The sequence below is a fragment of the Macaca nemestrina genome, chromosome X (genome assembly GCF_043159975.1).
Source record: "Macaca nemestrina isolate mMacNem1 chromosome X, mMacNem.hap1, whole genome shotgun sequence".
NCBI lineage: Eukaryota > Metazoa > Chordata > Mammalia > Primates > Cercopithecidae > Macaca > Macaca nemestrina.
Genome location: NC_092145.1, coordinates 119,511,015 through 119,583,103, shown reverse-complemented (window position 1 = coordinate 119,583,103; position 72,089 = coordinate 119,511,015). Strand labels below are relative to the sequence as shown.

At 43.4% G+C, this 72,089-nt stretch overlaps 1 long non-coding RNA gene across 1 annotated transcript; it reads right to left on the bottom strand.

Moving 5' to 3' along the window:
- Window positions 1-17,478: 17,478 nt before the first annotated feature.
- On the bottom strand, window positions 17,479-59,149 carry LOC105500027 (uncharacterized). The gene is made up of 3 exons (XR_011618366.1): window positions 58,767-59,149; window positions 41,342-41,404; window positions 17,479-17,506 (listed from the first exon to the last, which is right to left on the bottom strand). It is a non-coding gene; the product is annotated as an uncharacterized lncRNA (long non-coding RNA).
- Between the last annotated feature and the right edge of the window lie 12,940 nt (window positions 59,150-72,089).

Below are 72,089 nucleotides of genomic sequence, written 5' to 3'. Positions count from 1 at the left end.
TCTGGGAGACACTGCCTGACATGTTTCAGATCCTTCTGGCTGTACTTGATCTCTTCCTTTCTGTTTGAGATCTTCCTGAGTGAGACCCTTCTGGTCTCACTTGTTTTATTCCTTCCTTACATGGTTGAGAAAGTTCTTTACTTGCTGAAGTCTTTTCCTGATTATAGGAGACACTCCCTGCCCAGTTGAGATGCTTCCTGAAATGTAAATGTCTCTTCCTGATTATGTGAAACCCTTCCTGACTTGTTTAGACCTTGACTAACATGTTGAGATCCTTTCTGGTGTATTTTGGACCTTTCCTGATTGTTTGAGACCCTGCCTAACTTGCTTGGGACGCTTTCTGACTTGTTTGAGATCTTTACTCAAATGGTTAAAACACTTCCTAATTTAAGACGTTTCTGGATGGGCCCAGTGTCTCACACCTGTAATCCCAGAACTTTGGGAGGCTAAGGCAGAATGATGCTTGAGGCCAGGAGTTTGAGACCAGCCTGGGCAGCAAAGCGAGACTCTGTCTCTACAAAAACGTTAAAAAATAAAGAACCAAATGGACATGGTGGTGTGCTCCTGTGGTCCCAGCTACTCAGGAGTCTGAGGTGGGAGGATCGCTTGAGCCCAGTAGGTCAAGGCTTCAGTGAGCCATGATGGTGCCACTGTACTCCACCTGGATGACAGAGTGAGACCCTGTCTCAAAAAAAAAAAAAAATTCCTGGTGTGTTAAATTCTCTTCCTGATTATTTGAGACTCTCTGACTTATCTGAGACCCTTCCCGACTATTTGAGACTCTTCCTGATGACTTGAGCCCCTTCCTATTATGTTCTATGTCCTTCCTCACTGGTTCGAGACTCATTCTTACTCGCTTAAGACCCTTTCTGAAATGTTTGAGACCCATCCTGACCTGGTAAAAGTCTTCCTCATAATGTTTAGACCCTTCCTGGCTTGTTTGCTAGATGCTTTTCCTAATAGATTTTTTAAAATTTTACTTTAAGTTCTGGGATACATGTGCAGGACGTGCAGGTTTGTTACGTAGGTAAACGTGTGCGATGGTGGTTTGCTGATCCTATCAACCCATCACCTAGGTATTAAGCCCAGCATGCATTAGATATTTATCCTGATGCTCTCCCTCCCCCTGCCCAACCCCTCCGACAGGCCCCAGTGTGTGTTGCTTCCTCTCTGCGTCCATGTGTTCTCATTGTTCAGCTCCCACTTATAAGTGAGAACACGCAGTGTTTGGTTTTCTGTTCCTGTGTTAGTTTGCTGAGGATAATGGCTTCCAGCTCCATCCATGTCCCTGTAAAGGACATGATCTCATTCCTTTTTATGGCTGCATAGTATTCCATGGTATATATGTGCCACATTTTCTTTATCCAGTCTATCATTGATACTTGAGACTCTTCTGGACAGACATGAGATGCTTTCTGATGTATTTGAAACCCACCTTAATACATACGAGACTTTTCCTGATGACTTTGAGGCCATTCCTGTCATGTTGGAGGCCTTTTCTGACTTGTTTTATACTCTTTATGGCATGTTTGAGATACCTGACGTATGTGAGGTTTTTCAGGGTGTACTTAAGACACTTTCCCTTTCTTTCGGACCTTTCCTGACGTGTTTGCAAAACATCCCAATTTGTTAGAGATACTTACTGATCTGTTTCAAAAGTTTCTCAACTTTGAGACTCTTTTTCTGTTTGAAATCATTCCTGGTGAATCTGAGACCCTGCCTAATCTGTTTGACACTCTTCCTGATGCGTATGAAAACATTTTTTACTTGCCTCATTTTTCTTGACTCTTCCTAACATATTTGAGATGCTTGCTGACCTGTTTGAGACACTTCCTGACCTATTTGGGACCATTCCTGATTATTCAAGACTCCCTACAAATCTTGAGACACCTCCTGACATGTATATGATAGTTTCTGGCTTGTTTCAGAACCTTCCAGACATGTTTGAGACCCTTCCCAAAAAGGTCCCTTTTGGGACCCTTTTTTTTTAAGACAGGATCTGGCTTTGTCACCCAGGCTGGAGTGCAGCCTAAGCCTCCCAAGTAGCTGGGACTACAGATGCGCGCCACCACACCTGGCTAACTTTTGTATTTTCAGTAGAGACGGGGTTTCACCATGTTGGCCAGGCTGGTCTTGAACTCCTGACCTCAAGTGATACTCCCGCCTCCGCCTCCCAAAGTGCTGGGATTACAGGTGTGAGCCACCACACCTAGCCTGGGACCCTTTTTTGAAGAGTCTCTATCTTAGTACAGATTCTCCCTGTCTGTGTAAGACCCTTTCAAAAATCATTAAAACGTTTCCTTACAACTTTGTGACCCTTACTTACGTATTTGAATCTCTTACTGTCTGCTTAAGACCTTGACTGACATGTTTGAGACCCTTCTTGTCTGAGTCCCTTCCTGATGTATCTAAAACTCTTCCTGATGACTTTAAGACACTTCCCTAACATGTTTGTGACCTTCTATAACTTGCTCGAGCTGTTTCCTGATACTTAAGACCCTTCATAATTTTTTGAGCTCTTTCAGACTATTTGGGGGGCCCTTTGTGACATATTTGAGACCTTTCTTATCTTGCTTGAGACCTTTTCTGGTTATTCAAGGTTGTTTCTTTCTGTTTGAGACCCTTATGTATTCGATACCCTTCTTGAGTTGTTTGAGATCCTTCCAGAAGTATTTGAGATTGTTATTGACTTGTTTAAAGCTCTCCCTGACTTGTCTGAGACTCTTCCTGATGTATTTGAGACCCTTTCTGGCTTGCTTGAAAACTTTGTCAAGGTGTTCAAGACTTTTCCTTACTATTTGAGAGTTTTCCCTGTCTGACTGAGACCCTTTTGGACATGTTTGAGATCCTTCCTTCTTTTTTGACGCCTTCTGACTTCTCCATTCTCACATATTTTTTTTTTTTTTTAAATTCTTTTTTTTGAGACGGAGTCTCACTCTGTCACCCAGGCTGGAGTGCAGTGGCCGGATCTCAGCTCACTGCAAGCTCCGCCTCCCAGGTTCACGCCATTCTCCTGCCTTAGCCTCCCAAGTAGCTGGGACTACAGATGCCCGCCACCTCGCCCGGCTAGTTTTTTGTATTTTTTAGTAGAGACGGGGTTTCACCGTATTAGCCAGGATGGTCTCGATCTCCTGACCTCGTGATCCGCCCGTCTCGGCCTCCCAAAGTGCTGGGATTACAGGCTTGAGCCACCGCGCCCGGCATTCTCACATATTTTTTTATTCCTCCTGTCATATGTGAGTCTCTTCCTGACCTATTTGAGACTCTTACTAACAAATTTCAGACCTTCCCTGGCCTCTTTGAGACTTGTCCTTAAGTATTTAGTTAACTTTTTCTGACATCTTCGAGACCCTTCCTGTCTTTTTGGAGATTTGCTTTTGATTTGTTTCTGAGTGCTGAATCAGTACCTGGTGTAATCTTAGGAGGAAGCAAAAAGACCATTAGCCTCAAACTGGAAAGGATCTTTCTTCAAGTATCTAATCAAAACATATATATGACCATGTATCGAGAAAAATCAGGCTGGGCATGGTGGCGAATGCCTGTAGTCTTAGCCACTTGCAAGGCCGAGGCAGGAGAATCGCTTGAACCCCGGAGGCAGAGGTTGCAGTGAGCCGAGATGGCGCCACTGCACTCTAGCCTGGGTGACAAGAGCGAGACTCTGTCTAAAGAAATAAAAAAGAAAGAAAAGAAAAATCCATCAGTGCTTTCCTTTCATCCAATCCTCAATTTAAAATGAAGAGTTGAGACTTTTCTTGGATATTGGACATTTCCTGATCTTTTTTCTTCTTTTTTTGAGACAGAGTCTTGCTCTGTCACCTAAGCTAGAGTGCAGTGGTGATCACAGCTCACTATAGCCTGGACCTCCTGGGCTTCGAGCTCAAGCAATCCTCTCACCTCAGCCTCCTGAGTAGCTGGGACTACAGACATGCTCCACCACTTCCGGCTAATTTTTTAATTTTTTGTAGAGACCTGGGTCTTCCTATGTTGCCCAGGCTGGTCTCAACTCCTGGGCTCAAGTGATCCTCCAGGCTCGGCCTCCCAAAGTGCTGGGATTACAAGCATGAGCCACTGCACCAGGCCTTTCTCAGTTATTTTATTTTATTTTATTTTTTTGACGGAGTTTCACCTCTGTTGCCCAGGTTGGAGTGCAATGGCACAATCTCAGCTCACTGCAACCTCCGCCTCCCGGGTCCAGGTGATTCTCCTGCCTCAGTCTCCTGAGTAGCTGGGATTACAGGCGCTCACCACCATGCCTGGCTAGCTTTTTGTATTTTTGGTAGAGACGGGGTTTCACCATGTTGGCCAGGCTGGTCTTGAACTTCTGACCTCAGGTGATCCACCCGCCTCCACCTCCCAAAGTGCTGGGATTACAGGTGTAAACCACTGCACCAGGCCTTTCCTAGTCTTTTGATCAAAATTATCTCCAATTCTGCCTAAGTGTCTGTGTTTTTCGTTAGAACATAGTTTTGGCTGTTGTCTCTGAGAACCAAAATAACAATGTCTTAGGAGAAAGAAAGCAGAACATTTCTCCCTCTGGGCATAGGTAGTCCAGAGCTGCTCTTTCAGCACTATGGTGGTTCCTGGGCTCCTCCTGTGTTATGAAATTGCCATCCCTGAGTGAAGCTTTGTCCACATGGTCCTAGATGGCTCATTACCACATCCCTCTTCCAATCAGCAAGAAGGGCAAAGAGGAAGCGGATAGCAAGCTCTGCTCCTTTAGGGACATGATCCATAAGTTGCATACATAAGTTCTGCTCACATATAGTTGGCCAGAATGTAGTCACATGACCACACCTAGCTGTGAGGGAGATTGGGTAATGTAGTCTCTATTCTGGGAAGCCATTTTGCCTTCTTAAATTCAGGGTTTCTATTGCTACCAAAAAATGAACACAAAGGATTTAGGGGAACAATTAGCAATCTATCCACAATCTCCCATTTTGAAACTTAGAAGTTTTCGATTTGGCCAAGAAAAAAAAAATTGCCTCCTCCGGCAGGAGAAAAAAAAAGGAACTTCCCCCCTTTTCTCTTCCTTAACTTGGTAGCTCCCACAGAGGAATGGTTTTTAATGCTAAGCAATGAAAGCAAACGGGAAAAAAGGCTGCTGGAATTTGGAGTATTTCTTTGTAATCAAGAATGCCTTGAGCTATCAGGCTAGGACCTAAAGACCAACCTGAATTTTGTAATTGAGCGTCTGTGTCTGCAGCAAAAGCACAGAACATTTTTAGATGCAGATAGTATCAGATCACCCTCTGGACTATAAATAATTTATACATTTCAGATACCTGGGAATCACATAGGCCAGGAACAAATAAGGTACTAAATCTCAGTGAGAAAAAATATCTGCAAACATTGTATCTGTGAATCCAATTTAAAGTATAATGACGGTTTGGAGAATTGAATAAAAATACAGGAAAGATTTCTATTGCTTACGTAAAATTGAATTTGCATTATTTTTTATTTTAAAAAATATACAAAGGAAAGGCTGAACAAATTAAGCTTAATTCTCCACAATCCAGTCATGGGGTGGGTGGGTTGGGGGCAACTAGAATTGAATTCCATATCCAATTCCCTGTCTTTGGGTTCTAGAGGTAAGACTCTTATCAGATCCGGACCAAATAGTGACTTTGCACATTGGGCCCCAAGTTTGTAAAATATGATCACTCTTTTGACTATTTTGAGAGAATTTGCTGAGGCATCTGATTGAGTACACTTGAAGTATGACAAAACATGGAAGAAAGAGAGTCTGGGGGCTGATTCTGGTTGGCAGTGGGAGGATGAAACAGAACACTGGGCTGCCCCAAATCCGATGGATGGGGCACGGACAGGGGCCAGGGTTGAGTTGGGCATTGCCAGAAAGTCACAACAGATGTTCTTTCAGAGTGGAGCCAGGAGCCTGAAACCTACAAATGAACTCGGTTAGGAGCTGGCAAGATAACATGCCCACTGACCTTCACCAAGGCCTTGTTGGTGGCCTTGGTCAGCCTTTACAGGCCCAGCCATCCACCTGCCAACCTCTCTCTGGACAGTGCCTTAAAGGCCGCACAGAGGAAGTTTCAGCATTGTACTCTCTGGAATGGAGTCTAGTGAGGTGGTTGGGCATGTTTCTGTGTTTCTGAGAAATGGGTGATCACGTGAGGTCCCTCTGAATTGGAATATGTGTGAACACAAATAAGCGTCTTTAATCACTTAGAAATTTTTATTTTATATTTATTCAAAGAGTTCTTTTAGATTTATCTAGACATTTGTTTTTCTCATATGTCACTTTTGGATATACCTTAAAAAAGAAAATTTAAATTGGTTAAAATATTCCTAAAACTTCTTTACATTCAGAACCTGGCTTTTCTGAATCAACTTTTAAAAATTGAGATACAACGTGTGTGTGTGTGTGTGTGTGTAATTTTTTTTTTTTTTTTTTTTTTTGAGACAGGGTCTCACTCTGTCACTCAGTCTGCAGTGCAGTGATGCAATCATGGCTTACTGCAGCCTCGACCTCCTGGGCTCAAACCATCCTCCCACCTCAGCCAACCAAGCAGCTGGGACTATAGGCGTGAGCCACCACACTCAGCTAATTTTTAAAATTTTTTGTAGAGACCAGGTTTCACTATGTTGACAAGGCTGGTCTCAAACTCCCGGACTCAAGCGATCTGGCTGTCTCAGTCTCCCAAAGTGCTGGCATTACAGGCATGATCCATTACGCCTGGCCTGTATATATTAAAGTATGTAAAGTACACTAGTCATAAATGTTTTTATATATATACACACACACACACACATATATATACATACACACACATATATTCTGGTAACCACCATCCAAAGGATGTAGAGCAATTGGGACTTTCATACACCATTGGTGGGAGTGAAAATTCATACCATCACTTTGAAAAACAGCTTTATGCCCAGGCACGGTGGCTCACACCCGTAATCCCAGCACTTTGGGAGGCCGAGGCGGGTAGATTGCCTGAGGTCAGGAGTTCGAGACCAGCCTGACCAACAGAGAAACCCCATCTCTACTAAAAATACAAAATAAGTCAGGCATGGTGGCACATGCCTGTAATCACAGCTACTCAGGAGGCTGAGGCAGGAGAATCACTTGAACCTGGGATGCGGAGGTTGTGGTGAGCCGAAATCGCACCATTGCACTCCAGCCTGGGCAACAAAAGTGAAACTCCATCTCAAAAATAAATAAATAAATAAATAAATAAAAGAAAAACCGTTTTACAATATCTACTAAAGTTAAGCATTTGCTTACTTTATGATCTAGTGGTCCTCCTGAGTATATACTCAAGAGAAATGAGTGCATATGTCCACCAAAATGCATGTATAAGAATATCTAGGGCTGGATGTGGTGGCTCATGCCTATAATCCCAGCACTTTGGGAGGCTGAGACAGGTGGATCACTTGAGGCCAGGAGTTCAAGACCAGCCTGGCCAACATGGTGAAGCCCTGTCTTTACGAAAAAAAAAAAAATTATCTGGGCATGGGGTGCACACCTGTAGTCCCAGCTACTCAGGAGGCTGAGGCAGAAGAATTGCTTGAACCCAGGAGACGAATGTTACAGTGAGCTGAGATCACGTCACTGTGCCCCAACCTGGGCAACAGAGCGAGACTCCATGTCAATAATAATAATAATAATATGAGGTATTATATTACTTAGATTATAGGTGAAGTGCTAGAGTAGTCCAGAGATCAGGGAAGACATCCTGGAGAAGATCATTCCTTCATTCATTCATGTTGTAGCATTTATCAGTACTTCATTCCTAGTTATAGCAAACTAATATCCATTGCGTGGCTAGACAGCATTTTGTTTATCCATTCATCTGTGGACGGATATTTGGGTTATTTCCATCTTTTGGCTATTATGAATAATGCTGCCATGAACATCTGCCTACAAGTCTTTGTGTGGACATATGCTTTGGCCTCTCTTAAGTAGATACCTAGGAGTAGAATTTCTGGGTCATACAGTAAATTTATGTTTAACTTTTCAAGAAACTGCCAGACTATTTTCCAAATTCATTATACCATTTTATCATACCACCCAGCAACACATGACGCTTTCTGTTTCTCCACATTTATACCAGCATTTGTTACCGTCTGTCTTTTTTGATTCTAGCCATCATAATGAACACGAACATGAAGTATCTTATTGTGGTTTTGATTTGCATTTGCCTAATGACGATGATGTTAAACATCTTTTTTTTTTTGAAATGGAGTTTTGCTCTTGTTGCCCAGGCTGGAGTACAATGGTGCAATCTTGGCTCGATGCAACCTCCGTCTCCTGGGTTCAAGCGATTCTCCTGCCTCAGCCACCTGAGTAGCTGGGATTACAGGTGTGTGCCACCACGCCTGGCTAATTTTTGTATTTTTAGTAGAGATGGGGTTTCACCATCTTGGCCAGGCTGGTCTCGAACTCCTGACCTCAGGTGATCTGCCCGCCTCCGCCTCCCAAAGTGCTGGGATTACAGGCATGAGCCACCGTGCCCGGCTGATGTTAAACATCTTTTCATGTGCATTAGCCGTTTGTATGTTCTCTTTGGTGAAATGTCTATTCAAATATTTTGCTCATTTTTAATTGACTTGTTTGTATTTTTAATATTGAGTTATAAAAGTTATTTATTTCAGATCGAAATGTAATATAAATCTATGCAAACTTTCTGGAGTACAATGTGACTTCAAATGTTTCAAATGCCCTAGAATTGTGTAATTGTGTGTGTGTGTGTGTGTGTCCCTTTAGGTAAGGCACTGTGATGCACTACCCAAATTCCCCTTCAGTGAAGGACTTCTTGCCCAACTCCAAGAGTGCGGTCAGCAGACAGCCCTCAGCTGTCATCCCCTCCAGGTCTGCCTCAGCTGCAGAGGGCAGCCCACGCCCACTGACTGATCAATGCAAGGGTATAAAGGTCTGGACATTTCCACTCAGCCCTGGACATCTCTGAAAGGCTGTTCTAACCCCAGAGTTCCCTGTAGGGTCAGCTGAGTCTGTCAGGCCTGCATCAAAGCTTGGCTTCTCTCTCTACCCAATTCTGCTTCATCCTCCTACCTTCCACAGGTGTTGATCCCAAGAGCACTTCTTAGTGAACATCCTGCCCACTAAACTCCATTGCAGAGTCAGTTTCCTGAAGAACCCCACCTACAACAAGCAGCTTCATCTTAACTCCCCCAAAAGTATCAAATTCTAAGAAATTCTTTGTAATTCTAATGGCACACACACACACACACACACACACACACACACACACACCCATCTCTTGTTGATTGGCCCAGAAGTGAGCACGTGACCCAAGATGAACCAAACAAAGCTTTTCCCTGGGGGTGTTGAACTTGGGAATCAGAGAGACTAAGTCACTGTACCTGCCCGGTGCGAAGCTGGAAAACAAGAGGGTAGAGAGGAATAACAGTATATTGCTCACTCCCAGCACAGCTCCAAGGGACCCTAGAACTATGATCATTCCTTGCCCAACCCCTGAGAATGTGGCCCTTGGAAGGTTTTTTATGTTAATGATTGATGATTTTGTTGTGTACACATGGTGCAATGGACCATGCTGTACCAGCTTGTCAGGACTGGTTTGCACAAACATCAAGATTGATGATTGCACCCGAAAGGAACCAACTGTCCAGCCGAGCTACACAAGGAGATGAAGGGAGCAGAAATGTCCCCCTCCTGGGCTATGTGGCCAAAGAGGCAGCCAGCATGCTTACCTCTCTGAAGCGTGCATTCTACCATCAGGAAACCCATCCATTTGTCTTCCCCACATTGCATAGTGAATCCAGCGAGTCTCCTGCAGTCCTTTGATCTTAGAAAGCCAGACCAGAAAATAACAAGCAGCAACCTGGGGACAGTAAAATCTCTGCCTTGGCAATAGCCTTTCCTCCTAGAGCTGATCTACTACAACTGCTCAGAACACATGCGAATGCTACAGAATCATCCCGGTGACATATGTCTGTATTAGTCACAGGTGAATTTTGAGCCTAGGACCTCTTTAAACTTTGCAGTTACTTAAAGTGTACTAAAGCAAGGCTAGTGTATGTTAATGCCAGACTGAACTAAATATTCGGAAGGCAATGGTTTCCAAAAGCAGATAGACATTCTTCAAAGTGAAGGCTTAGAGGAAATGATGTTCGTGAAAAAGGGACAGGCATTAAACCAGTGCCCAGAAAACAGCTCCATTCAATGAGCTTCTTACCACCATTAAAGTGGAAGTGTGACCTGCTCACTCTTTGTAATTTAGAGAACAAATGAATCAAAAAGTAAAATCCAAGGCTGGGCGAGGTGGCTCACGCCTGTAATCCCAGCACTCTGGGAGGCCGAGGAGGTCAAATCACTTGAGCTCAGGAGTCTGAGACCAACCTAACCAACATGGAGAAACCCCATCTCTACAAACAATACAAAAATTAGCCAGGTGCCCTGGTGTGCACCTGTAGTCCCAGCTATTCAGGAGACTGAGGCAGGAGAATCTCTTGTGCCCAGGAGGCAGAGGCTGCAGTGAGCCGAGATATCACCACTGCATTGCAGCCTGTGTGACACAGTCAGACTCTGTCTCAATAAATAAATAAATAAATAAATAAATAAATAATCAGGCCAGGCGCGGTGGCTCATACCTGCAATCCCAGCACTTTGGGAGGCTGAGGCAGGAGGATTGCTCAGGAGTTTGAGACCAGCCTGGCCAACATGGTGAAACACTATCTCGACTAAAAATACAAAAACTAGCCATGTGTGGTGGCACATGCCTGTAATCCTAGCTACTCGGGAGGCTGAGGCAGGAGAATCACTTGAACCCAGGAGGCGGAGGTTACAGTGAGCTGGGATTGCACCACTGCGCTCCAGCCCAGGTGACAGAGTAAGACTCTGTCTCAAAATAAATAAATAATAAATTACCAATCCTGTGGTATTCTGTTCTAGCAACACAAAGTAAAGATAGCTCCCCTCTGCAGGTCACTGTGATATATCTTCTGGGATTTAAGAACTTTCATTTTTAAGACCTGGCTTTCTGAAAATGTTTTATAGGCAGCAAGGCACCAAATCCTCTCAGAGAAGCCAAATCACTGAGTAAGGAAAGTGATGAATAGCACTTCTCTGTATTGTCAGAAATCAGTGATTGGGGGATTACAGGCTTCTAAGTGGTTAGTTCTCTAGGAGGTATCTTTCAACTTATGTGTGGCTCTGGTAAAGAATTGTTAGGAAGACAAAGAAATAGAAATTATTGATATTGATTTCATCAAACATTATCAGAGTAGGAAGAAAATTAAACTTGACCTTCACCTCATACCATACACAAAAAATATTTCAGGGTAAAATATCAGAACTTTATCAGAAATATAAATACTGGACAGTTGAAGGGGTAGGTATACTTTGAACCCCCAAGCAAAGATGGTTAATCTTCTAAATACTTAAAGGCTTTTCTTATCAGGCAGGTCGTTTGACCTCTTAAGTGGATTCAAAGACTCAGAAGGCTATGTTATCCTAAAATTCCAGCGTAATTAAGCTACGTGCTTACATAAAAATGACTTTATCTTCAAAAAGTTTCCCTAGGCTGGGCATGACGGCTCACGCCTGTAATCCCAGCACTGTGGGAGGCTGGGACAGAGGATTGCTTGAGTCCAGGAGTTCGAGATCAGCCTGGGCAATATAGTGAGACCTCATCTCTACAAAAATTTTTTTCTAAAAAATTAGCCAGGTATAGTGGCACATGCCTGTAGTCCCACCTACTTGGGAGGCTGAGGAAGGAGGATCACTTGAGCCCGGGGAAGTTGAGGCTGCAGTGAGCTGTGATCGCCCCACTGAACTCCAACCTGGGCGACAAATTGAGACTGTGTCTCAAGAAGAAGAAAAAAAATGTTTTCCTAATAAAACATATAAATGAGAAGAAGTGAAATCCAAGTCATACATCAGTGAATTATTTAAACATTTATTGCTTTCCCTAATCATAAAAGTAATAAATATTTACTGTAAAAAAAAAAAATAGAAACTAGAGAAGGTATAAGGGAGAAAAAAAATTAAAGTTACCCATAATCTCACCACTCAGGGACTACTATTTCAAATGTATGGGTTAATATGTTTTAATTCTCTTTCTGTGGACACCTAGATGTGCACATAGTACCTCTATGAAACTGGGATCCCAGTATTTGCACTGTTTCAAAACCTGCTTCTCTCATTCAACAGAATATGTGCCCTTGTCATCATTTCTTTTTTTTTTTTTTTTTTTTTTTTGAGACAGTTTCGCTCTTGTTGCCCAGGCTGGAGTGCAATGGCGCGATCTCAGCTCACTGCAACCTCCGCCTCCTGGGTTCAAGCAGTTCTCCTGCCTCAGCCTCCTGAGTAGCTAAGATTACAGGCACGCACCACCACGCCCATCTAATTTTGCATTTTTAGTAGAGACGGGATTTCTCCATGTTGGTCAGGCTGGTCTCGAACTCCCAACCTCAGGTGATCCGCCCGCCTTGGCATCCCAAAGTGCTGGGATTACAGGCGTGAGCCACCGCGCCCGGCCTCCTTGTCATCATTTCTTTTTTTTTTTTTTTTTTTTTTTTTTTTTTTTTTTTTTTTGAGACGGAGTCTCGCTTTGTCGCCCAGGCTGGAGTGCAGTGGCCGGATCTCAGCTCACTGCAAGCTCCGCCTCCCGGGTTCACGCCATTCTCCTGCCTCAGCCTCCGGAGTAGCTGGGACTACAGGCGCCCGCCACCTCGCCCGGCTAGTTTTTTGTATTTTTAGTAGAGACGGGGTTTCACCATATTAGCCAGGATGGTCTCGATCTCCTGACCTCGTGATCCGCCCGTCTCGGCCTCCCAAAGTGCTGGGATTACAGGCTTGAGCCACCGCACCCGGCCCTTGTCATCATTTCTAAGGGCTGCATGAAAAAGAGGCATCACAACCTACTTTATCACTCTCCCATTGCCAGACATCCAAGCAGCCTCCCAATATTTGTTAATGTAAACAAACAAAAAACTGCAAGGCCAGGTGCTCACCTGAGCCCAGGAGGTCAAGGCTGCAGTGAACTGAGATCGCTCCACCGCACAACTGTGTCCCAAAAAATAATAATAATGTTGCTGGCTGGGTGTGGTGGCTCACACCTGTAATCCCAGCACTTTGGGAGGCTGAGACAGGAGGATCCCTAGAGCTCAGGAGTTCAAGACCAGCCTGACCAACATGGTGAAACCCCGTCTCTACTAAAAATACAAAAGTTACAAGGGCATGGTGGCACGTGCCTGTAGCCCCAGCAACTCGGGAGGCTGAAACGGGAGAATCACTCGAACCTGGGAGGCAGAGGTTGCAGTGAGCCAAGATTGCCCCACTGCCCTCAAGCCTGAGTGACACAGTGAAAGCCTGTCTCCAAAAAAAAAAAAAAAAAAAAAAAAAAATGCTGCTAAGAGCATGTCTGCACATACATCCTTGCGCACTTTTCCATTTATTTTTGTTACCCAGGTAACTCCAGGTTTTCCAGCCTGCACAATTTACCTTTTTCTTTAATATCTAAATAAAATGCTGGAGACTCATCCCTTCCAACAAAGGGAAGTTCAGCACTTCCCCCAAAGTCTTCAAGAGGTCTCTGCAGGGTTCTGTTTCTCTCAACGCTTCTCACTGTTTTCCTGTTTATCCCCGCAAGCATTTCATCCTCGTGGGCAGCTGTCCCCTTTCAACATGACTTTGCCTTTCTTCCTTCACGTGTCCAAAGTGCCACTAATGCATGGCAGCCACGTGTAGCTTTCACTGAGCTTCGGGGGAAATGAAAGACAATCATCATACAGGGCAGGAAGTCATCAAATTCACACCAGATATTACTGTTCCTAGAAAGTTGCTGGCCATTCTCCACCACCTGGGGACTTCTCACGGATGGCATTCCTTTGTGGATCCTGCCATGCTCCTGGGGCCTTCTGCCTTCTGCTTTCTTTACTGACCCCCTGAGCTTTTTATATCTTCTCTCCTTTCTGTGTACCTAAACTCTTTTTTTTTTTTTTTTTTTTTTTTTTTCTTTTTTGAGACAGAATCTCACTCCATCTCCCAGTCTGGAGTACAGTGGCTCAATCATAGCTCACTAGAGCCTCAAACTCCTGGGCTCAGGTGATCCTCCCACCTTAGCCTTCTTGGTAGCTGGGACTACAGGCATGCATGACCATGCCTGGCTAATTAAAAAAATAAAAAAATTTGGCCAGCGCAGTGGCTCCCGCCTGTAATCCCAGCACTTTGGGAGGCCGAGGCGGGCGGATCACCAGGTCAGGAGATCCAGGCTAACACAGGGAAACCCCGTCTCCACTAAAAATACAAAAAAGTAGCCAGGCGTGGTGGCAGATGCCTGTAGTCCCAGCTACTCGGGAGGCTGAGGCAGGAGAATGGCATGAACCTGGGAGAAAAAAAAAAATATTAAAAATAAGGGTTTCCCTACATTGCCCAGGCTGGTCTCAAACTCCTGGTCTCAAACAATCCTCCTGCCTCAGCCTCCCAATGTGCTGGGGTTACAGACGTAAGCCACCACGCCCAGCCTTTGTACCTAAACTCTTTATCTCCTCACTCAAGCAGCCCTGAAAATTCCAAACGCCTCCTGCTTATTTTTATTTTTTATATTTTATTTTTATTGAGACAGAGTCTCGTTCTGTCACCTAGGCTGGAGTGCAGCGGCACGATCTTGGCTCACTGCAACCTCCGCCTCCCCAGGTTCAGACGATTCTCCTGCCCCAGCCTCCCAAGTAGCTGGGATTACAGACACGCTCCACCTTGCCTAGTTAATTTTTGTGTTGTTTGTAGAGACGGGGTTTTGCCATGTTGGCCAGGCTGGTCTCGAACTCCTGACCTCAGGTGATCCATCTGCCTCAGCCTCCAAAGTGCTGGGATTACAGGCATAAGCCACTGCGCCCAGTCCCTCCTGCTTATTATTTAATCCCTCCCACATCCCAGGCAGCAGCTTCCTCCTTAAAACATCTTCATTTAGCTTCGAGAATGCTACATTCTCCTGGTTTTCTTCCTCACTCACTGGCTCATTCTCTTCATCCTGACCTCTCAGCGTCAGGGTGTCCCAGGACGCAGACCTTAGACCTCTTCTCTATTATTGCTCACTCCTGCATGAGCTCACCCAGTCTAACGGCTTTAAATACCCTCTATATGCTAATGAGTCTCAAATTTGTATTTTCTGTCCTGACCTCCAGACTCACGTGTCCAATTGCTCCACTAAAAATACAGAAGTATTGGATAGAACCTAAATAACCTGATTTAGATAGTTATTCTGTATCTCATTCTTTTTCTTTTCTTTTTTTTTTTTTTTTTTTTTGAGACAGGGTCTCACTCTGTTGCCCAGGCTGGAGTGTAGTGGCACACTCTGGGCTCACTGCAACCTCCGCCTCCACCTCCCGGGCTCAAGCGATGCTCCTGCCTCAGGTTCCCGAGTAGCTAGGATGCCCACCATGCCCAGCTAATCTTTTTGTATTTTTAGTAGAGATGGGGTTTCACCATGTTGCCCAGGCTGTATCTCATTCTCTTTTTTTTTTTTTTTTTTTTTTGAGACGGAGTCTGTCTCCGTCTGCCCAGGCTGGAGTGCAGTGGCCAGATCTCAGCTCACTGCAAGCTCCGCTTCACGGGTTTACGCCATTCTCCTGCCTCAGCCTCCCGAGTAGCTGGGACTGTAGGCGCCCGCCACCTCGCCCAGCTAGTTTTTTGTATTTTTTTAGTAGAGACGGGTTTCACTGTGTTAGCCAGGATAGTCTCGATCTCCTGACCTCGTGATCCGCCTGTCTCGGCCTCCCAAAGTGCTGGGATTACAGGCTTGAGCCACCGCACCCGGCCCTGTATCTCATTCTCAATCTGACCGTAACTAAATTCTGCATTATTCCCAAACCTGCTCCTGCCTAGCATCCCCCTTCTTAGTAAACAGCGGCTCCATTCTTCCACTTGTTCAGGCCAAAAACCTTGAAGTCATCCTTGACTCTCATCTTTCTATTACAATTCACATTGAACCTGGTAGCAAATCCCTTCAGCTTTGCTCTTATAGTGTATATTGCCTCTGACCACTTCTCACCATCTCCACTGCTGCTCTGCCCTGGTCCAGCCTCCTGACAGCCTCCTGGATGGACCACTTGCAACAGATCTTAATTGGTCTCTCTGTGTCCACTCTTGCCCAGCTGTAATTTACTCCTCATGGATAGTCTTTCAATATTTAAGCCAGCAAAGGTCATGCTCCACTTCAAAACTTTCCAATGGTTTCCCATCTGACTTGACCCAAATCGAAAGCCAATGTGGTCTGTCCCCTGGCTCTCTCTCCAACCTCAGCTGCTATTACCCTCCCTGCTTGCTCACCATGCTCCAGCCACATTGGTCTCCCTGCTGTTCCCTGAATAAAGAAGTTCATTCTTAGGAGGCTGAGGCGAGAGGATCGCTTGAGCCCAGGAGTTAGACGTTACAGTGAGCTATGATCACGCCACTGTATTCCAGGCTGGACAATAGGGTGAGATCTTGTCTAAGAAACGAAGTTCATAAACTTCCTTCTCATCTTCGGCCTGTGCATTACTTTCCCCCCTCCTGAAATGTTCTGCCTTCAGATATTAGCATAGTTTCCTGCCTTTGTTCATTCATGTCTCTGACCCAACGGCACCTCCTCAAAGAGGCCCGCCTTGACCACCTTATCTAAAAATAGCACCCATATTACCTCTAATCCTTGACATTGCTTTATTTTCCATCTTGGTACTTAATCTGACATTTGGTGACATTTTTCATTTTCATTCTTATTTATTTATTTATTTTGAGACAGAGTCTCACTCTGTTGTCCAGACTGGAGTGCAATGGCACAATCTCAGCTCACTACAACCCCCACCTCCTTGGTTCAAGCGATTCTCCTGCCTCAGCCTCCCGAGTAGCTGGGATTACAGGCATGTGCCACCATGCTCAGTTAATTTTTGTATTTTTAGTAGAGATGGGGTTTCGCCATGTTGGCCAGGCTGGTCTCGAACTCCTGACCTTGGGTAATCTGTCCACCTCGGCCTCCCAAAGTGCTGGGATTACAGGTGTGAGCCACCGTGCCTGGCCCATTTTTCATGTTTAGATTGCCTCTCTTCCCCATGATTGCAGGAACTTTGTTTGTTTTGTTTATTGCTATATTCCTATTATCTGGAAGAAGAACTGACAAAAAGGGGTGCCACAAATTCTTGTTAATTCTCTTTGTCTACATTATGCAAGGTTCAAGTTCTTCCCAAATAGAATGTAGCATGGAAGTTCTTGCAGGTGCTCTCTCTCCTCAATGCAAGACACGGTCACCTCTGAGATACAGTTGGCTCACCCCTAAAATGCTAAAGCCCAGCGATCACACAGGTGCACATATTAAAGCACTTCCTTCCCATAAACTCCCAGAAGCAGAATTACTAGATCATGAGCTAAACTCCCAAATTAACCTCCTGAGATGTCAATGCTAATTCCTTTCCAATCAGCAGTGCTCCATTACGGTGTACTCTGGGCCTTCAGGCAAATAACAATGATGGTGGTGATGATGTTGATGATGATGATGATAATGTCCCCTTCACTCTTTGTTAACTGGAAAATAAACAGATCTCTTTAGTGGCAGGGAAACTTCTGGGTTATCAGGCCACCAATGAGGGTCCACGGGATGGGTTTTTAGGAGAAAAGAAGATCTTTTGGCAGCTTCCATCTCTGAAATTATGTACCCACCAACACTGTAAATTGTTTCCCCATGATGCCAAGTCATGTTTATTCAGGAATTCATTCACTTCATAATTCCTTCTGAGTATGTATTTTGTACATAAACTCCAAACATTTGCCAAACTGAAGAATATTCTTTGAAATAAAGGAATTTGGCTGGGCACGGTGGCTCACGCCTGTAATCCCAGCACTTTGGGAGACCGAGGCGGCTGATCATCTGAGGTCAGGAGTTTGAGACCAGACTGGCCAACATAGCGAAACCCCGTCTCTACCAAAAATGCAAAATTAGCCAGGCACAGTGGCAGGCGCTTGTAATCCCAGCTACTTGGGAGGCTGAGGGAGGAGAATCGCTTAAGCCCGGGAGGCGGAGGTTGCAGTGAGGCGAGATTGTGCCGTTGCACTCCAGCCTGGGTGACACAGCGAGACTCTGTCCTCCCCGCTCCCGCAAAAAAAAAAAAAAGGAATTTATAACTATCCTGGCATTCAGCAGTTTACAAGGGGCTTTCACTTCCGTTTTCTGAGTACAACTGAGTACAATTCTGCCCATTTTACAGATGAACAAACCAGAGGCACAGAGAGGAGGGATTTGCCTGAGGTTACACAATGCCTGTGAGTCACAGCCAAGACTAAGGATCCTGTGAGCTTCTCAGCACACACCACTCCCTCCTACAACACCCTGCCAGGTCCACCACCTCCGAAAGTGGAGAATCTTACGAAGGGCGACCTATGCACGCACCTGACTTTGAGCTGAGGGACAGTAGAATGAAGGAGTTATTTTTAAATGGCTTTTGCCGAGCTTGTGATGTCACTTCATTGATCACGCTGGGAGATGCGGTGCTGAGTTGTGCTATGGCAACTCAATTAAAGCTGGGAACTCCATTTCCTAGAAGCCCCTCCCTGCTATGATTCCGGGTTAGAGTTGGCCAAAAGAGAACCTTGTGCAAGAATTGTAGGGCGGAAGGCGAGCAGCAGTCACTGCCCTTGGCAGGTTTCCCGTCAGATACAGTGAAGGACAGAAACAGAGGGGCCCTGAGAGGCCCTGCAGCTCCTGGTTTATCCGGCTCTCTCCTCTGCTCCCTCCCAGCTAACATTTCCTGCTGTTGGCTCTGCTACCCAACAGCTGCCTCGGGCCCACCACCAGGGGCTTGGCTGTCGCGCCACATAGGGCGGGAGCTACATAGAGACCACAGCTCCCATAAACCTCGCCACGAACTCCCCCTCCGCAGCCCTGCTTCGGTGGCTAGATGTGCTTTGGCTTCTGGAATTTTCCTGCAAGCTCTGATTTGCCCAACTGCACCAGTGCTTCCGGCAACAGCTAGTGACTCTCTGATCCTCTGACTCCTCCTTCCAGACATTCACTTACCCAGCTCTTCCCACAGCTGTGAACGGTTTTATTCCTAGAATACTCACAGTGGCTCCGTTTCCCTGGTTGAATCCTGTTACGATACTTACAGATTTTGCTTAACATGAAAAACAGCATTAGAAAAAAACTGTTCTGGAGTGTAAGGCAGAATTCCACCTGATACTTAGAATCTATATATCTCATGTGCTTGATTTATAGATTGGATATGTGGGAACTAAGGAAAAAAGATTATTAAATGAACCAATGGAGGATGAATCATGTATGCTTTCAGTGTAGACCAAACTGGGGAAATAGATGAGAAAGGAATAACTGAAAAGATATAACCTTCTTTATCTTGTTTTTCTAAGCTCAAAAGATGGAAGAGGGGAAGGAGTTGGTAGTGAAGCCATTTTTGTAGTCTGGAAATTTTCTATCAAGGTTTACATAGTTCCTTAGGACATACCAAAGAAAATAATCAGTCCTATCTACCCTCTAAGTAACTATCTTCTCTTAAAAGAGAAAGGAGTGATTCTTATTTAGGAAATCTAGTTATTTAAATATAAAGTACGAAATTGAGCCTGGGCAACATAGGGAGACCTTGTCTCTACTAAAATTCGAAAAGAAAAAAAATTAGCCAGGGGTGGAGCACAAGTTGATAGTCCCAGCTACTTGGGGGCTGAGGTGAGAAGATCGCTTGAGCTCAGGAGGTTGAGGTTGCAGTGAGCGATGATCTCACCACTGCACTTTAGCCTGGGTGATACAGTGAGACCCTATCTCAAAATAGATACATTAATTAAATTAAACGTGAAATTACACGTGAACAGGAGCAAACCAATGTTCAGGGATTCTTAAACATTATCAAACCAACAGGATATTATCTCCCTGGATAATGCTGAGGTGGATAGTCAAAGCTCTAATGTTAATAAATAAATACATCAAAGATCTTTTCCTTTCTCTTCCTTATCGTAGCCCCCTCTCTTTGCAACAGAGAAAGGAGGTCTTAGAGCAGTTTCCAGTGAAGAAGAATTTTGAAATTCAGCGTTTTCTTCCTAGGAGCCTGTATGTATGTGAACGTTCTATGCCATTGTTCTTTCACAATCATACTTGTTTGTCTCCCTCTTCCACCCTCACGCAGTGAGCGTTTTCACCCAGTGTCTTTAAAACGTGCCTGCCTCAGGTGGCCGGTCACTTTATCAAATAAAAGGTGGCTGGCTTTGCCAATTTCTTTTCCCTACTCTGAATTAATAAGCCTGGCTCACAGCGCAGTAAAATTTTATTTCCACCAAGCAAATATAGATTGCTTTCTCCTTGGCTGCTTTTTAAAAGTCTTCTCACTCTCACTTGTGTCTAGAGCATCCACCGATCCCTGCAGCACTAATGCTGACAGTGGTCAAGAGTATGAAATGTTCTTAAGCCAGTCCTCAGTCCATGGATTCCTCCTGGCCATTGGTCACAGGAGTGCACAGGGGGACCACTGTGCAACCCAGACAACCACCAGCTCATCCTCACAAAGAAGAGATCGTCTCCACTCCTGGGACCCCCTGAGACCCCCAGAGACCCAAACTCTTGGCTCTGCCTGGAGTTTGACCTCCAACTTGCTGGATTTACTACTGGAGTCCTAGTTCTCTAGGGCTGCCACAACAAATTACCACAAACATGGTGGCTTCAAACCACAGAAACGCATCCTCTCACACTTCTGGAGACCAGGTGTCCACAGGGCTGTACTCCTTCTAGCTTCCGACGGCTGCCAGCAATCTTTAGCATTCCTTGGCATGTGTCCTCATCACTCCAATCTCTGCCTCTGTTGTCGAAACTCCTCTGTGTAGCTACATCTTCTCTCTGTCTCAAGTCTCTCTCTGTCTCTTTTTTTTTTTAATTTTAATTTTTTTTTTTTTTTTTTTTTTTTGAGACAGGGTCTCGCTCTGTCACCCAGGCTGCAGTGCAGTGGCGTGATCATAGCTCACTGCAACCTCTAACTCCTGGGCTCAAGTGATCCTCCTGCCTCGGCCACCCAAAGCGCTGGGATTACAGGTGTGAGCCACCGCGCCCAGTTTACCTTTCCCTTATAAGGACACTTGTCATTGGAATTTAGGGCCCACCTAGATGATCCAGGGATCCCTAACTTAATTACACCTGCAAAGACCCTTTTGCCAGGTAAGATCACATTCACAGGTTCCAGAGTTAGGAATGAGAACACATCCCTTGGGGACCGCCCTTCAACCCACCAGGCTTTGTCTGCCTGGACTCAGAAGTATTTCCTTTCCAGGTTTTTTTTTTTTTTTTTTTTTTTTTGAGACGGAGGCTTGCTCTGTTGCCAGGCTGGAGTGCAGTGGCGCAATCTCAGCTCACTGCAACCTCCGCCTCCCGGATTCAAGCGATTCCCCACCTCAGGCTCCCTGGTAACTGGGACTACAGGCTGGCACCACCACGCCCGGCTAATTTTTTATATTTTTAGTAGAGAAGGGGTTTCACCATGTTGGCCAGGATGGTCTCGATCTCCTGACCTCATGATTCACCCGCCTCGGCCTCCCAAAGTGCTGGGATTACAGGTGTAAGCCACCACACCCGGCCTTTCCTTTCAGTTTTAAAGAATTTTCAGGCCGGGAGCAGTGGCTCACACCTGTAATTCCAGCACTTTGGGAGGCCAAGGCGGGCAGATCATAAGGTCAGGAGATTGAGACTATCCTGGCCAACATGGTGAAACCCTGTCTCTACTAAAATACAAAAATTAGCCAGGCGTGGTGGCACGTGCCTGTAATTCCAGCTACTCAGGAGGCCGAGGCACAAGAATAGCTTGAACCCAGGAGGTGGAGGTTGCAGTGAGCCGAGATCGCACCACTGCACTTCAGCCTGGTGACAGACCAAGACTCTGTCTCAGAAAAGAAAATAAATAAATAAATAAATTTCTGGTTGGTGCTAAGGTTCACACCTTTCACACCGTAATCCCAACACTCTGAGAGGCCAAGGCAAGAGGATCACTTGAGCTCAGGAGTTCAAGACCAGCCTAGGCAACATAGTGAAACCCTTGTCTCTACAAAAAATTTAAAAATATCCAGATGTGATGTGCATGCCTGTAGTCACACCTACTCTGGAGGCAGAGGTGAGAGGATTCCATGAGCTCAGGAGTTTGAGGCTGCAATGAGCTATGATGGCACCACTGCACTCCTGCCTGGGCCACAGAACGAAACGCTGTCTCTTTAAAAAAAAAAAAAAAAAAGCCAGGCACGGTGTAGTCCCAGCACTTTGGGAGGCCAAGGTGGGTGGATCACTTGAGACCAGGAGCTCAAGACTAGTCTGGCCAACATGGCGAAACTCCATGTCTACTAAAAAAAAAAAAAAAAAAAAAAAAAAAAAAAAAAAACAATTAGCCAGGCATGGTGGCACATGCCTGTAATCCCAGCTACTCGGGAGGCTGAGGTAGGAGGATCGCTTGAGCCTGGGATATCGAAGCTGCAGTGAGCCGTGATCATGCCACTGCACTGCAACCTGAGCGACAGAGTGAGACCCTGTCTCAAAAAACAAAACAAAAACAAAAACAAAAAATTTAAGCCAATGTATTTCTTCTCCTTTAAGAGGCAGTTTATGGCTGGTGCTGGTGTTGGCTCTGATTTGAACAAAACTAATTGTGTCAAACCAAGTAGTTTGACATCCTTAGGAGTCTAGCAGAATTCCTGGCCCTGTTTCTGAGTGGTTTTAGGATGTCGCCAGAGTGCAATGCTGATTTCAGCACTGCCATTCACTTATGTCCTTCAGGTTTCTGGATCATTCTAGCTCTCTCTGCCTAACCATAACTGTCACCAGGCAGGCAGGGTTTACAATGACTGTGTAGGTGATTTCAGGTCGTTATCTTATTTCTTTTAACGCACATATCTGCCATTATCTTGAGCCTAGTTTTGTTTTGCTTTTTTTTAACAAGACCTTAACAAGAACAAACATTGTCTTTTTTTTTTTTTTTTTTTTTTTTTTTTTTTTTTTTTTTTTTTGAGACGGAGTCTCGCTCTGTCGCCCAGGCTGGAGTGCACTGGCCGGATCTCAGCTCACTGCAAGCTCCGCCTCCCGGGTTTACGCCATTCTCCTGCCTCAGCCTCCCGAGTAGCTGGGACTACAGGCGCCCGCCACCTCGCCCGGCTAAGTTTTTGTATTTTTTTTAGTAGAGACGGGGTTTCACCGTGTCAGCCAGGATGGTCTCGATCTCCTGACCTCGTGATCCGCCCGTCTCGGCCTCCCAAAGTGCTGGGATTACAGGCTTGAGCCACCGCGCCCGGCCCAAACATTGTCTTTTTAAGGGAAGAATGGCTGTAGAATCATGGGACTGGAGGAAGGCAGCAACAGGCCGTCATGAAAAGTTGAGAGAGGAAGTGGCCACCCTTGGGTATCAATTAAAGAAAATGGTTGAGAGTTTCTCAATGTTCTGCACAGTACGGTTCAACTCAATCAAGAAGCAGTCCCTAAAAGGCAGACAGTAACTGTTCAATTGAACTGATTGGGGACGGATGGATGAGTAACAAAAATTGGCCTTACGTGGAACCCACATATCCCACACATGTATAGCAATTCAGAGTTTATTCAACCAAATTCTGTGGCCACAGATACAAGATCACTTGATTTAGCCAAACTGTGATGACGGACTCTTCCTTCATTATGTGAATTGTTATTATGCCTTCATGATAATAACTAATTATGCCTTCATGATAACAACTAAGATGAGTTTGGGATGAAAAGGTAACAATGACATAAACTGACTCATAGGCTCAGGTAGAGGTTGGGCAACAGGGTAGAAGAATGACTCAAAAATTATATTTGAGGTTGATTGTGGTGACTCATGCCTCTAATCCCAGCAGTTTGAGAGGCCAAGATGGGAGGATTGCTTGAAACCAGCAGTTCAAGACCAGCGTGGGCATAGTGAGACCCTGTCTCTCCCAAAAAAAAAAGAAAAGAAAACCAGAAAAAAAAAAGATTGACAGTTTAGAGAAGAAGAGAACATTGAGTCTTAGAAAAGTCAGAACCGGAAGGGACATATATTAATACAAATTGGATGGAAGTTAAGCAAGACAATCAAGAAGAGGTGGGTGGTATTTTGTTAAGAGAAGAGGCTGAAGAAACGCTGATCTTACTTGGACACGTCTGAGAGTACAATTCAGAGAACCTGTGAGCTCCAGGGAGAAATACTAAAAGCTTAATTCTGGCCTGAAACCAGTGCCCAAAGGAGTGAGTTTTCTCTACCTTCCAGCCCTAAGAGCTTGTGAGGCAGCCTGAGGGAAAAACATCAGAAATTTTTAAAAGTCTGATGTGCACATTAAGTTGTATCAAATTGTATTTAGGGACTAGGCAAAGCTCCTGTAATTCACAGACCAAGAAAATACAGCCAGCCTGGGCAACATGGCAAAACCCTGTCTCTACAAAAAACACAAAAATTAGCCGAGCATGGTGGTGCATGCCCGTAGTCCCAGCTACTCTGGAGGTTAAGAGGGGAGGATCGCTTGATCCTGGGAGGTGGAGATCATGCCACTGCACTCTAGCCTGGGCGACAGAGTGAGACCCTGTCTCAAACAAACAAACACCACAGAAAAGAAAAGAAAATATAGACCAAGGCCGGGCATGGTGGCTCACACCTGTAATCCCAGCACTTTGGGATGCCAAGGCAGGCAGATCATGAGGTCAAGAGATCGAGACCGTCCTGGCTAACACAGTGAAACCCTGTCTCTACTAAAAATACAAAAACTAGCTGGGCATGGTGGCGTGTGCCTATAGTCCCAGCTACTCAGAAGGCTGAGGCAGGAGAATTGCTTGAACCCGGGAGGCAGAGGTTGCAGTGAGCCGAGATTGTGCCACTGCATTCCAGCCTGGCAACAGAGCAAGACTCCATCTAAAAAAATAAATACGTAAATAAATATATATACCAAAGTTCCTCACCTTTTGGTAAGACAGATGTGTTGGTGACCAAAACAGAACAAATGGAATCCTGAATGAGACTGAAGGGCTGCAGCTATGTGGTAGAAAAGACAGGAGACTACCCTAAGGGCTCTTTGCCTACAACACAGATGCCTAACAATATTTTTTTTCTAAGGTTCTCAATGATAGTTGGGTGTCATTTTTATATATTGTGTTTTGAAATTATAATCCAAGCATTTAAATAGAAGAGAGGCCTAAGGTAAACATCTCGGGTGACCAGATGATTTTCCTATACGACTTTTTTTTTTTCTTAGATGGAGTCTCACTCTGTTGCCCAGGCTGGAGTGCAATGGCTCGATCTCAGCTCCCTTCAACCTCCGCTTCATGGGTTTCAACGATTCTCGTGCCTCAGCCTCCCAAGTAGCTGGGATTACAGGCGTGTGCCACCACGTCCGGCTAATATTTGTATTTTTAGTAGAGAATAGTAGTTTCACCATCTTGGCCAGACTGGTCTTGAACTCCTGACCTCAAATGATCCACCCAACTCGGCCTCCCAAAGTGCTGGGATTACAGGCATGAGCCACCGCACCCAGCCACTATATGACTCTTGTAGTCATTTTTCACCCACTAGGGCTCAGTCAACTCATAGTAGTAATAAAACCCTTGTACTCATACAGTGCTTTACTGTGAAGAAGTATTCTAGACAGTATTTCATTTGATTATTTCCTAAAGTCCTGGTGAGGAGACATGCCCTGAAGGCCCAAGCCTTTGAGAAGGAAGGAGCCCACCAAGAAGGAGGTCATTCTGGAAGCTCCCAGCTGTGTCAGTGAAGGTCAGTGCAGTACCCTGAGGCCGTTATCACTCATAGGTCCAAAGTCAATGAGACAGAGTGGTAATTGGAACCCAAAAGGGGAAAGTCCCATAAAGAAGCTACCTTGAAAAGAGCTATGACCTTTTGTCTAGGAACACACCCACACTGCAGTGACCTCGTAGGGGAAAAACCAGGAACGTAGATCCCTGGCTTCACTCTACCCTGTTGCTTTACAGACAGGGTCTCACTCACTCTGTCAGCCAGGCTGGAGTGCAGTGGCGCAATCACAGCTCACCTTAACCTCAAACTCCTGGGTTCAAGCGATCCTCTCACCTCAGCCTCCCAAGTAGCTAGGACTACAGGTGCGTGCTGTCACATTCGGCTAATTTTTAATTTTTTTTTTTTTTTTTTTTTGCTTTTGGTATAGATGAGATCTTACTATGTTACCCAGGCTGGTCTCAAACTCCTGGCCTCAAGAGATCCTCCTGCCTTGGCTTCCCACATCTTCCTTTGATTTCTTGCTGGAGCTCCCCCTTAGCCAAACCCAAGCAGAAGTCAGAGGGACAGAGAGCAGGGTGGAGGAAACTGGAGAGCAGGTCTGAGAAGCAACAGAAGTTATCTAGCGCTACCTGAGTGACCAGGATTTTCTTCCTTAATTGAACCCTTCCATGCCATATCATCGCATCATTTAACTCTCACCATCCCTGGAAGTAAATGGTATTTTCCCTAGTTTAGATGTGAAAAAATAGTGACCAAGAGAGGTTAAATGATTTAGCCAAGGTCCCTCAGTTAGTAGATAGGGGGGCCATGATATGACCCAAGTTTGCTGACACCAGAGTTTGTTCTCCTAACCACCACCCAGTTCAGCCTCCTCAATACCACGGAGCCTTCACAGGATCGAGATGGCTCTAAGAATCAGATAAGACAGCAAAGGGTGCCAGGCACAGTGGCTCATGCCTATAATCCCAGCACTTTGGGAGGCCGAGACAAGTGGGGATCACTTGAACCCAGGAGTTTGAGACCAGACTGGACAATAAAGTGAGATCCTGTCTCTTAAAAAAAAAAATTATGGCCGGGCGCGGTGGCTCAAGCCTGTAATCCCAGCACTTTGGGAGGCCGAGACGGGCGGATCACGAGGTCAGGAGATCGAGACCATCCTGGCTGACACGGTGAAACCCCGTCTCTACTAAAAAATACAAAAACTTAGCCGGGCGAGGTGGCGGGCGCCTGTAGTCCCAGCTACTCGGGAGGCTGAGGCGGGAGAATGGCGTAAACCCGGGAGGCGGAGCTTGCAGTGAGCTGAGATCTGGCCACTACACTCCAGCCTGGGCGACAGAGCGAGACACCGTCTCAAAAAAAAAAAAAAAATTATGGCCGGGCACAGTGGCTCACACCTGTAATCCCAGCACTTTGGGAGGCCAAGGCGGGAGGATCACCTGAGGTCAGGAGTTTGAGACCAGCCTGACCAACACGGAGAAACCCCATCTCTACTAAAAATACAAAATTAGCTGGGCCTGGTGGTGCACGCTTGTAATCCCAGCTACTCGGCAGGCTGAGGCAGGAGAATGGCTTGAACCTGAGAGGCAGAGGTTGCGGTGAGCCGAGATCCTGCCGTTGCACTGCAGCCTGGGCAACAACAGCGAAACTCCGTCTCAAAAAAAAAAAAAAAATTTTTTTTTACTTAGCCAGGTGTGGTGGTGCATGCCTGTAGTCCCAGCTACTCGGGAGGCTGAGGTGGGAAGATGGCTTGAACCCAGGAGGCAGAGGATGCAGTGAGCTGAGATGGCGCCACTGCAGTCCAGCCTGGGGGGCAGAGCAAGATCCTGTCAAAATAAAATAAATAAAATAAAATAAAATAAAATAAAATAAAATGAAATAAAATACAGCAAAGGAGATGCTCCTGCATCACAGCAGATGTTGCTCTTACCATCCTTTGAAACCCTTAAAACCAAAACAGACACACCAACTGTCTTCAGGGACCACAGAAGAGGGGACATTGAGAAAACTTGCTTTGAGAGGAAGCAACTATGAGAGAGGAGAGGGAAGCCGAATTGGGAAGAAAGGAAGAAGCAGGAACCAGAGGCTGGCCTGCCTGGAGACGCAGAGGCAGGAAATTCCCCAGGCGCAGCCGAGGCAGGCGTCATCAGAGGGAAGAGGACTGAGGTGGGGAGGCCCGCAAGGGGGGTAGACTTTGGGCAAGCTAATCGCAGGCCACCATGCAAACGCCTCTGGTTTCATTCACCCTGCAAGCTGGTGACATGAATATTTTCTCAAAGGTAGAACTGAACTAATTGGAGACATAACTATGCCTCAAAGGTACTCCGCACATATTTCAGCAGAGCCAGGGGAAATCAGTGAGTCAGGCCACTAGAAAGAGCTGCTCAACCTTAGGGATAGTTCTAGCTGGCTGGGGGCAAGAGGATTCAGTGTAACAAATGGCTTTCCGCAGGGGTCCCTTCTCCCCTTATGCTCACATTAGAATTTTCCCTTGACCTGTTGAATGATGGAAGAGAAATCCCTGCTGGCCAGTTTCACATGAGCTTCTCACAACTCGAGGAGGGAATGAGTGCCAGGCTCACATTTATTTACATAGTCCTGGGAAATGTGTTCTGCACATATTTCTTACTTAAATATGTATTTCTTATTTAAATCAACCTGCGTGTAAAAAATATTGATTTCCTTTTACAAAGAGGAATTCGAGGCTCAGAGAGTTGAAGTTATTTCCCGAGGTCGCACTAGTTACTAGGAAAACAGAGTTCCAATATCCAGGCCCTCAGATCCCAGTACGTATTTCAAGTGACTCTGATATATTCTGTATTTCTTAAATTCAGAAAATTCAATGGAGGGTAGCCCACTTGGAGAAGGAACAAGATGTACACCACAGCAGCACGGGGAAGGGGGAGGCTATGCAGATCTAGCGGAACACCTAGAGATCTTAACTGAGAAGAGACTAACCACGAGCCATAAATGTACCAATGTAACTTTGAAAAGAAGGATGGCCACAGCAGAGGCTCACGCCTGTAATCCCAGCATTTTGGGAGGCCGAGGCGGGTGGATCACCTGAGGTCAGGAGTTCAAGACCAGCCTGGCCAACTGGTGAAACCCCATCTCTAGTAAAAATACAAAAAAATGGCTGGGTGCAGTGGCTCATGCCTGTAATCCCAGCACTTTGGGAGGCTGAGGTGGGCAGATCATGAGGTCAGGACTTTGAGACCAGCCTGACCAACATAATGAAACCCGTCTCTACTAAAAATACAAAAAAAAAAAAAAAAAAAAAATTAGCTGGGCATAGTGGCAGGTGCCTGTAATCCCAGCTACTTGAAAGGCTGAGGCAGGAGAATTGCTTTAACCCGGGAGGCAGAGGTTGCAGTGAGCCAAGATCACGCCACTGCACTCCAGCCTGGGCGACAGTGGGAGACTCTGTCTCAAAATAAATAAAGAAAAATGCAAAAAATTAGCTGGGCATGGTGGCATGCACCTGTAATTCCAGCTACTCAGGAGGCTGAGGCAAGGGAATCACTTGAACCCGGGAGGCGGAAGTTGCAGTGAGCCAAGATTGCACTCCAGCCTGGGTGACAGAGTGAGACTCTGTCTCAAAAAAAAAAAAACAGAAGGTCTGCCACAATAGTTATTATTTGTAATTTGCCCTTGGCATTATTTTTAACTATTTCTTGTGAAAGTTTCCAAACAAACACAAAAGATCACAATAAACCTCCCTGTACCCCTTACCCAGCTTCAATAGCATTTAACATTTGTTGATGCTTCTTTTATTCTTTTTTTTTTTTTTTTTTGAGATAGAGTCTCACTCTCTTGCCCAGTCTGGAGTGCAGTGGCACAATCTTGGCTCACTGCAGCCTCAACCTCCTGAGCTCAGGCGATCCTCCCACCTCAGCCTCCCAATTAACTGGGACCACAGGAGTGTGTGTCACCATGCCCAGCTTTTTTTTAAGAGATGGGGTTTCACCATGTTTCCCAGGCTGGTCTCAAACTCCTGAGCTCCAGTGATCCACCCACCTTGGCCTCCCAAAGTGCTGGGATTACAAGAGTGAGTCACTGAGCCTGGCTGCCTTCCAACAATTTGAGCATACCAAGCTCTTCCCTGCCTCAGGTCCTTTGCACTTACTGTTCCCCAAGCCTGTAAGTCAAGTTCTTCCCCCATTTCCATGCATGACTGCCTCCTTGAATCTCAGTTTAAATGTTACCTTGTCCCTTACCATCCTAGTTAGAGTAACCCCTACTGCCCCCAGCCACACACACACACCCTGATTCTCCATCACAATATCCAGTTTATTTTCTTTAGAGCACCTACCATAGCTGGAATCACTGTTATGAGTTCACTTGATTATTAACCGTCTCTTAAATAGGATACAAGCACAAGGGAGCAGGCCCCACATTGCTTCATCCTCAGACCATCCTACTGCTACAGCATGCCATAGAACAGGCATTCAATAACCATTTTTGCTTACTGTTAAACTTGTCTCCTGCCAAGATTAGTCCTGATCAGAACCTTAGGACATTGTGTCAAGTCTAGTTTCCTGCACAAAGGAAAATGGTGAAGAACCTAAAGATGTAGGAGAGGCAAAGGTAGTGAAGTTCATCAGAAAAGGAATGAAGAGTAGATTCATGGACTTTGAGCATGGACATAACCATCATCCCATTCATTCATTTAACAAACGTCTATTGAGTGCCTACTATGAAGCAAAATGATGGTGCTGAGTCTTAGGAAATACATCAATATGGAGAAGATGGTGCTAGCACTCAAGGGGGAATAAACATGTAAACAGACACTATTACAGTATGGTAAGTACTAAACTAAAGATCCACATGAAATGCCATCGCAGTACAAAAGAGAGTAACAGGTTCTGCCTAAGGAAGACAGGAAAGGCTTCACTGAGGAGGTAACATGTGAGCTTTCACTTGAAAAATGAGTAAGATGGCCAGGCGTGGTGGCTCACGCCTATAATCCCAGCACTTTGGGAGGCCAAAGTGGGTGGATCACAAGATCAGGAGATTGAGAGCATCCTGGCTAACATGGTGAAAACCCGTCTCTACTAAAAATACAAAATATTAGCCAGGCGTGGTGGCACATGCCTATGGTCCCAGCTACTCAGGAGGTTGTCAGGAGAATCACTTGAACCCGGGAGGCGGAGGTTGCAGCAAGCCGAGATCGCGCCACTGCACTCCAGCCTGGGTGACAAAGTGAGACTCCGTCTCAAAAAACAACAACAACAACAAAAATGAGTAAGAGTTCACCAAGTGGAAAAGCAGGGTAGAGCACTCCAAACAGAAATCCACGGGTTGCTGCTCCTCCCTCTCTCTCTCTCTCTCTCTCTCTCCCTCTTTTCTTTTCCTTGCAATATATTCATTGAAAAAAAATGGGGTGATTTGTCCTATAGAATGACCTGTTACATTGGGGTTTTGCTTATTGCATCCCAGAATGTCTTTAACAGGTTCCTCTGCCCCCTGTATTTCATATAAATTGGTAGTGGAATCTAGAAGTTTTATCAAAGTCAGATTTGATTTTTTTTTTTTTTTTTTTTTTTGGCAACAATACGTCATAGGCGATGTTGTAAACCTCTATCAGGAGGTAAATGAGAGCTCCTTTTTTTGGTCATATGGTAGCCATTGATGATTAATGCCTAAATCTGTTACTTCAGTAACTATTTGGAAAATAATGATATTCTAATTCAAAAGTTCTCAAACTTTTTGAACTTAGAATTCTTCTATGCTCTTAATAATCATTGAGGATCCCCCAAAGAGCGTTTGTTTATATTGGTTATATCTATACATATTCATCATACTTAATATTAAAACTGAGAAATTTTTAAATGCATTAGTTCATTTAAAAATAATAACCACTGGGCATGATGGTGCATGCCTGTAATCCCAGCACTTTGGGAGGCTGAGGTGGGAGGATTGTTTGAGCCCAGGAGTTCGAGGCTGCAGTGAACTGTGATCGTGCCACTACACTCTGGCCTGGGTGACAGAACAAGGCCCTATCTCTATTAAATACATAAATATCTGGCCGGGCATGGTGGCTCACGCCTGTAATCCCAGCACTTTGGTAGGTTGAGGCGGGTGGATCACCTGAGACCAGGAGTTCGAGACCAGCCTGGCCAACATGGTGAAACCCTATCTCTACTAAAATTACTAAAATTAGCTGGGCATGATGGTGCATGCCTGTAATCCCAGCTACTCAGGAGGATGAGGCAGGAAAATCGCTTGAACCCGGGAGGCAGAGGTTGCAGTGAGCCGAGATCGTTCCACTGCACTCCAGCCTGGGCAACAGAGTGAGACTCCATCTCATAAAAACAAACAAACAAACAGCAAAAAAAAAACCATAAGTATCATAAGCATATTTTATGAAAAATAACTATATTCCCAAAACAACAAAAAAGTAATGAGAAAAGTGGCACTGTCCATTTGTTTAAATCTCTTTGATGTCTAGCTTAATAGAAGACAGCTAGATTCTTATGGCTTCTATTTTCAAACTGTTGTAATATGTTGCTTTGGGTGAAGTACATGAAAAATATCCAGCTTCGCACAATATGTAGTTAGAAAAGGGAGGAACATTTTAATAGCCTCTACAGATAATTATGGAGATTCTTTTCTGAAAGTGGTTGTGTCATAAAGGTTAATTGCAATGTGGAATCTGAAACCACATCAATGTCCTCTTCATACTCTGTTTCATTAAAATATATTATATACTTTGGATCTCTTTATGTCAGTTATATCTATTTATAGTTACCATACTTTTTTTTTTTTTTTTTTTTTGAGACGGAGTCTCGCTCTGCCGCCCAGGCTGGAGTGCAGTGGCCGGATCTCAGCTCACTGCAAGCTCCGCCTCCTGGGTTCACGCCATTCTCCTGCCTCAGCCTCCCGAGTAGCTGGGACTACAGGCGCCCACAACCGCGCCCGGCTAATTTTTTGTATTTTTTAAAGTAGAGACGGGGTTTCACCGTGTCAGCCAGGATGGTCTCGATCTCCTGACCTCGTGATCCGCCCGTCTCGGCCTCCCAAAGTGCTGGGATTACAGGCTTGAGCCACCGCGCCCGGCCTATAGTTACCATACTTAATATTAAAACTGAGAAATTTGAAAATGTATTAGTTCATTTAAAAATAACAATCGGCCAGGCGCGGTGGCTCAAGCCTGTAATCCCAGCACTTTGGGAGGCCGAAACGGACGGATCACGAGGTCAGGAGATCGAGACCATCCTGGCTAACACGGTGAAACCCCGTCTCTACTAAAAATACAAAAAAAGTTAGGCGGGCATGGTGGCGGGTGCCTGTAGTCCCAGCTACTCTGGAGGCTGAGGCAGGAGAATGGCGTGAACCCGGGAGGCGGAACTTGCAGTGAGCTGAGATCCGGCCACTGCACTCCAGCCTGGGCGACAGAGCGAGACTCCGTCTCAAAAAAAAATAATAAAATAAAAATAAAAATAAAATAAAAATAAAAAAATAAAATAAAAATAACAATCATTGCCGGGTGCGGTGGCTCACGCCTGTAATCCCAACACTTTGGGAGGCCAAGGAGGGTGGATCACGAGGTCAAGAGATCGAGACCATCCTGGCCAACATGGTGAAACCCCGTCTCTACTAAAAATATAAAAATTAGCTGGGAATGGTGACACACACCTGTAGTCCCCGCTACTTGGGAGGCTGAGACAGGAGAATCGCTTGAGGTTGCAGTGAGCCGAGATCTGCCACTGCACTCCAGCCTGGCAACAGAGCAAAACTTTGTTGCAAAAATAAAAAATAAATAAAAAATAAATAACAATCACATCGCTTCTTGGCCTTTTGACTAAGATGAAGTCTAAAAATAACTATCACTGGGCTCAGTGGCACATGCCTGTAATCCCAGAACTTTGGGAGGCTGAGGTGGGAGGATTGCTTGAGCCCAGGAGTTCGAGGCTGCAGTGAGCTATGATCCTGCCACTGCATTCTGGCCTGGATGATGGAGCAAGGCCCTGTCTCTATTAAATAAATAAATAGATTTATTTTATTACATATAACATATTTTATGAAAAATAACTATATTCCCCAAAACAAACAAACAAAAAGGAACGAGAAACGTGGCACTGTCCTTGTTGTTTTGGGTGAAGTACATGAAAAACATCTGGCTTCACACAATATATAGTTTGAAAAGGGAGAAACATTTTAATAGCTTCTACAGATAATTATGGATATTCTTTTTTGAAAGTGGTTGCGTCATAAAGGTTAATTGCAATGTGGAATCTGAAACCACATCAATGTCCTCTTTATACTCTGTTTCATTAAAATCTATTTTGTACTTTGAATCTCTTACTCATCCTTGATTGTGTAACATCATGCATTAGTCATTTCAAAAATATTGGTTTACTGCATTTTACAGGTATTGCAAATGTTGACACATTTCATTACACAATATCCAAAATGTCCCATTCATTAATGTCACCATCAATCTCATCAGAAAAGTCTAAGTATTGAGAAGATATTAAACTTACAGTGGCAGATACAAGTTTCCCAAAATTCCCATTTTCATTTGAAAGCTCCAATTTTATTACTGGCAACAAATACTGTCAAATTGTTTCCCTTGAAGTGACAAGGCTCACTTCTTAATTTTCAATAAAATGTCTGCCAAATACCACTGTCTGACTATCCATAATTTCCTGTTAGTGGTTCTTTCAAGTAAAAATGGCGTTCCACAAAAAAAGTGGCTAGTTGAGCTCTCAACTCAAACAATTGCCCAATTGCCTTTCCTCAAGATAGCCACCATCTCTCAGAGTGCAGCCAAAGTGCTTATTATTATTATTTTAATTGAGACAGGGGTCTCACTATGTTGCCCAGTCTGGATCAGAACTCCTGGACTCAATCGATCCTCCCACCTCAGCATCCCACATAGCTGGGAATACAGGTGTGTACCAGCATATCCAGGTGGAGTACTTTATGTAGATTTCCCATTTCACCATATAGAATATTTAAAAAACATGTACTCAAGGTTTGAAATTTAATAAAATTAATAATTTTGACTCCTTCAACAAGGCCATTGTTAAGTGAAACTAGCAATTTCGTTTACTGTGAATGTGGCAATAAAGAATACAGTGACTACTAGTTTAGTCCGTACCACTGCCTTGATTCACACTGAGGTACCAGCAGTTTTAGCTACTCTTGGTTTTGCACCATCCCTGGTCAACCTAGTGAAAGAGGTAAGTAATATCTTAGTTGAATTATGGAAATAGTTTGACCTCATGGACCCCTGAAAGAGTCCAAGAATCCACACTTCCAGAACCATTGTTCTACTTCTATTTTTACCTTAAAAAAAAATTTGTTCATTAGCCTCTCCATTCAGAGCACAACTTCTTCATTTTTAAATTGGAATACTTCCATAGAGAGAAAATTGACCTCATTCACTATGTGGTCACCTTACGGTCAGTTTGTACAAGAAAGGCAAGAAAGGAGGCCGGGCGCGTGGCTCAAGCCTGTAATCCCAGCACTTTGGGAGGCCGAGACGGGTGGATCACGAGGTCAGGAGATGGAGACCATCCTGGCTAACACGGTGAAACCCCGTCTCTACTAAAAAATACAAAAAAAAACTAGCCGGGCAAGGTGGCGGGCACCTGTCGTCCCACTACTCTGGAGGCTGAGGCAGGAGAATGGCGTGAACCTGGGAGGCGGAGCTTGCAGTGAGCTGAGATCCGGCCACTGCACTCCAGGCTGGGCGACAGAGCGAGACTCCGTCTCAAAAAAAAAAAAAAAAAAAAGAAAGGCAAGAAAGGAAGTTACCTTCTTGATTCTTTCCCTTTATTTATTAGTTGTTGTTGTTTTGTTGTTGTTGTTGTTGTTGTTGTTGTTGTTGTTTTTTGAGACGAAGTCTTGCTCTGTAGCCCAGGCTGGAGTGCAGTGGCCGGATCTCAGCTCACTGCAAGCTCCGCCTCCCGGGTTTAGGCCATTCTCCTGCCTCAGCCTCCGGAGTAGCTGGGACTACAGGCGCCCGCCACCTCGCCCGGCTAGTTTTTTGTATTTTTAGTAGAGACGGGGTTTCACGGTGTTAGCCAGGATGGTCTCGATCTCCTGACCTCGTGATCCGCCCGTCTCGGCCTCCCAAAGTGCTGGGATTACAGGCTTGAGCCACCGCGCCCGGCCCGTTGTTGTTTAATAAGGTTCTTGAGGCCAGGCCATGGCCTCAAAATCTGATCCCAGCTCCTCAGGGGGCTGACACAGGAGGATAGCTTGAGCAAGGAGTTCAAATCCAGCCTGAGTAACATAGCGGGCCTCTCCACTAGTTTGTTTCATTATGAACTAATGGATTTTAACATATTTGATGTTTCAATCCATTGCAATTATTATTTTTATTGATACTTAAATCATCCCATTATTTGCTAAGGAATGCCTCTTCACATTGGCTACTGAGTCCTTTTGACATGACCCCAGTAATCTTTGACAGCTCCCCTGCCTTCTTGTATAAGATGTTCCCTGGTCATACAGTACTTTTCCTGACTCAGACCTGGAATGAAACATTTTTCTAAGGAGCTCTGGTTTCTTTCAGTAGGAAATGATATTCAAAGATCATAATCCAGGTGCCAGGAATGCTGTGGCATTCAATGTATTGCCTCTCAGGTCCAAATTCATCCTTTTAGACTGTTCTGTGAAAATGAATCTGGAGCTGGGTGCGGTGGCTCACACCTGTAATCCCAGCACTTTGGGAGGCCGAAGCAGGTGGATCACGAGGTCAGGAGATCAAGACCAGCCTGGCTAACACGGTAAAACCCCGTCTCTACTAAAAAATACAAAAATTAGCCGGGCATGGTGGCGGGCGCCTGTAGTCCCAGCTACTCAGGAGGCTGAGGCAGGAGAATGGTGTGAACCCGGGAGGCAGAGCTTGCAGTGGGCTGAGATTGAGCCACTGCACTCCAGCCTGGGCGACAGAGCAAGACTCTATCTCAAAAAAAAAAAAAAAAAAGAAAATGAATCTGGGCCCTTTAAATTTTTTCCTTGGTCAATAGGCACTGAATTTTTGTCAGTAGGAGACGCTAAAGAGACAATTCTACGGCCAGGCACGGTGGCTCACACCTGTAATCCCAACACTTTGGGAGGCTGAGGCAGGCAGATTACTTGAGGTCAGGAGTTCCAGACCAGCCTGGCCAACATGGTGAAACCCATCTCTACTAAAAATGCAAAAGTTAGCCAGGCGTGGTGGCGGGTGCCTGTAATCCCAGCTACTCGGGAGGCTGAGGCACAAGAATCACTTGAACCCAGGAGGCAGAGGTTGCAGTGAGCCGAAATCACACCACTGCACTCCAGTCTAGTCAACAGAGCAAGACTCTATCTCAAAAAACAAACAAACAAAAAAAACCAAAATAAGACAGGATAGCAGGAGGAAAGGGGTTTTGTTTGTTTGTTTGCTTTCTTGGGTTCTGTGCACTCTCTCAGCAAGCTCCTGTAGCATTGTCCAGCACCAGGCTCCTGTAGCACGGTACATTCTGCAGTGCCCAGCTCCTGCAGTGTGTAGTGGCCAGCAGGACACAGTAATGAACAGTTTTCCCTAACATCCAAGAGGGTAGATTTCTTTTTTCTTTTTTTGAGACAGGGTCTCACTCTGTCACCCAGGCTGGAGTGCAGTGGCAGGAACATGCTCACTACAGCCTTGAGCCCCGGGACTCAAGCCGTCTTCTTGCCTCAGCCCCCATAGTAGCTGGGACTACAGGCATGCGCCACCCCGCCTGGCTAATTTTTTTTTTTCTAGTAGAGACAAGGTCCCCTATATTGCCAAGATTGGTCTCAAACTCCTGGGCTCAAGCGATCCTCCCCCATCTTGACCTCCCAAAGTGCTGGGATTACAGGCGTGAGCCACCATACCTGGCTTGTATTTCTCTTTTATCCTTAGGGTATACCCCATTAGAAACTTACAATCAAATTACTGTCCTTTAAAGTTCACTTGAAATAATTTGTCTCCATATGATTAAGCCTGCAGCTCAATACACAGATCCATTCGTTTCATTTTGCTTTTGATTTTTAAATGCTGTGTTTTAAACTGTTGATTTAATAATGCTTTATAATTATGTAAAATATTAACATTGTTCTAAAGTTAAATCTGTAAGTCAAAGTATTTTCAGAAAAACTAGGGTCTGTCCCTTTATCTCCTTCTTCCTCCCACAGGTAACCATTTTATTTATGGTCTATCCTTCTATTGTCTTTTAAAAATATAAGTACATAATATATACATATTTGTATATGTTCTTTGATTTTTCTACCTTGCTTTTTTTTACTTTTCATTATATCCTGGAAAATACTTCATAGCAGTACATAGAAATATTATTTATTTTATTTTATACTTACATAGTATCTCATTGTGTAGATGTATCCGAATTTATTCAGCTAAGCCCCCAATAAGCATGAAGGTTGTTTCCAGTCTTTTGCTACTATAATTAATGCTGCAATCAATAGGTTTGTGCTTTCATCTTTTTATAATGTACCCTTGGGATACGTTCCTAAAAGTGAAACTTTCGGATTTTTGCGGTCAAATTTTTGGATTTTTGCTAACCTGCGTCAACCTAAAAGGAAGAAGAGGCTGAGGCACAAAGTCTAATTTAAAATGTTTACTTGAGCCAAAGTGAGGACAGCTGCCCAGGAGACCCAGCCCCCAAGTAACCTTGGATAAGAGCTCCTGCTGGCTTTTGTTACAAGCAGTTTTTTAAAGGCAAAAAGCAGGGGGAGAAGGGGTGGGCTGATAAAAAGCTGTTTGTCGAAAATTCTCATTGGTTTACAGAAGTAGCACTGATTAGTGATTGACTGTACATTGTTAAGCTACAGGGTGTGGGTTAGTGTCCAGCATTGTTAAATTGATTTATAGCCACCTGTGGCAATAGCAAGCGGTTTGAAGAGATGAATACATAGCTCAAAGGGGGAGCAGGATGTGATTGCTCTATCCTTTTAATATCTCTCCGGGCCTGATAATTTAAAGAGACTTGGCATTCCTCAAACAAAAGTTCTTTTCTTTTCTCGCCTGCTAGGAGAAAAAAGGTATCTCATGGTAGTTTTAATTTGCATTTCTCTTACTGTGAGCGAGATTGAGCGCTTTCCATATGATAGGGAGTCATTTGCATTTATTTCTCATATCTTTAGCCCGTTTTCTTGAATTGTTAGTCTTTTTCTTCTCTAGTTTTAAAAGCTTTTTCATATATTAGGGATAGTAACTCTTTGTGATACAAGTTCCAACTATTTTTTTTTCCCCATTTTCTCACTTATTTTATTCTATCTAAGGTGGTTTTGTTTCTTTTTTGCATGCAACAGGTTATTTTAGTGTAACCAGATTAATCTATGTTTTCCTTATTGCTTTTGTACTTTGAGTCCCAGTTGTAAAAGCTTTATCCTCTCCCAGGTAATAAGGCAGTTTTGTTAACTAAATATGGTCCTCAGATCAGCAACTTAGGCATCACCTGTATTCTGTTAGGAACGCGGACTCTCAGGTTCCACACAGACCTACTGAATCAGCCTCTGCGTTTTAAAAAGATCTACCACCCCGCCCCCAGCCATAGTAAATTTGCAATTTAAAATTTGAGAAGCACTCGTCTAGAGAATTCTGCCCATATTTTCTGCTAGAACTGGTGAGGTGGATGAATGATTTTTAATTGGAACTTATTGGTGACATCCTATCCACAGCTGCTGAAGAAAAACAAGAAATGAGGCCAACCCCAGCAAAGGGTGTAAATGAAGCCTGCCTAGATAACTAACATTATTAAATACAGACATGAGAATCTTCTATTGAAAAAGTCTTTAAAAATACATCTTTTGCAGTGCTAGGATTACATGATTGACATATTGATCCATCAATTTTATGAAACATCTGTGGACAAATTGCTAGTGAAAAAAAATGGGCTTTGGTTATTTTCCAAATGAATAGCATTATCTCCTGCTGTTAAGCTTTTCAAGATTCTCGTGACCAGGGACTTTGCAGAGGAAAAAATAGACCTCTTTAAGGCTTGCTGCACTGCACAAGCAAATTCTATTCCTCTCCCACAAGCTGCAAAGATGGTCACATGACCTGCACTAAATAAATGGGTGGGTAAAAGATTCCATAGAAAGATTCTTATCATGCCTTTCCATCTAGCACCATGTAGCTGTTTGTCAGTAATTTTCATTTCTGCCAGAATGTGTTATTCAATCTCCTTTGCCAATAGATTATGTAGAACTTAATAAGAATGAGCAGGGCTGGGCATGGTGGCTCACGTCTGTAATCCCAGCACTTTGGGAAGCCAAGGCGAGCAGATCACTTGAGGTCGGGAGTTCGAGACCAGCCTGACCGACATGGAGAAAGCCCATCTCTACAAAAAATACAAAATTAGCTGGGCGTGGTGGTGGATGCCTGTAATCCCAGCTACTCGGGAGGCTGAGGCAGGAGAATTGCTTGAACCCAGGAAGCAGAAATTGCAGTAATCCGAGATCGCACCATTGCACTCCAGCCTGGGCAACAAGAGCGAAACTCCGTCCCAAAAAAAAAAAAAAAAAAGAATGAGCATACTGGAGAATTAGATCTTGACTCAGCTGTTTGTAACAGCTTTTTGCACTTTTCATTGTCTTGGAATGCGAAGAGGTTTTGCAAGAATGATTAAAGCAGGAATCAGTCATAATAAGATGGTGTTATCATTCATTTTTAACACACAGGCCTGGATTCAAGAGCCACTAGGAGTTCTGAACACTATTAGAAAAATAACTGCTTTGAAGTGCAGAACTGGCCCTCTGGACATGAGGAACATGCTGGTATAAATTTGACAAATGATTTCTCATTCTAGTTCAGTTTTTACTTTATTAGTATTTCTGAAGCAAAGTTCTCGAAATTCAGTATCTCGTTTTAAACCTGTGTTTCAGATGAAGAGTAGGTTTAAAAATATATATGTGGGCTGGATGCGGTGGCTCGCACCTGTAGTCCCAGCACTGTGGGAGGCCAAGGCAGATGGATCACCTGAGGTCAGGAGTTCGAGACCAGCCTGGCCAATGTGGCAAAACCTGGTCTCTACTAAAAATACAAAAATTAGCCGGGCATGGTGGTGCGCGCCTGTGATCCCAGCTACTTGGGAGGCTGAGGCAGGAGAATCGCTTGAACCCGGGAGGCAGAGGTTGCAGTGAGCCGAGATCGTGCCACTGCACTCCAGCTGGGTGACAGCCGAGGCGGGCAGATCACGAGATCAGGAGATCGAGACCATCCTGGCTAACACAGCGAAACCCCGTCTCTACTAAAAATACAAAAAATTTGTGGGCATGGTGGTGTGCGCCTGTAGTCCCAGCTACTTGGGAGGCTGAGGCAGGAGAATCGCTTGAACCCAGGAGGTGGAGGTTGCAGTGACCCGAGAATGTGACACTGCACTCCAGCCTGGGTGACAGAGCGAGACTCCGTCTCAAAAAAATATATGTGTGTGTGTGTGTGTGTATGTGTGTGTGTGAAAACACTTCATAAACTATAAAGTGGCATTTTAATTTGGTGTTTGTCATGGGGTTATGGTTCACATTTCAGTTTTATAAAAAGCAGAAAATGTAATATTCCAAATTAGAAAGATTATTTAATGAGCTTCCATATGAAAAGCGGAAATATTAATATTATAAATTATAACGATTAATGAATTTCTATAAATAAAGTAACAGCTTTCCACAAATTCAAGAAAGACATGATCCTCCCCAGCTTCAGCCTTACCTGGTATTCTGTGCTTGCAGGAACCATTCCCATGAAATGCTTTTCTGTAGTCATAGCATCAGCCTTTTTACATGGACAAAATAAACAGTGAAAATACTCAATTGCTAGCTGTTCTTATACATTGCCAGTAGAATGTAAATTGGTATATCCCTAGAGGTTGATTTTGCAAAATTTGTCAAAATTACAAATACGTTATTATTATTATTATTTTTCTGGCAGAGAAGGCCATTCTCCCTTCACTTCCCTAGTCTGGGCTAGCTTTGTGACTAGCTTTGGTCAATAGAATAGGGCAGGAATGACTCAGGACTCTCACAGTTCAGGAATTTTGAAGCTTCTGCCTTTTGGGTGTGTGTGTATGTTTGTTTGTTTGTTTGTTTTGAGACATACTCTGGCTCTATTACTCAGGCTGGAGTACAGTGGCACGGTCCAAGCTCCCTGCAGCCTCTGCCTCCCAGGTTCAAGCAAGTCTCGTGTCTCAAACCCCTGAGTAGCTGGGATTAGAGGCATGTGCCACCACACCGGCTAATTTTTGTATTTTTATTAGAGATAGGGTTTCACCATGTTGGCCGGGCTGGTCTCGAACTCCTGACCTCAAGTGATCCGCCCATACACACAAAAATATAATATTGCTGGGGGAGGAAAACTGGATGTCTGGAGAAACAGAGATGAGAAGGAGACTTTTTTCATTATGTACTCTTTAATACTTTGAATTTAGAACTATGTGAATTGCTAGGCACAGTCACTCGGGCCTGTAATCCCAGCACTTTGGGAGGTCGAGGCAGGTGGATCACTTGAGCCTAGGAGTTCGAGACCAGCCAGGGCAACATGGTGAAACTCCATCTCTACTAAAAATACAAAAATTACCTGGGCGTGGTGGTGTACCCCTGTAATCCCAGCTACTTGGGAGGCTGGGGAACGAGAATTGCTTGAACCAGCAGGCAGAGGTTGCAGTGAGCCAAGATTGGGCCTGGACCACGCCACTGCACTCCAGCCTAGACTCTGTCTCAAAAAAACAAACAAACAAACAAACAAAAACAAAAACAAAAAACAAACAAACAAAAAAAACCAGCACAGTTACCAATAGATTGTGGAGAAGTCTAACCAAGCAGCTCCACCGCTACCCTTTTGCTCCTTGCCGGCCTGAAATTTTCTCCATCGGAATCACTTCCCTGGATTGTGTGACCCTGCCTATAGCTCACCTCCTCCCACAGCTTCGGCCACTGTGGATTCACATACAGGCTCAGCCTGACCTCAGCCCTAAGGCCAAACAAGACCCATTGGATAAGAAAGCTATAGGAGACCCCTAGCACCATGCTGGAACTCAGCATCAAGTCGGCCCAACTGCCATTTGAGGATTGGCAAGGGAATGCCCAGTGTTCCTGACATGTGGTCACCCTGCGTTGTTCTAGGTGTAAGAATCGCAGTGTGGGTAATTTCCCTCTGTAAGACTGTATTCTGCCAGATTTTGTCCGTAATTGTTCCAGAGATTGCAGTCTTTGCAGCTGCTAGCAAACATTCCCTAAATAGACTCCTTGCTTAGCTGTCGGCCTGCCTCAGGCTCTGAAGGTTGCCTTCCCCTGGAGCCTAGGTCGCCAAGTTCTGCTGTCTTGGTGAGAAACCCCTTTGCTCCATTCCCATGTTTCAGCCTTCCATGCTGACCATTTCATTTGTTGTTCACTGCCAAACTCTTTAGTACCATTGCTATTATATTACCTCCATACTGTGTCATACCTGCTGGAATGAATTTTGTCTTTGTGCCTAGAACTAGGGTGCAAGGTCCAAAGCGCAACCCAGCCATTCCCAGTCTGTCCCATCCCACTGCCCGAAATAAGACATGCTGGACACTCGGAGCAAGTCCACTGTTAAAAATGTGCATCCCATTCGTGATGAGCCTGGGCAACATGGTGAAACCCCGTATCTACAAAAAATACCAAAAAAATTAGCCAGGTGTGGTAGCGTGCGCCTATAGTCTAAGCTACTTGGGAGGCTGACGTGGGAGGATCATTTAAGCCCAGGAGGTGGAGGTTGCAGTGAGCTGAGATCACGCCACTGCACTCCAGCCTGAGCAACAGAGCCAGACCCTGTATTTAAAAAAAAAAAAAAAAAAAAAAAAAAAGGCCAGGCGCGGTGGCTCAAGCCTGTAATCCCAGCACTTTGGGAGGCCGAGACGGGCGGATCACGAGGTCAGGAGATCGAGACCATCCTGGCTAACACGGTGAAACCCCGTCTCTACTAAAAAATACAAAAAACTAGCTGGGCGAGGTGGCGGCGCCTGTAGTCCCAGCTACTCGGGTGGCTGAGGCAGGAGAATGGCGTAAACCCGGGAGGCGGAGCTTGCAGTGAGCTGAATCTGGCCACTGAACTCCAGCCTGGGCTAGAGTGCGCATCCCTTACTGGGGGCGTCTTCTGTGACTCCTCTAAAATTTAGACTGCTTAACATTTTCTTTAAATATCTGTAATCTACTGGCTATTCACTGACATCATACACTTTTTTTTCCATTATACACTTTTTTTTCCACCTGAGACAGAGTTTCCCTCTTGTCACCCAAGAGAGAGGGGTTTCACCACGTTGGCCAGGCTGGTCTCGAACTCCTGACCTCAGGTGATTTGCCCACCTCAGCCTCCCAAAGTGCTGGGATTACAGGCGTGAGCCACCACGCCCAGTCAACATCATACACTTTTTTTTTTTTTAAGACAGAGTTTTGCTCTTTTGCCCAGGCTGGAGTGAAGTGGTGCGGTCTCAGCTCACTGCAACCTCTATCCCCCAGGTTCAAGCCATTCTCCTGCCTCAGCCTCCCTAGTAGCTGGAATTACAGGTGCCCACCACCACGCCTGACTAATTTTTTTAAAAAATATATTTTTAGTAGAGACGGGGTTTTGCCATGTTGGCCCGGCTGGTCTCGAACTCCTGACCTCAGGTTATCCACCCGCCTCGGTCTCCCAAAGTGCTAGGATTACAAGTGTGAGCCACCAAGCCCGCCATCATACACTTTTAATGGAAGCTTAAGATGTCAACTTTCACACACAATGCCAAGAAATAGAACGGCTATAATCACCTTCACAAAAGATGAGCAGAAGCCATGGAAGGCATCACAGTGGCTTACAACAGTGGTTCTCAAACTTCAGCGTGCATCAGAGGGAGAGATTATGAATGTAGAGTGCTGAGCCCCACCCCCAAGGCTTCTGATTCAGTAGGTCTGGGGTGAGGTTGAGAATTTGCGCTTTTAAAAAGTTCCCAGGTGGTGTTCATGCTAGTGGGCCACATACAGAGGTTAAGATGAGAAAACTGAGCTAGGGGGATTATATGACTTGCCCAAAGTCACAAAACTAGTAAGTGATAGAACCAGAATTTTGAACACAGATATTTTAACTCCAGGAACATCACTATATCATGTTCCTTTTGCAAAAACAAAACAAAACAAAATAGCAATATTGTTACGGGTGAAGGGTATCCAGGTTCTTGGCGTTTTGAACAAATAATTGGACAGAATGCACAATCAAAGCAAGAAAAAAATGAAGCAACAAAAGCAGAGGTTTATTGAAAATGAAGGTACCCAAGCATAGGGGCTCAAGAGCCCGATTACAGAATTTTCCGGGGTTTAAATACCCTCTAGAAACATTGATTACTTGGTGTACACCCTATGTAAATGAAGTAGTGGCCTGCCATCAGTCTAATTTTTTGTAGAAAGCTTTCTGCAACCAATCAGAGACTGAAGAGAAGTTACAGAGGTTACACTCCATGCAAGCATCTGATTGGTTGTGGAAAGCAACCAATCAGAGGCAAAAGTGAAGTTACAAAGTTACACGTCTATGCAAATCAAGTCTAATTGGTTGTGGAAAGCACCAATCAGAGGCTGAAGTGAAGTTACAAATACTCCTATGCAAATGTCTGATTGGTGGCAGAAAGCAACCAATCAGAGGTACTTTCAATTTTCCATCTGCCACCGCGGAAAAGGGAGGGGGTTTGCAAAGGGAGTAGCCTCCGGTCCTTTTGTTACTTAGGTGTGGAAAGTTGGGGTTTTCCTTTTCATTTAGTTCTAGGAAGTCAGCGTGAATCGGCCTTAGGTTCCCTGCCTCCAGACCCTATTCTCCTGCCTCAATATAAACAAACTTAAAATCTAAAATCTAAAGAAAACATAAACATTTTAGAATCATTGTGATATAGCATTTTTTAAAATTTTTTTATAACATCTATTTTTTCAGCACCCTGAGATTCTCTACTAAGTGCTAGTGCTATTAACCATTAAATATATTTTCTCGCTGGGCGCGGTGGCTCAAGCCTATAATCAGAGCACTTTGGGAGGCTGAGACGGGCCGATCACGAGGTCAGGAGATCGAGACCATCCTGGCTAACACGGTGAAACCCCGTCTCTACTAAAAAATACAAAAAACTAGCCAGGTGAGGTGGCGGGCGCCTGTAGTCCCAGCTACTTGGGAGGCTGAGGCAGGAGAATGGCGTGAACCCGGGAGGCGGAGCTTGCAGTGAGCCGAGATCCAGCCACTGCATTCCAGCCTGGGCGACAGAGCGAGACTTGGTCTCAAAAAAATATATATATATATATATTTTATATATATATATATATATATATATATATATTTTCTCAACAGTTTTAATTGTTTTCAATATAGAAGAAAACAAATGTTTATTGAGCATCCAATATGGTAATCATGGATGGTAATTGCCAAAAATATAAACAATGCACTTCAGAAAAGCCTCTATTCATTCATTCACCAAAATCACAAATAATTTAAAATTTTTCTGGCTGAATTTTTAATAATTTAATGCAAAGCTACAGTTTCATTGGCAGCGGTTCTGTTAAAATGTTCCTTGGTACCTTTTCTGCATTTTTCACAGTGGCACCTTTATGCATTCGAAAAATTTGGAGTAAGAAATGCAAATAAATCAGCAACTGTCCTTACCGTTAAAAGTATGTGTCTTGCCAGGTACTTACTCTATCTATTACATGATTAAAAAGAGTAATCTAGAATTCCTTTCCCTAAAAATAAGTGTCAAAGTTACGGTGCTATCACACAGGCAGAGCAAAAATCTTTAAACTATTAGTAAATTTTTCCGGGCATAGTGGCTCACACCTATAATCCCAGTACTTTGGGAGGCGGAGGAGGGAGGATCATTTGAGGCCAGCAGTTCCAGAACAGCCTGGGCAAAAGAGTGAGACCCCATCTCTACAAAAAATAAAAAAAATAAACTAGGCATGGGGGTATGTGCCTGTAGTCCGAACTACTTGAGAGGATTTGGTGGGAGGATCACTTCAACCTGGGAGTTCTGGGCTACAGTGAGCTACGTGCCACTGCACTCCAGCCTTAGGCAACAGACTGAGACCATTTGTTCAAAAAAAAAAAAAAAAAAAAGGCCAGGTGTGGTGGCTCATGCCTGTAATCCTAGCACCTTGGGAGGCCAAGGCAAGCGGATCGCGAGGTCAGGAGTTTGAGACCAGCCTGGCCAATGTGGTGAAACCCCATCTCTACTAAAATTACAAAAATTAGCTGGGCATGGTGGTGCATGCCTGTAGTCCCAGCTACTTGGGAGGCTGAGGCAGAAGAATCACTTGAATATGGGAGGTGGAGGTTGCAGTGAGCCAAGTGTGTGCCACTGCACTCCAGCCTGGGCAACAGAGTGAGACTCTGTCTCAAAACAAAAAAAGAGTATCAACTGGATAAAGAAAATGTGGCACCATGGAATACTATGCAGCCATGAAAAAGGATAAGTTCATGTCCTTTGCGGGGACATGGATGAAGCTAGAAACCATCATTCTCAGCAAACTAACACAAGAACAGAAAGCCAAACACCACATAGTCTCACTCATAACTGCGAGTTGAACAATGAGAACACATGGACACAGGGAGGGGAACATCACACACCAGGGACTGTCAGGGGTCGGGGACAGGGGAAGGGATAGCATTAGGAGAAATACTTAATGTAGATGACAGGTTGATGGGTGCAGCAAACCACCATGGCACATGTATACCTATGTAACAAACCTGCACGTTCTGCACATGTACCGCAGCACTTAAAGTATAATTGAAAGAAAGAAAGAAAGAAAGAAAGAAAGAAAGAAAAAAGTATCGCTAAATTTTGCTAATATATTGACTAAAGGAGTCATCCATGCAGATAACGTACATGAAAAAAATAGTTATCTTGTATGTTTTAAGACAATCCTTTATTAGTATATAATATATTTTATAATATGTAATTCCATCTGACTTCCTCATACTTGCAGCTAAGAAATGGCCAATTATTAATCCATCTCTGCCACAAGGCTTTATCTTTACCTTACCTACAAAGGCTTCAGAATCCTTTAGGCTTAAAAGCTAGCAAGTTTAAAAAGCTTTGAGAAATGTTCTTGACACACCCGTGAACACCTGTGAGCTCTAGGTAGGCTCTCTGTGTACACACAAGCTCTGTTCCATTCCAACGACCTGGACAGTAGTAACACATGTAACAAGTGTGCTCTTTGGTGAAATGGAGATTCTGAATTATTCAAGGTAGTTTCACCAACAAAATAATCTAATGTTATACTGATTAAGTTTGTGTTCATATTTTCATTATACTATATAATTTGGTCTAGAAATGCTTCAAACGTTAGACCTAAATGAAACTACAAAACAAACAAATCCATTTATTACTGGATAGGTCATTGATTAGGTAATTTAGAACATTTACAGAATTTTACCCTCATGAAATTACACCAAGGTCACCAAGCTGCAAAATAAAACTTGTGGGCCAATACAGTAGGTAGAATTCTAGGCGTTCAGGAATCTGCATTAAGTCCCACATATACGGAATAAATTCAACGTAGCTGGGCAAAGAATGATTTCCCTTTTTTTTAAATTTTTTTTTGAGATGGAGTCTTGCTCTGTCGCCCAGGCTAGAATGCAGTGGCACGATCTCTGCTCACTACAGTCTCTGCCTCCCGGGTTCAAGTGATTCTCTTGCCTCAGCCTCCCGAGTAGCTGAGGTCACAGGTGCCCACCACCATGCCTGGCTGATTTTTTTTTTTTTTTTTTTTGAGAGACAGAGTTTCGCTCTTATTGCCCAGGCTGGAGTGCAATGGCACAATCTCGACTCACTGCAACCTCTGCCTCCCAGGTTCAAGCGATTCTCCTGCCTCAGCCTCCTGAGTAGCTGGGACCATAGGCATGCACCACCACGCCCTGCTAATTTTGTATTTTTAGTAGAGATGGGTTTTCTCCACGTTGGTCAGACTGGTCTCGAACTCCCGACCTCAGGTGATTCGCCTGCCTTGGCCTCCCAAAATACTGGAATTATAGGCGTGAGCCATTGCACCTGTCCAATTTTTTGTATTTTTAGTAGAGACAGGGTTTCACCATGTTGGCCAGGCTGGTCTCAAACTCGTGACCTCAGGCGATCTGCCCACCTTGGCCTCCCAAAGTGCTGGGATTATAGGTGTGAGCCATCGCGCCTGGCCGCAAAGAACAATTTCTACAGAAATAACTACCAGGAAGTTGTATTCAAACAATTACCAGAGTTCACACAGGACCAGGGATCTTCAAGTTTCTACCAAGCTGAGTAAAGGAACTTTGTTGAATAAATGGGGAACTCAGTAGAGACCCCAGAGGCTTCACACCTCAGGGGTGTGGCTAACCAAGCCCTAAAAGAAAGGTTACTCTGAACCTACCCTAAACATTTTCAAAAGCAAGTCTTGAAGAGATCAAGCTGATCTGCAAGTAACATAAACTGTCTGCCAGAGCAAAGTCCAACAGTATTTAAAGAAGAATGACGAATTCTAGGACTTAGCAATGTAAAATTCATATGCCTGGCATCCAAAGAGAAATTACCTAGTATGTGCTTAGGAGTTCAAGACTATCCTGGGCAACATAGGGAGACTCCATCTCTACAAAAAAATTTAAAATTGAACCAGGCATGAGGTGGGAGAATTGCTTGAGCCCAGGAGGTCAAGGCTGCAGTGAGCCGCGATCATAACACCGCTCTTCAGCCTGGCAACAGAGCGAGACCCTGTCTCTAAAAAAGAAAAAAAAGAAATTACCTAATATATAAAGAAACAAGGCCAGGCACGGTGGCTCACACCTGTAATCCCAGCTCTTTGGGAGGCCAAGGCAGGTGGACCACCTGAAGTCAGGAGTTCAAGACCAGCCTGGTCAACATAGTGAAATGCCATCTCTACTAAAAATACAAAAATTAGCCAGGTGTGGTGGCGCATGCCTGTAATCCCAGCTACTCAGGTGGCTGAGGCAGGAGAATCACTTGAACCTGGGAGGCAGAGGTCGCAGTGAGCCGACATTGTGACACTGCACTCCAGCCTGGGTGACAGAGCAAGACTCTGTCTCAAGAAACAAACAAACAAGCAAAAAACCACAATATGGCCCAAAACTAAGAGAAAAAGTAGTCAATAGAAATAGACACAGGAATCACAAAATGATGGGGTTAATAAGACAAGGATAATAAAACAGCTATTATACATATTCTTGGATGGGCTCGGTGGCTCACGCCTGTAATCCCAGCACTTTCAGAGGACGAGGTGGGTGGATCACTTGAGGTCAGGAGTTTGAGACCAGCCTGGCGAACATGGTGAACTCTCATCTCTACTGAAAATACAAAAATTAGCTGGATATGGTGGCTCTCGCCTGTAATCCCAGCTGTTTGAGAGGCTGAGGCAGGAGGATCGCTTGAACCCAGAAGGCGGAGATTGCAGTGAGCCGAGATCATGCCACTGCACTCCAGCCTGGGTGGCAGAGTAAGACTCCATCTCAAATAAATAAATAAATAAATAAATAAATAAATAAATAAATAAATATTCTCAATATAGTAAAGTAAAATTAAGAAGTACAGTAAAAGGAAATATGAATTGAATGAAAATATAAATGAATAATACAAAAAAAGAACCAGGCCGGGCGTGGGGGCTCACACCTGTAACCCCAAGACTTTGAGAGGCCAAGGCAGGCAGATCACTTAAGGTCAGGAGTTTGAGACCAGCCTGGCCAACATGGAAACCTGGTCTCTAGGAAAATACAAAAATTAGCTGGGCTTGGTAGCACACACCTGTAATCTCAGCTACTGGGGAGGCCAAGGCATGAAAATAGCTTGAACCCGGGAGGCAGAGGTTGTAGGGAGCCAAGATCATTCCACTGTACTCCAGCCTGGGTGACAGAGTGAGACTCTGTCTCAAAAAAAAAAAAAAAAGAAAAGAAAAAAGGAAATTCTAGATATGAAAAATAAACCAAGTACCTGAATTTACAGTTTCACCAAATTGGATTAACAACAGATTAGACACCACAGAAGAAAAGACCAGAGATTTGAAGACAGAAACTATCCAAAATGAAGCACAAAGAGAAAAATGGCTAAGAAATGATACATAGGCCAGGTGCGGTGGCTCACGTCTGTAATCCCCGCACTTTGGGAGGCCGAGGTGGGTGGATCACGAGGTCAGGAGATCGACACCATCCTGGCCAACATGGTGAAACCCTGTCTCTACTAAAATACAAAAAATTAGCCGGGCATGGTGGTGCACACCTGTAGTCCCAGCTACTCGAGAGGCTGAGGCAGGGGAATCACTTGAACCTGGGAGGTGGAGATTGCAGTGAGCTGAGATTGTGCCACTGCACTGTAGCCTGGCAACAGAGCGAGACTCCGTCTCAAAAAAAAAAATAAATAAAATAAGAAAGAAACGATACATAGAACCTCAGCGACCTATAGAACTATACAATAAACCAAGTGATTTGATATATGTGTAATTGGAATCTCAAGAGAGGAGAAAGGAATACTTCAAAAATACTTGAAGAAAGAATGGCCAGAAAATTTCCAAATTTGCTTTTTAAAATCCTGTAAAGCCACAGATCCAAATAGCACAATGAACCCCAACAAAACAAAACTGCCTCAAGGCACAACAAAGTCAAATTGCTAAAAACCAGCAATAAAGAGATTTTTTTCTTTTCTTTTTTTTTTTTTTTTTTGGAGACAGGGGCTCGCTCTGTTACCCAGGCTGGAGTGCAGTGGCTCGATCTCAGCTCACTTCAACCTCTGCCTCCTGGGTTCAAGTGATTCTCGTGTCTCAGCCTCCCCAGTAGCTGGGATTGCAGGCACGTGACACTATGCCTGGATAATTTTTCTATTTTCAGTAGAGACGGGGTTTTGTCATGTTGGCCAGGCTGGTCTCAAACTCCTGGCCTCAAGTGATCTGCCCACCTTGGCTTCCCACAGTGCTGGGATTACAGGTGTGAGCTACCATGCCCGGCCTAAGAGAAAAATCTTTTTTTTTTTTTTTTTTTTTTTTTTTTGAGAGGGAGTCTCACTGTTGTCGGCCTGGGCTGGAGTGCAATGGCATGATCTCAGCTCACTGCAACCTCCTCCTCCCGGATTCAAGCAATTCTCCTGCCTCAGCCTCCTGAGTAGCTGAGATTACAGGCATCCGCCACCATACTCGGCTAATTTTTGTATTTTTAGTAGCGACAGGGGTTTCACCATGTTGGCCAGGCTGGTCTCGAACTCCTGACCTCAGGTGATCCACCCACCTCAGCCTCCCAAAGTGCTAGGATTATAGGTGTGAGCCACCGCGCCCCACCAAGAAAATCTTAAAAGCACACGGAGAAGAAAGGTACATTATGTACAGTTGTACAGAGGTAAGAATCTGTAGACTTCTCTTCAAAAACTATGAAAGGCATAAAAAACAGTTCTTTATAGAACTGAAAGGGGGAAAAAAGGGTTTATTCAGAATTCTCTACTCAGAAAAAATATCCTTCAGAAATGAAGGTTAAAAAATACTTTCAGACAGAGCCAGGCATGGTGGCTCACGCCTGTAATCCCAGCACTTTGGGAGGCCGAGGTGGGCAGATCACGAGGTCAGGAGTTCAAGACCAGCTTGGCCAATATGGTGAAACCCCGTCTCTACTAAAAATACAAAAATTAGCTGGGTGTGGTGACAGGAACCTGTAATCCCAGCTATTCGGAAGGCTGAGGCAGGAGCATCACTTGAACCTGGGAGGCGGAGGTTGCAGTGAGCTGCAATCATGCCACTGCACTCCAGCCTGGGTGACAGAGCAAGACTCTGTCTCGAAAAAAAAAGAAAAAGTTTCAGACAAACAGAAATTGGGAGGATTTGGCACCAGCCCATCTGCACTACAAGAAATGTTAAAAGAAATTTTTCCAGCAGAGAAATATGATACCAGAAAGGAACTTGGATATACACAAAGGGTTAAAGAGTGCTGAAATGGTAAATACGTTGTTAAATGCAGAAGTCGTTTTTCTAATTTTCTAATTCTTTTACGAAATAATTGTTTATAGCAAAAGTAATAGCAATGTACTGTGGAGTTTTTAAGATAGGTAGAAATAAAATGTATGGCAAATTAACACAAAGGCCTGTAAGGGAAAAAGGGAAGTACACTGTTGTAGGAAGTACACAATATGTAAAGTGGTATATTATTTGAAAATAAACTACGATAAGTTAAAAGAGCAGTTTGTAAACCCTAGAGAAACCACCTTAAACCAAACAAAGAGGCATAGATGGGCAGGTGCGGTGGCTCACACCTAACATTTTAGGAGGTAACATAAGAGTATCGCTTGAGCCCAAGAGTTCAAGGCTGCAATGAGCCATGATCACGTCACTGCGCTCCAGCCTGGATGACAGAATGAGACTCTGTCTCAAAAAAAAAAAAAAAAAAAAAAAAAACTACAAAGCCATAGTAACCAAATCAGCACGGTACTGGCATAAAAACAGACACACAGACCAGTGGAACAGAATGGAGAACCCACATAAAAATCCACACATTTACAGCCAATTCATTTTTTAGAACTTTTTTAAAAATTAATTTTTAAAATTTTGTTTTTAATAGAGATATGAGGTCTTGCTTTTCCCAGCATGGTCTCAAACTCCTGGCCTCAAGGGATCCTCCTGCTTCAGCCTCCCACAGTGCTGGGATTACAGGCATGAGCCACCATGCCCGGTCCAACCAACTCATTTTCGACAAAGGCGCCAAGAACATGCAATGGGGAAAAGACAGGCCCTTTAATAAATGGTGCTGGGGAAACTGGATAACCATATGCAGAAAAATGAAATTAGACCCCTATCTTTCACCATATACAAAAATCAAATCAAAATAGATCAAAGACTGAAACTGTGAAACTACTAGATGAAAGCATTAGATAAATGCTCCAAGATATTGGTCTGAGCAAAGATTTTTTGGGTAAGACCTTAAAAGTACAGGCAACAAAAGAAAAAACAGACAAATGGGATCACATCAAGCTATAAAGCTTCTGTACAGCAAAGGACACAATCAACAAAGTGAAGAGACAACCCACAGAATGGGAGAAAATATCTGCAAACTACACATCTGACAAGGGATTAATAACCAGAAGATATAAGGAACCCAAACAACTCAATAGCAAAGAAAAAATCCTAATAATCCAATTTAAAAATGGCCAAAAGACCTGAATAGACATTTCTCAAAAGATGACACACGGGGTTGGGCGCGGTGGTTCACGCCTGTAATCCCAGCACTTTGGGTGGCCGAGGCAGGCAGATCACTCGAGACCAGGAGTTCAAGACCAGCCTGGACAACATGGCGAAACTCCATCTCTACTAAAAATAAAAAAATTAGCCAGGCATGGTGGCACGCACCTGTAGTCCCAGCTACTCAAGAGGCTAAGGCAGGAGAATCGCTTGAAGCCAGGAGGCAGAGGTTGCAGTTAGCCGAGATAGGGCCATAGCACTCCAGCGTAGGTTACAAGAGTGAAACTCTGTCTCAAAAAACAAAAACAAAATAGAATTACCATATGATCCAGCAGTCCCGCTGCTGGGTATATACCCACAAGAAAGGAAATTAGTATACTGAAGAAATATCTGCAGTCCCATGTTTGTTGCAGCTCTGTTCACAATAGCTAACATTTGGAGGTAACCTAAGTGTCCATCAACAGATTAATGGATAAAGAAAATGTGGTACATATACACAACGGAGTACTAGTCAGCCATAAAAAAAAGAATGGGATCCTGTCATTTGCAATAACATGGATGGAATGGGAAGTCATTATGTTAAATGTTATTATGTTATTACCTCTTGGAGAATGCATTATGTTAAATGACTTCCAGTTCCATCCGTGTTATTACCAGACATAGAAAGACAAATATTGCATGTTCTCATTAATAAGTGGGAGCTAAAAAAGCAGATCTCATGAAGATAGAGAGTAGGTTGGTGGTTCCCAGAGGCTGGGAAGGATAGCAGGGAGAGGGAGATTAAGAGAGATTGATTAATGGGTTCAAATATACAGTTTGAAAGAAATAAGACCGAGTGTTTGATAGATCAGAAGAGTGACTACAGTTTACAATAATCTATTGTATATGTCAAAACAGCTAGAAGAGAAGAATTAGAATGCTTCCAGCTTTATGCTGGAAAAGACAAATATTTAAGGTGATGATACCCCAACTATATTGATTTCATCTTACAGATTATATGAATGTATTACATGATCGCATGTACCCTCTAAATATGTACAGCTATTATGTATCAGTGAAAAGAATAAAATTTTAAAAATACCCTGCACAACTACAGAATACACATTCTTTTCAGATGCACATGGAACACTCACCAAACAGACCATATGCTGGGCCATAAAACAAGTCATAATAAATTTACGAGGATTGTAAGTAAACAGAACGTGCTCCTCGACCACAACAGAATTAAATTACAAATAAATAAGAGAAAGATATCTGGAAAATGCCCCCAAATTTGGAAACTAAACAACACACTTCTAAGCCATGGGTCAAAGAAGAAATCACACAGGAACTAATACTGTATTTTTAATGGGATATAAATAAAAATACAACATATCAAAATTTGTGAGTTTCAGCTAAAGCAGTGTTTAGACCTTGGAGGAAATTTTATAATATTAAATACTTATATTAGAAAGAAGAGGCCAGGTGCGGTGGCTTACGCACTGTAGTCCCAGCTATTTGAAAGGCTGAGGTGGGAGGATTGATTGAGTTAAGGAGTTTGAGGTTGCAATCAGCTATGATTGCACCACTTCATTCCAGCGTGGGTGGCAGAGCAAGACCCTGTTTCTTGGGAAAAAAAGGAAGAAGAAATGTCTAAAACTGATTATTTAAGCTTCCACCATAAGCTAGAGGGCCGGGCAGGGTGGCTCACTCCTATAATCACAATACTTTGGGAGGCCGAAGCATGGAGGATCACTTTGAGACCAGGAATTCAAGACCAGCTTGGGCAACATACCACTACCCTGTCTCTGAAAAAATTAAAACAAACAAACAAAAAAACAAGCTAGAAAAAGAACATATTAAACCCAAAGAAAGGAAAAGATAGGAGCAGAAACCAATATAATAGGAAATTAACAAACAATAAAAAGATCAATGATACCAAAACCTGGTTCTTGAAAATATAAAATTGGTAAACCTCTAGCTAGACTGATCAGGAAGAAAAGAGAGAAGACACAAATTACTAACATCAGGAATAAAGGAGGGCACGTCATTCAGATCACAGAAACTATATATACATATGCGTTGCTACGTGTGTGTGTGTGTGTGTAGCAACGCATAATCAAAATAGGTAATAACTACATTAATTAGAAAAGGATGGATAATTATGAATCTGGTTTTAAAGCAAACATACACATATACACTCACACAAGCAACCAACCAGTAAATCTTTTTAAAGATTTTTCCCAATTCCGGTTATTACCTCTTAGAGAATGCATTTTCCACAATATTTCAGTACATAACATAAAAAATATTCAAAGCTCTAGAAAGCTGCCACTGTGACTCATCATGACGCAGTCTGAGTAGAACTGGCAAAAAGTGCCTCTTATTTTTATAAAAAAAGGATATGTTTATTTCAGAAACACAGCATTAGTGAACAATCCGAAAATAAATGTTACTATTTGCCATATTAACAGAATAAAGGAACAAAATTATACGTGTCTCAAAATGCATTGTAAGTATTTGATACAGCTTCTATTCATGATAAAAATCCTTAGAAAGCTACAAATAGACATAGGCTTCCTTAAAATGACACCAACAACAAACATACACAATGATAAAATACTGAAAGCTTTGAAATAGAAACAAGACGAGGTTATCCACTCTCACTATTTCATTGCCTTTGTAGTGTAGCTCCTAGTGAGTACAATGAGGTAAGAAAGAATAAACGAGAATGCATCATGTCTTGCAAAGGAGCAATAACTCTCATGCTTTGTTAGAAGCATGATTGTGTATATGGAAAGTTGTATATGTGGAGGGTCACCAAAGTGCAGGATAAAATGTTAGTATATAAAATCAGTTGCATTTTTGTTTTGTTTTGTTTTGTTTTTGAGACGGAGTCTCGCTCTGTCGCCCAGGCTGGAGTGCAGTGGCCGGATCTCAGCTCACTGCAAGCTCTGCCTCCCAGGTTTACGCCATTCTCCTGCCTCAGCCTCCCGAGTAGCTGGGACTACAGGCGCCTGCCACCTCGCCCGGCTAGTTTTTTTGTATTTTTTAGTAGAGACGGGGTTTCACCGTGTTAGTCAGGATGGTCTCGATCTCCTGACCTCGTGATCCGCCCGCCTCGGCCTCCCAAAGTGCTGGGATTACAGGCTTGAGCCACCGCGCCCGGCCAGTTGCATTTTTATATGCCATAAAAAAATTAGGAAATGAAATTTTAAGAGAAATCATTTACAATAGCACAAAAGAAGCAAATACTTAAATCTATCATAATTGTGCAAGAACTCTACAGAGAAAGCTGTAAAATACTGTTGATATTATTAATAGAAATGCAAGGAAACTTACACCGGAAAACTTTATACTGCGAAAATATCAATTTTCCACAAACCTGTTAGATTTAATCATCTACATATTGTGTCTTTAAGGGGAGATTGGCTAGTTTATTCTTTTTTCTGAATATGAATTTTAATCCATAATCAGTGCCATTATTGAGAATATTAAGACGCTTTCATGTTGAACTGATGAAAACAGCATTTGGAATAGTAAATGGCATGGAATGTATGAATAACCTCCAGCTGGCCGGGTGCTGTGGCTCATGCCTGTAATCCCATCACTTTGGGAGGCTGAGGAGGGTGGATCTCTTGAGGTCAGGGGTTCGAGACCCGCCTGGGCAACATTGTGAAACCCTGTCTCTACTAATAATACAAAAATTAACCGGGCATGGTGGTGCACGCCTGTAATCCCAGCTACTCGGGAGGTTGAGGCAGGAGAATTGCTTGAACCCGGGAGATGGAGATTGCGGGGAGCCAAGATTGTGCTACTGCACTCCAGCCTGGGTGACAGAGCAAGACTGTCTCAAAAAATAAAAATAAAAATAAAAATCATTAAAAATAACCTCCAGTTATCTTTTTTCTTTTTTTTTTAAGTGTAAAAATTATAAGCAACTGTAATGAAAAGTCTTCAGAGGTATTCTCTGGGAGACTCAGGATTGAAGGGGCCAGAAGCAGAGAGCCAGCAGGTCCTAGGAGGTGGTCTACTAAAAGATCTGGGGGCTCACTGCCTACCTGAAAAGATACAGAACTCCTGCCCTCAATAAACGAAAGGGAAATTGAACTACTCTGCAAGTCAGTTTTCAACAGTATTCATTTTCTCTTGAATCGTTGAAAGACTGAAGATGCCTGTTAAAATAGGTCTCTGTTATAATCCTGTAGAAAAAGTTTGCCAAGGTTTTCTGATTTTGAACCCAAATATTGCTTAAGCATCTGGGGCACAGCTCCAAATGTATTGAACTTGCTTCTCCCCCTTGCCAAGGTTTCATGAGGCCCTTTTCAAAGCCATCTTAATTCCATTTTGCCAGCAGTATAGGCCACACACAAAGTGGTGCTTCTGGCTTTTGTAATCAGAATGCAAAGGCACCATTCTGCCAGTACTGAAATCAGCCAAGCCCAACCCTTTGCAGGGAGCTCCTTCTGGTGTGATGGCTGATCAGCCTGCTGGCTTCAAGAAGAGCTCTCTGAGTACCAGCATAAAAAGTACCAGTATAAACGAATCCACCAAGGCAAAGTTTTGTGGAAGAGCCTGGCAGGTTCCTCACCCTATACCCATCCCCAATGCACCCGTGCCTCCACTCCCTCTGCCACTCCCATCAGCCTCTCATCTGCCACCAGAATGATTTTTTTCCTGCCTTCCTGTAGCATTTTTTAGAATGCTGTTTTGATTTAGCTTTAGTGTTCTTTGGGTGTATCTCTTTAATAGTTGCCCTAAGAATTGCATTATATATACGTAACTTACTCTACAGTTGTCAACATCTTACCAGTTTGAGTGAAGTGTTAAAACTTTACCTCTTTTTATAACTCTCAATCCTCCCCCGTTTATAATATAATTGTCTTAAATATTTCCTCTACATACATTGAGAACTACTGCATAAGCCAAGATTATAATTTTGTTTCAACTGTCAAATGTAATTTAGAAAACTCAAGAAGAGAACAAAAGTCTATTGTATTTACCCATGCTTTTGCTTTATCATTCTTTCTTCCTTCCCGATGGGCCAAGATTTCTTTTTCTCTCATTTTCGTTTTGCTTAGAGAACTTCCTTTAGCTATTCATTAGGGCAAGTCAGCTGGCAACAAATTCTTTCAGTTTTTTGTCATCAGAGTGTATCTCAATTTCCTTTTCGTTCCTGAAGAATGTTTCGGCTATACGATTCTGCATTGAAAGTTCTTTCCAGCACTTGAAAACTGTTTTGCCATTTCCTGCTGGCCTTCACGGTTTCTTATAAGAAGAAATCCACAGTCGTTCGAGTTGTTTTTCCCCTATAGGTAACATGTTGTTTCTGTCTGGCTGCTTTCAAGATTTTTTTCTTTGTCTTAATTTTCAAAAGTTTGCCTGTGATGGGCCTTAGCATAGATTTCTTTAGGTTTATCCTGTTTGGGATTTTCTCAGCTTCTTAACTTGTAGGTTTATTGCTTTGGCTAAATTTCAGAGCTTTTAGCCATAATTTTTTCAGTTCCACATTTTTCTCCTCTCCTTCTGGAACACCCATGATCTGAGTATTAGATATAGATTTTGTTACAGCAGTCTCACATGACCCTGAAGCCCTGTTCTTTTGTTTGTTTGTTTGTTTGTTTAGTCCATTTTTTTCTCTGTTGTTCAGATTGAGTAAATTCTATTTGATCCTCAAATTCGGATTCTTTCTTCTGTCTATATTCTGCTCTTGAGTATATGCCTTGAGTATTTTATTTCAGTTATTCCAATTTTTAGTTTAAAAATTTCCATTTGGTTCTCCCTTATATCTTTGATTTCTTTGCTGAGACTTTCTACTTTTTTTGTTGTTTCAAGCATGTTTGTAATTGTTGCTAAAGCATTTTTAGGATGGCTGCTTTAAAACCTTGTCAAATAATTCTAGCAATTCTGTCATCTAGGTTAATTGTCTTTTGTCATTCAAGTTGACATCTTCCTGGTTCTCAGTATAACAAGTGATTTTTGATTTTTTTTTTTTAATTGAAACCAAAACATTTTGGGCATGATGTTGTAAGATTCCAAATATTATTTAAATCCCGTGTTTGAGCAGACCTCTCGTGCCTTACTACTGGCAGATGAAGGTGAATGTCCAGGTTCTCCCCTCAGGGGGAGTGAGTGTGGGAGGAGTGTTCCTTGTTATTGGCAGGCAAGGGTGGGAGTTCAGGCTCCCCAGTAGGCTTCCATTGATACCACCCTGGTGAGGAGGGTTGAAGGTGTTTCATTATTGCCTCCCTTGATGCCATCGTATCAGGGTGACCTCATTACCATGGAGCAGTGGTGAAAGTTCAAACTCTCCACTAGGCCTCTTCTGACACCACCCCAGAGAGGAGGGAGAGGAGTACTTTGTTACTGCCTGGTGGAGGTGGACGTGGAGGCTGCCATGTGGTTTCCACTGACACAGGGAACGAGGAGGCTTCTTACTCCCCAGCAGGGATGTTCCTGCTGCCTTCCTACTCAGCCTTCTCTGACCCCACTGGGTGTGGGGAAGGGGTGGTGTGGGGCACGTCCTTACAGTCTGGTAAGGGTGAAAGTCTAGGCTCCCCATTTGGCTTTTGTCCCACAGGGTGGAGCCACAGTTTTTTTTTTTTTCTGTTGTGTTTGCTTGCAGCAAAGTGATTGTTGTCTAGAAGTTTTCTGTCTGACTAAGCTGTCCTCTTCCTGGTCCTTTGGCTAGAAAGAGCAGACTTTTCTTGGAGGTTTTATGTTTTGTGTGTTTGTCTGTGGCTATTGATGTTTCTGGGTTGCTGGCTTCATCAGCACCCAGTCAGGAAGATGTCAGACAAAAAGCAAATTCTGGGAATTCACAGCCGTGTTGTTCCTTGGGTCCCAAGGCCCCTAATGACTGTGCCTTTTTCTCTCTGCCTTTCAGTCTTCATATGCTTATTTTACATGGAAAATCTAGGGTGTTGGCGGGTGCAGTGGCTCAAGCCTGTAATCCCAGCACTTTGGGAGGCCAAGACAGGCAGATCACTTGAGGCCAGGAATTTAAGACCAGCCCGGCCAACATGGTGAAACCCCTTCTCTACTAAAAATGTAAAACATAGCCAGGTGTGGTGGCACATGCCTGTAATCCCAGCTACTTGGGAGGCTGAGGCAGGAGAATCCCTTGAATCTGGGAGGCAGAGGTTACAGTGAGCCAAGACCACACCACCGCACCCCAGCTTGGGTGACAGAGTGAGATTCTGCCTCAAAAAAACAAACCAACAAACAAATCTAGGATTTTGAGCTGTACTTAGCAGGAGGAATAGTACATGTACTCCATCTTCTCAGAAGCAAAAGTCCCAAAGGCTGCCTTTTCACATTTTATCACAGCCAAGAAAGTATTACTCCACTCTGTTCTATGTTTGGATTTGGAGGACCTTTCCTACTGTAAGGGAGTCTATGTTGGAATGCGGAACTGTCTTAAAAAACAAATTATTGGGTTTTAAAAAGAACAAACTTGAGGCCAGGTGCGGTGACTCACGCCTGTAATCCCAGCACTTTGGGAGGCCGAGGCGGGCGGATCACATGAGGTCAGGAGTTCAAGACCAGCCTGGCCAACATGGTGAAACCCTGTCTCTACTAAAAATACAAAAATTAGCCGGGCATGATGGTGGGCGCCTGTAATCCCAGCTACTCGGGAGGCTGAGGCAGGAGAATCGTTTGAACCTGGGAGGCAGAGGTTACAGTGAGCAGAGATCACGCCATTGCACTCTAGCCTGGTTGACAAAAGCAAAACTCAATCTCAAAAACAAACAAACAAAAAAGAACAAACATCAAAAACCTAAGCCTCTGTCAAAATTGTCCTGTCTCCCTGCTGTTAAGATTATGTAGGACAACAAATCCACGATTTTGGGGAGGAGATGATGAACCCAAGTCTGGGAGTTTTCTGCATGTTTTTTTTTGAGAAGGAGTCTCACTATGTAGCCCAGGCTGGAGTGCAATGGTGCGATCTCGGTTCATTGCAACCTCCTCCTACCCAGTTCAAGCAATTCCCCCACCTTAACCTCCTGAGTAGCTGGAATCACAGGCATGCGCCACCGTGCGCAGCTAATTTTTTTGTATTGTTAATGGAGATGGGGTTTCACCATGTTGGCCAGGCTGGTCTCAGACTCCTGACCTCAAGTGATCTGCCCACTTCAGCCTCCCAAAATGCTGGGATTACAGGCATGAGCCACCGCACCTGGCTGAAAATGTAGTTCTTAAGTTTATATGGAAATGTAAAGGACCAAGAATATGAAAAAGAACAAAGTTTGAGAACTTACATTACCTGACTTCAAGGATTATTATAAAACTATTATCATCAACAGAGTATGCCACATAAATTAACAAGTAGAATAAAAAGCTAGACATAGACACACACATATATAGTCATGTGATTTTTTACAAAAGCACCAAAGCAATCCAGTGGAGGAAGGAAAGTTGATGCAACAAATAATGCCATATGGAAAAATATGAATCTCAACCTGTGCCTCACACCATATACAAAAACTAATCTGAGATGGATCATACACCTAAATGTAAATGGTAAAACCGTATGTCTTTCAGAGGAAACCTCAGAAGAATATCTTCATGATTTGGGATAGGCAAAGTTTGCTTAGCAGGTCACAGAAAACAGTAACCATAAAAGAAAACATTGATTAGAGTTCATCAAAATTTAAAACTGTTCATCAAAAGACACCATTAAGAACATTGAGGCCAGGCGCAGCGGCTCAGATCTGTAATTACAACACTTTGCAAGGCCAAGGCAGGAGGACTGCTTGAGTCCAGGAGTTTGAGACCAGCCTGAGCAATATAGGGAGATTCCATCTCTTAAAAATAAATAAATAATGGCTGGGCATGGTGGCTCACGCCTGTAATCCCAGCATTTTGGGAGGCCGAGGCGGGCTGATCACTTGGGGCCAGGAATTCAAGACTAGCCTGGACAACATGACAGAACCCTGTCTCTACCAAAAATACAAAAATTAACCTGGGTATGGTGCCTATGCCTGTAGTTCCAGCTACTCGGGAGGCTGAGGTGGGAGGATTGCTTGAACCCGGGAGGCAGAGATTGCAGTGAGCCAATATGGCAGCACTGCACTCCAGTCTGGGCAACAGAGCAAGACCCTGTCTCCATAAACAAACAAATAAATAAATAAATAAAATTGAAAACCAAGCCACAGACTGGGGAAAATATTCATAGAATACATATTTGACAAAGCACTGCTATACAGGAAATATAAAGAACCTGAAAAATTAGTAATACTAGGACAAATGGCCTAACTTAAAATGGGCAAACAATTTGAGTAGATGCTTCCTAAAATAAAATGAACAAATGAACAATGAGCACATGAAAAAGTGACCAAGGTCATTAGTCACTAGAGAAATACATATTAAAACCACAGTGAGATACCACTACATACCTATTAAAATGACTTGACCACCCCAAATGGTGAGGATGTAAAGCAACAGGAACTCTCAAACCCTTTTGGTGAAAATGTATAATTGTATAACTACTCTGGAAAAAGATCTGGCAGTTTCTTATAAAACTAAACATTTACTACGCTATGACCCAGCAATTCCATTCCTAGGTATTTACCCAAAAGAAATAAAAGTATTTGTCTGTCCAGGCGCAGTGGCTCATGCCTATAATCCCAGCAGTTTGGGAGGCCAAGGCAGGTGGATCACAAGGTCAGGAGTTCAAGATCGGCCTGTCCAATATGGTGAAACCCCGTCTCTACTGAAAAATACAAAAATTACCCAGGCGTGGTGGCGCATGCCTGTAATCCCAGCTACTCAGGAGGCTGAGGCGGGAGAATCACTTGAACCCAGGAGGCAGAGGTTGCAGTGAGCCGAAATCGCACCACTGCCCTCCAGCCTCTCCAGCCTGGGTGACAGAGTGAGACACTGTCTAAAAAAGAAAGAAAGAAAGAAAAAGAGAGAGAGAGAGAGAGAGAGAGAGAGAGAGAGAAAGGAAAAGAAAAGAAAAGAAAAGAAAAGAAAAGAAATGAAAAGAAAAAAGAAAAGTAAAGAAAAGGTTTCTCTACACAAAGACTTGAGTATGAATGCTCAGTGAAGCTTTATTCATAGCAGCTAAGCCCAGGAAAAACTCAGGTGTCCATGAATAGGAGAATGGATAAACAAGCTCTCATATATTCATACTGTAGGGGAGGCAAAATTTTACTTCTACCTTCTTCAGATCTCTAGCAGGGCCTGAGAATTAATTTGGCATAAGACAGATGAGCAAGAGAAAAGCATACAAATTTATTCAATATAAGTTTTCTGTAATACAGGTGACCTCATAACAAGGAAATGAAGACCCAAAGAAATGGCAAGACTTTGCCGGGTGTGGTGGCTCATGCCTGTAATCCCAGCACTTTGGGAGGCCAAGCCAGGTGGATCACTTGAGGTCAAGAGTTCGAAACCAGCCTGGCCAACATGGTGAAACCCCATCTCTACTAAAAAAAACAAAAACAAAAACAGCTGGGCATGGTGGCAGGCACCTGTAATCCCACCTACTCAGGAGGCTGAGGCAGGAGACTCGCTTGAAACCGGGAGGCCGAGGTTGCAGTGAGCCGAGATCGTGCCCTTGCACTCCAGCCTGGTCGGCAAGAGCGAAATTCCGCCTAAAAAAAAAAAAAAAAGAATTGGCAAAACCTAAATGCTTTTATACTGAGTTGAACAGAGAGGCAATTGTGGAAAAGTAACTAAAATATACGAGAAGGTTAAAGAAGATCGGTTTGTACAGATTTCTCCAGTCTCAACTGCCCATCCTTGATAAGAATGTTTCTATTCTCTTGATATAAAGAAGGCAGTGCTCGCAGAATAATTTTATCTCGTATTTTTAAAAAGAAAAGGGGGATCAGAGTGTCCTTCTTGCATCTGCTGTTTTTCAAGTGCCTTTAACCCCAAATAGTCAATATGGCATGGTGACATATTTTAGGGTGACATGTTCTGAACTCCTTCAATACAATGGAATACTACACAGAGGGAATTAATTGCTGATAGATACCATAACATGAAGAATCTCAAAATCATAATGCTCAGTGGAAAAAGCCTTACATAAAAGACTACATACCGTATGATTACATTTACATGAAATTCCAGAATGACCAGAGTAATCTATAGACGAAAAAACCAGAACAGCGGTTGCCTCTGGTAGATGGGATTGGACAATGCTTGGGAAAGAACATGAGGAAACTTTCATGGGTAATGGAATTGTTTTATATCCTCATGGGGCTTTTGATCATATGGTATTTTTCAAAACTCAGTGAATACGCTCTTAAAATATGTGTCTCTCGTTATAGGTAAATTTTACATAGAAGAAAAACTATAAACAAATATTCAACTCTTATTAACTATTTGCCTGCTGAAGTATTTAGTGAGATGAATACTGATGTTAACAATTTACTTTAAATGCATTAAAATAAGATAGACTAATGGATGAATAGAAGGATAGATAAATAAATAGATTAGTAAGAAAACAAATGTAGTAAAATGTTAATGCTGAAATCTAGATGATTTTATGAATGTTTGCTATAAAACTCAATGTTGCCATTATGTTTAAAAATTAAACGAAAATTTTCGTCCAGGCGTGGTGGCTCACGCCTATAATCCCAGCACTTTGAGAGGCCGAGGCGGGCAGATCATCTGAGGTTGAGAGTTCGAGACCAGCCTGACCAACATGGAGAAAACTGTCTCTACTAAAATTACAAAATTAACTGGGCGTGGTGGTGCATGCCTATAATCCCAGCTACTCCGGAAGCTGAGGCAGGAAAATCGCTTGAATCCGGGAGGTGGAGGTTGTGGTGAGCGGAGATGGTACCACTGCACTATAGCCTGGGCAACAAGAGCAGAACTCTGTCTCAAAAAAAACAAGCCAACAAACAAATAAAAAATTAAATGAAAATTTTCATAATAAGACCAGTCATGGTGACTCATGCCCGTAATTACAGTACTTTGGGAAGCCAAGGTGAGAGGACTGCTTAAAATCAGCAGTTCCAGACCAGCCTGGGCAACATAGCAAGACCCTGTCTCCATTTTTTATTAAAAATTTTTTTCACAATGAAATATTAAGGAAAAAGTTAAAAAATTCAGAAGAATATGTAGTAAAAAGTAAAGTCCCTCTTTTTCTACTCACCCCAACCATTTTCCCTTTCCAGAAGCAACTACTACTAACTAAGTTTGGTAGATATTGTTCCAAATCCTTTTCTTTAAATTTGCATATATGTATATATTGAAATATACAGTGATCTTTTAAAAGCAAAATGGGGGGCCAGGCACGGTGGCCAACACCTGTAATCCCAGCACTTTGGGAGGCCGAGATGGGCAGATCACCTGAGGTCGGGAGTTCGAGACCAGCCTGACCAGCATAGAGAAACCCTGTCTTTAACGAAAATACAAAAATTAGCCAGGCATGGTGGCGCATGCCTGTGGTTCCAGCTACTCAGAAGGTTGAGGCAGGAGAATCCCTTGAACCCGAAGGTGGAGGTTGTGGTGAGCCGAGATCGTGCCATTGCACTCCAGACTGGGCAACAAGAGTGAAACTCTGTCTCAAAAATAAATAAATTAATCAATTAATTAATAGGATTATACTATTCACATATTAAGTAACTTGCTTTATTTACTTGACATTTTGTTTTGGAGTTTGTTTCATGCCAGCACATCTACTTTGGCTTCTTTGTCTTTAACGTCTGCTTGCTACCCTATTCCCAATAGAAATGTAGGTTGCTTAAAGTTTTTTTGCTATTAAAAATTACTCTTCAAAAAGGCTGGGCCAAATTACCTACAAAATGGCTATTTTTTTATATTGTGTGTATCAATACCGGATTCCCCACACTTTTGCCAGCACCAGATACTATCAATCTTTTTCATTTTTGTCTACATGATGGGTGAAAAATGTTTTGCATTTTCCTGAGAGTTGGTGAGATTGAGTCTTTTAATGTTTTGTTGGCCATGTATGATTTTTCTTTCGTGAATTGCCTTTTCATATCTTTGCCCTCTTCTCTATTGGATTTGACTTTTTCTCATTGATTCTTTATATATTCCGGATACAATCACTTGTCAGGTATCATGTTGAAAATATAAAAATATTGTCTTTAGTTTGTGGCTTGTGTTTTTGTCTTTTCATTAACAAAAGTTTTTAATTTAAATTTATTCAAATGTATAAGCCTTTCTTTATGGTTTGCACTACTATGTCTTATTTAAGAAACTTCCCAATATCACAAGATTATAAAAATATTCTCTTAATCTCCTAAAAAGTTTCCTAGATATTTTTTCTTTTCTTTTTCTTTCTTTTTTTTTGAGATGGAGTCTTGCTCCAGGCTGGAGTGCAGTGGCGCAATCTCGGATCTGCCTCCCGGGTTCAAGCAATTCTCCTACCTCAGCCTTCTGAGTAGCTGCGATTACAAGTGCGTGCCACCACAGCCAGCTAATTTTTGTATTTTTAGTAGAGATAGGGTTTCGCCATGCTGGCCAGGCTAATCTCAAACTCCTGACCTCAAGTGATCCACCCACCTCAGCCTCCCAAAAGTGCTGGGATTACAGGCATGAGCCACCACGCCTGGCCCCCAGATATTTTTTCTAGGCCGACCTATAACCTGTATAGTTTAAAAAAAACCAGAATGACAGCATGCATACTGCTTTATAACTTGTTTTGTCATTTAACTATATATTTTGAACATCTTTTCATTTGAATAAATGTATCAGTAGTGTTGTGGGTGGGGTTTCCCAGGAAACAGACTCGGAGACAGAGATTTGTGTGCAGGAAGTTTATCAGGGAGTGCTTTCAGGATCAACACATATGGGGGAAGGGAATGAGGGAGGATTAGACAGGAGGAGAAGTTAGACTGTGGTGCAGTACCAACAAGGGCTCCGGCTTTGTTGCTTAGAGGGCCCTGCAATGCTGTCCCAAATTGAAGAAAGAAAGCTGGGTCTTTATACACCCATGTCGTTTGATGTGAGCCGCCCCTGGGAAGGGGTGGGGGTGACATTGAGCAAGGCAGTTGACTTCAACTGAATTCAATTCCCAGAGGCAGATGAAGCCTGTAGCACTCCCAATAGCTGGGAGTCCTGAAGTGGGATCTGAGCCCTGCATCACAGAACCCACCATAGTTAGGGACACTATTGATTTCTTTTTTTTTTTTTTTTTTTTTTTGAGACGGAGTCTCACTCTGTCGCCCAGGCTGGAGTGCAGTGGCTGGATCTCAGCTCACTGCAAGCTCCGCCTCCCGGGTTCAAGTGATTCTCCTGCCTCAGCCTCCCCAGTAGCTGGGACGACAGGCGCCCACCACCTCGCCCGGCTAGTTTTTTGTATTTTTTAGTAGAGACGGGGTTTCACTGTGTTAGCCAGGATGGTCTCGATCTCCTGACCTCGTGATCCACCCGTCTCGGCCTCCCAAAGTGCTGGGATTACAGGCTTGAGCCACTGCGCCCGGCGACACTATTGATTTCAACCAGCACAAAACCCAACCATCCCTTGTTTCATAAATAGAAATTAGTCTCAGTTAACAGGTCCTCAGTAGGTGATTGCTGGCATCAATACTATCTATCCCTTTTATTAGGAAAACAAAAACTTTCGGAGAAATGCTCAGTAGATTTATCTTTACATTTTATTGGCCATAACTAAAAATGTCCAGCCCCAGGTGCAAGGGAGGCTGCGAAAGTAGTATCAGAATTGTCAGGATTTTGTGTCTGGAGCAGTGAACATTGCTGCCCTGAATGGTATCCAGATTGTTAGTATAGAAGAGCATAAAGGATATTAGACATGCAACTAACAAAATAGACTTGTACAAAATTATTTTGAATAATTGCATATGGATTTAACTTACTAAAACAGTCTCCATATTGCTGGACACTTGGTAGTTTCCAACTTTTTGCTATTCTCCACTGTACTGCAATAAACACCCTAGATATTTTTCTCTGCCCATTATTCATTTGGGATGAAATTGTAAACATATAATTGATAACAACAAAAAAAAAGTGGGGAATGGATTTTTGAAATAATTTTGATGCAGATTACCAAGAAGTACCTTTGAAAGTCCCTACAAATTCATGTTTTCTCCTGTAGTAAATTTTTTTATTTTTATTTTTATTTTTTTTTTTTTTTGAGATAGAGTTTTGCTCTGTCACCTAGGATGGAGTACAGTGGTGAGATCTCTGCTTGCTGCAACCTCCACCTCCCGGTTTCAAGTGATTCTCCTGTCTCAGCCTCCTGAGTAGCTGGGATTACAGGTGTGCGCCACCACGCCCGGCTAATTTTTGTATTTTTGAGATGGGGTTTCGCCATGTTGGTCAGGCTGGTCTCAAACTCATGACCTCATGATCTCACTGCCTCAGGCTCCCAAAGTATTGGGATTACAGGCATGAGCCACCACGCCCAGCAGTCCAGCAGTGAATTAAGAGGTCTATTTTTCCTCACCACATCCTCACTGTGTCTCCAGCTACTCAGGAGGCTGAGGCAGGAGGGTCACTTTAGCCCAGGAATTGGAGGCTACAGTGAGCTATGACCACACCACTGCATTCTAGATTGGGCGACAAAGTGAGACCCTGATTCAAAAAAAAAAAAGAAAAGGTATCTTTATTTTGTTTGTTTGTTTTTTGAGATGGAGTCTCACTCTGTTGCCCAGGCTGGAGTAGAGTGGCGTGATCTCGGCTCACTGCAACCTCCACTTCCTGGGTTCAAGCAGTTCAACCGGGTTCAACCTGACCCTTCTGAGTATTTGGGATTACAGGCGCCCGCCATCATGTCCGGCTAATTTTTGTTTGTTTGTTTGTTTGTTTTGTTTTTAGTAGAGATGGAGTTTCACCATCTTGGCCAGGCTGGTCTTGAACTCCTGACCTCGTGATCCACTTGTCTCAGCCTCCCAAAGTGGTGGGATTACAGGCATGAGCCACCTCTCCCGGCCGAAAGTATCTGTTTTAAATCTCATTTTGTGTAGAGTTTTACTGTCCATATTTGCTAATTTTTGTGCTGTAGTCGAAAAATGTGCTCCAGACTGTTTTGGCTTTTTGGAAAGTATTGAAATACAGTAGATGTCTTCGTTCCTGTGCTGTGAGTGATAATTCCAACAGACCTGAGTTGTTTTGCTGGTCAAGGCAAGAAACATACAAATTAATAATGTTTCCTGGACGAGCACTGTGGCTCACGCCTGTAATCCCAACACTTTGGGAGGCTGAGGCGGGCGGATCGCCTGAGGTCGGGAGCTCAAGACCAGCCTGACCAACATGGAGAAACCCAGTCTCTACTTAAAAAATACGAAATCTTGGCTATAATAATAACTGTTATAGCCGTTATAACTGTTATAGCCGGCCGTGGTGGCATGTGCCTGTAATGCCAGCTACTCGGCAGGCTGAGGCAGGAGAATCGCTTGAACCCGGGAGGCGGAGGTTTCGGTGAGCCGAGATCGCGCCATTGCGCTCCAGCCTGGACAACAAGAGTGAAACTCCATATCAAAAAAATACATAAATAAATAATTTTTTTTTCTGTTATAAATAATTTTTAAAATAATAATTTTCTCTTTTGGCTAGGAATCTCACAGGCTGGAAACACACAAATTAATAATGTTTCCTTTTAGCTAGGAACCTCATCAAACATACAAATTAATAATGTTTCCTTTTAGCTAGGAACCTCACAGGCAGGACGGGGCAGGGAGGGGCGGGGGCCCACGCCGGAAAGATTTTCAGAGCATTTTGACCCAGTTTGATAGAATTGTTTATTGATAACAATGAGATTAGCCGGCGCGATGGCTCACACCTATAATCCCAGCCCTTTGGGAGACCGAAGCGGGCAGATCACCTGAGGTCAGGAGTTACAGACCAGCCTGGTCAACATGGCGAAATCTCGTCTTTAGTGAAAATACAAAAATAAGCCGGGTGTGGTGGTGGGAAACTGTAATCCCAGCTACTTGGGAGGTTGAGGCAGAACAATCACTTGGGTGTATGAGGTGGAGGCTGTAGTGAGCCGAGATCTGCCACTGCACTCCAGCCTGGGCGACAAGGTGAGACTGTCTCAAAAACAACAACAACAACAACAAAGAAAAAACAAAACAAAACAAAACAAAAAGACTAGACGCAGTGGCTCACGCCTGTAATCCCAACACTTTGGGAGTCCAAGGCGGGCGGATCATGAGGTCAGGAGTTCGAGACCAGCCTGGCCAACATGGTGAAACCCCGTCTCTACTAAAAATTCAAAAAATTAGCCAGATATGGTGGCGTGCACCTGTAATCCCAGCTACTTGGGAGGCTGAGGCAGGAGAATCACCTGAACCCGGGAGGTGGAGGTTGCAGCTAGCGGAGATTGAGCCACTGAACACCAGCCCTGGCGACAGTGTGAAACTCTGTCTTAAAAAAAAAAAAAAAAAAACCTACAATGAGATTGATGATAGCAGGTGGTCTTGGTATTACATACCCCCATCCTCTATCCCCAGGGAACTCTGCTGTTGAGTCTTGTTACATTTCAGGAAAACAGCTAGGTATTACCAATACCTAAATATATATTCACAATTAGTATTCACAATATTGAATATGATTGACGAAAGCTAGACCTCTCTGAATGTATCTTGCCAAAGTACTTTATTATATAAATAATTCTTTCATGATCTATGTATTACACTCTGCATATTTAATAAATGACAAAAATATTTTTAAAATATCACTCTGAAAAGTAAAAGGGGAAAGAAATAATTTTGCTCATTTAATGAAGAATGATGACACCTGAACTTTTAGAAACATGTGCCATAGCTATCTTAATGGGAAACATGAGAGTGCTGTTTTGAAAACATTGAAGGACTATATAGTTCATAAATAATAGATCTGTAATTCTAGTTTATGTTTTATTAGCAAAAAAGTTTAACAGTTATTATTATAGCCAAGATAAAACTATAATGCTACAAATCCAACAAAATAACTTGAATATTTCACTCTCTCTAAGTACATGAATATATTATACTAAATATGTTTGGAATAATTTTTAGTGAATATTATATGGAATGTAATCAAAATCATTGATGCACTTAATCATTTTTGTACACATTGTAGTCTTCACGGAAATGTAAGTACTAAATATTTTAGTAGCTCAGAAAAATTCTCTAAGTCCACATGCAGTTCAGGTTAAATATACAGAAAAATTAAATAGTAAAAAATGGTATTTGAAATATGTATAATACAGTTTTTAAAGTAACAAGTTATCATTGAAATACATAAAGTAAACTAACTTAGTAGTAAGAATGATGTGAAAATATATGGACACTACAGAAATCCACTTAGGTATATCTGTTAAAATAAGTGAAGATTAAAAAGAATTAGGCTACCAAATGCAGATCACAATACATAGAAAACGAACACTCTTTGCA